Genomic DNA, 72089 nt, shown 5'->3' with positions numbered 1-72089 from the left:
CTGTTTGTGAAAAGTTCAGCCACTGGTTAAAAGGTCATACGTTCATACGTTTATCAGACAATAATCCTCACACCCACATTCTGACAAAACCTAAACTAGATGCATGCGAACAACAGTGGGTGGCAAAGCTTGCATCGTAAACATGTCCCTGGTCCGAAGAACACTGTGGCAGATGCCTTGAGTAGCGAACCGTGCATAAGGAGCAGAATCAGTCATCGCCTGATAAGACAGCCATATAAAGATTTATTTGCAGAGTCTGAGAAGCTGTCGGGGCATTGTGCAAGATCTGTTCAGATGGTCCAACAGCTATCAAGAAGTCCTACAAACAGCTAATGGTCAGGGAAAGCTAAGTAATCAAAATGTGGGATCCAGTAATGCTTCCAAGGTTGAGAAACTTGTGGCTGGCTCTATCAGTGGTTTCTGCTATCTTTGAAAGGCACACCGATTGGGAGACGGGCACCACCAAGTCAGAACTATTGCATTAGTTAACCATGTCCAGCAGTTAGACAGCTTTGAACAGGATGTGTTGCCTTTATTTTCTTTAAAAGATCTGAGGGAGCAGCAGTTAGAGGACAAAGAGCTTTCAAAGGCAGTGTATTATGTAGAGAAACAACGTAGATCGTCACAGAGCGAAAGAGGCAAGGAATGGGTAAAAAGTGCGAGTAATTTTTCGAGATTTACAATTATACTGTAAATACAGTATAATTGTAAATCTCGAAAAACTACTCACTTCTAAATCTTTTGTAGTCATCTTTGTATTACTTTAGTATAAGTACATGTTCATTTGGATTCATGTGTTGTTTTTTTCTGACTTTATGTGAACGAAAAGACACACATTTGCCCATTTTCCCATTGGAAAAAGTGATTTTGAAATGTCACTGTCCTGGTCACAAAAGCAAAGTTTGTGGGGAATAATAGCCATTTTCTATAGTTTTGAGGCATAAGCAATTAAGAAATAACACTTACTACCCAGGAACAAAAATTGTGTTACATAGTGTTATACACAGTATAAGTGAAGTTTGCGCATTGTTGCATTGTTTTGTCACTCAGGACATTTTTCCAGTGCGAATAAGGGTAAAAAAATGAGTTTTAAACAACTTCCAATTTTGTCCCGTCCACTTCCGCTTTGATGAATACACATCCAAATTCATAAACAATTAACGAATAGCATGGGCACAAATACAGACATAATGGCTGTATGTACCACCCCTAATTATATATATCTATAAACAGCTTAGCTGTCTGGTGTGTTAGTTAGGGCGATCCTGACTGTGTAGTTAGTGCTCCAGTGGGAGCTATGATATATAGATATATATATATATATTTATATATATCATATATATATATATATATATATATATATATATATATATATATATATATATATATATATTATATATATATATATAATAAAGCTAACGCTCACTACTGTTCATTGCCCCTTTAAAACAGGACCCAGGATACAGAAATTGAAGTTTTTCAGCGCTTGCACGCTATTTTTAATAAATACAAAAACACAAAAGGAAACAAACAAAACACAAAATAAACACCTAGCTCCCACTGGAGCACTAACTACATAGTCAGGATCTCCCTAACTAACACACCGGACAGCTAAGCTGTTTACTGGTACACAAAAACACAATTTAACACAGCGTCCTACCCGTTGTGACTGCTCAGAAACAAGGCACACACCTTCCTGCTTCTTTCTCCACAGCAGCCCTGGACAAACTGGCTACCTTTCTTAAATACCCTGCACCTGGCTCTAATTTACAATGATAGCCATGTGCAGGGGAAAATTAACAATAAAATAATTAACACAAGTACTGTTACTTAGACCCTTCAACCCAAATGTGCACCTGCACATGTTTGTTTTTCCTACCCCACAACTTCCAAGTGAAAAAAATATTCTAGAAATTTGTAGAAAATTAATTAAAAATAAAAACTGAAATAGCTTGGTTGGATAAGTGTCCACCCCCATTGTAATAGCAATCCTAAATTAGCTCAGGTGCAACCAGTGGCCTTCAAAATCACACACCAAGTGGCCTCCACCTGTGTTAAATTGTAGTGATTCACATTATTTCAGGATAAATTCAGCAATTCATGTAGGTTCCCTCTGCTGGGTAGTGCATTTCAAAGCAAAGACTCAACCATGCGCACCAAGGCGCTTTCAAAAAAACTCCGGGACAAAGTTGTTGAAAGGCACAAATCGGGATGGGTATAAAAAAAAATCAAAGGCCTTAAATATCCCTTGGAGCACGGTCAAGACAATTATTAAGAAGTGGAAGGTGTATGGCACCACCAAGACCCTGCCCTGATCAGGCCGTCGCTCCAAACTGGATGACCGAGCAAGACAGAGACTGATCAAAGAGCCTACCAAGAGACCAATGGCAACTTTGCAAATGGCTTATGGCCAAGACTGGTCAAAGTGTGCATGTGACAACAGTATCCCAAGCACTCCACAAATCTGGCCTGTATGATAGGGTGGCAAGAAGGAAGTCATTACTCGAAAGTTCACCTTGAATCCCGTTTGACCTATGAGATTCTGCAGCCATGTGGCAAAAAGTTTTGTGGTCTGACGAAACCAAAAGGTAACTTTTAGGCCTAAATGCAAAGTGTTATGCTTGGCGCAAACCCAACACAGTGCATCACCCAAAGAACACCATCCCTACTGTGAAGCACGGTGGTGGCAGAATCATGCTATGGGGATGTTTCTCATCGGCAGGGACTGGGGCACTTGTCAGGATAGAAGGGAAAATTAATGGAGCAAGGTACAGAGAAGTCCTTGAGGAAAACCTGCTGCCCTCTGCAAGAAAGCTGTAACTGGGATGGAAGTTCATCTTTCAGCATGACAACGACCCAAAGCACACAGCCAAAGCTACACTAGAGTGGCTAAGGAACAAAAAGGTAAATGTGGCCCCGACCTAAATCCGACCAAAAATTTGTGGCATGACGCGAAGAATGCTGTCCATCAATGCTCCCCAAAGAACTTGACAGAGCTTGAACAGTTTTGTAAAGAAGAATGGTCAAATATTGTCAAATCTAGGTGTGCAAAGTTGGTAGAGACCTATCCCAACAGACTCACAGCTGTAATTGCTGCCAAAGGTGCTTCCACCAAGTATTAACTCAGGGGGTTGGAGACTTATCCAATTATAATCTTTCAGTTTTGTATTTTTAATATATAATTTTTTTCTCAATAAAAACTTTGTTCCCCTTAACAGTGTGGAGTATTGTGTGCAGATAAGTGGAACTTACACAACAAAATGTGAAAAAAGTTCAAGGGGGTGTAAACTTTCTATAGGCACTGTGTGTGTGTGTGTGTATGTGTATATATATATATATATATATATATATATATATATATATATATATATATATATATATATATATATTTTTTGTCTATGGGTCCCAAAAAAAACCCCATAATAAATTTTGTTTATTGTTTTTTTTTGGGAGTGTACATACATGTATTAATTTTAACGTGCGTACTATGTTTCAAAATCAATTAGTTATAGTAGATACATTTAATGTATGTAGATTAGGGAAGTCTAGACATTTTTCACATTGGAAAAAGTGAGAAACATTTGTATTATTATTCGAGTCAAACTTATGTCACTGTTATAATTACGAGAAGTACGCTGCGACATTACCATATCGTCTTCTTTTCTTTTGTATAGCACCTTTCATAGTAGACCACCATCACAAAGCGCTTTACAGAGGTAGGCTGTGAACTGTGCATTATATGCAGATTCACTTAAAATAGGACATTAATTTAACATCTCATCCTCAGGATGGAGCATAAGTAGGTTAAGTGATTTGCTCAGGGTCACACAGTGAGTCAGTCAGGGGTAGAGGTTGAATTTGAACCAGTGACCTCCTGGTTACAAATCCTGGACTTTAACCACTGGACCATACTGCCTACTAAATATTCTGCTGTTGTTGTTGTTAATGTAATGTTGTACTTGTAATCTTTTTTCAATCGGAACAGCACAGTTTACACAAAACAAAAGTAAATGCAAGGAGTGTATCTTCTATTTCTCTTGGATTTCCTGTTTATCCCTTTGACAGGGAGCTGGGTCGCAGGTTCCTGCACAAGTGTGTGTGCTTTGGAAAAATCAGCTGCGAAGCGCAGCCGGAGACACGTTGCTAAGCAACCAGCTGAGCGAGAAGTTTGGATTGGTTGGGGGGCATGCCTGGGGATGCTGCACAGAGCTCAAAAAGCAGCTGTGCCACATCTTGGGGTGACTGCAATACCATTGGCACACAAGTGGGCACTGTGTGTTTGATTACATCAAGGAGAAAAGTGTCCGCTCTGCAGGAGCTACTACCAGAGAACTTTTTAACAGCAAGACGGAACCTGTGAAGCCAATTGCCCAGCCAGGATCGTCGGAATGGCCCACCTTCCTTTTAGTGGTACCCCTAGTGTCAGTACTTAAATTGACACTTAACTTAAGTTGAAATTAAATCTGCGCACCTGAGCGGGGTATCAACACCAATTCTCTGTCTGTCAGTATTTTCCAGTGATCATCCACACACATAACACATCCCTGATACAATCCCTTTTTGTCACATCCGGGTTTTCTAACTTGTTCACCGGTCTCTCTTTGGCAAACACAGTAGTCCAAAACGAAACTTAAAGGTGCAGTCCTCCAAATCCGAACTGATAAATAAACGGAAATATTTCTTCCATTAACATGGCATCCAAGCAAAGCATTATGAGGAATGTTTTTCTCATATTGATTTAGTTTTGTACTTTGCACCAGCACATTTTGGAGTGTGTATGCTTTTTCTTAGTAAATCTACTTCATTAAAATAAAAATAAAATAAAAAAATTTAGTTTTCAGTCTGTTTTCTGGGGTACACGGCTCACAATACTTTAGTTATTTGTTTATTTATTTTTAAATGAAGGTAGTTATTTTATCATTTTGCAAATACAATAAAATAAATTTATTTGTGAGAGTCATGTATGATCTGAACTATGCAAATGTAGGCAGTAGGTATGTACTCTCGATAGCTCTCAGATACTCCAAGCTAACAGCTGTTGGTGAATGTTTTACCCTGGGTAGGACAGTAATTGTAACTGACTTCCATATGGTAAGACAGATCGGTTCATTGTGCAACTAAAATTAGACCCAAGTGCGTGGTTTGCTATGGTCAGTAGCAAGCTATTGTCCCTGAATGCTGGACAGATAAGAAGTGTGATCTTAGGGCTTAGTGATATATATGTGTTGAATTGCTTTCAATATCCTGAAAAAAACAATGTTGGCTTCAACCCCCAGAGTTTCTGTCACAGTTTGGCCCAGTCCAAGTTCCAATCCTTTTGACTTTTGATGTGTCACGAACCTCTAGTGAAGACCTTGACAATGGGAGTTTCGCAATGAAACAAGTGACCTGGATGTCAGTGTGTGAAATTGCCTCACACAATGAAGGAGTGGGTCACCCAGCAAAAGCGCTGACCTCATCTGGTTGTCTTAACAGTACACAGTGCTTTCAATGTTGTTGCCATGCGTTTACAAACACAGCAATAGAAGAAAAAGATAAGAGAACAATAGGAAGGTTTTTACACAAGGTATAACATTTTGCTACAGGAAAACAGGTTAAGGCAAATAGCATTAGATAACAACCACATTGGAGTAATTAGATGGCTGTACGAACAGGAGGATATTTGTTTTGTTTTTCAAAACTACCCCTAGATACATGTTATTTTTTTAGGAAAGATAATACACACATGCATACCCACCGCCAGCCCACCAAAAACATATGTTCTTGAGTTGGATTGGATTAAATTTAAGTCATTAAGTATTTAAATAATACAAATAATACAATTATTATTATTATTATTATTATTATTATTATTATTATTATTATTATTATTATTATTATTATTATTATTGCCAGGTTTTAATATTCTAAGAAGACATAAATACAGTAGTATTTCTGTTAGCAAATCATTTTGCTACACTGGAGGAAGTGCAGAAACTCCAAATCAAAAAGTTGGAACCCAGCAGACCTCCCATAAAATTAGTGCAGGTGAAGAGTGACAGAGGACGAGCACACACTCAAACATTTAACAAGTCCTGGTATAAGCCGAGGCCATGGGGTTGTGCAAGTGAATGCCAAAATGCACTGTTTTGCTTTCCTTATCTCCTTTTTACTAAGGCTCGGGGTGACACTGATGCAGCATGGTCAAGAACTGGAGTTACAGACCTGCAACATCTGTCCTCTAAATCAAAGAAGCATGAGGTTTCTAGAGTTCATAAAACATGTGAAATGCATCTAGGTATGTTAGGTAGAGTGAATATTGCTGTCCAACTTAGCAGTGCTTACCAAAGCACCATAAAGAAGCACAATGAAGAAGTGTCTAAAAACCGACACATACTTACACACATCATTGAGTGCATAAAGTTCTGTGGAGCTTTTGAATTGAAACATCACCATCATCTAATCCTGGTGTGTTTCTTGGACTGGTAAATTTTGTTTCAAAGATTGACCAGGCCATGGAAACACACTTGAAGATGGCCACAGTCTTTAAAGGCACCTCAAAGACTGTTCAAAATAAACTTATAGGCTGCATGTTAGAGGTTTGCAGGGAAAATATTGTGAAAGAACTCAAACAGACTGATTATGTTGCTATTCAAGTGGATGAAACCAATGACATTACAGATATTTCCCAAAGTGTACTAGTTTTTAGGTACATTGTTCCCAAACTTGGACATGTTGAGCGTTTTTTTGGATTCACTGAGTTGAAACATGGAAATGCTGAAGCTATTTCCACTGTCATTATTCAACAGCTAGATGCCATATTCACAGAAGAAAGTGAAAAGGCAAAAATAATTGCACAGAGCTATGATGGAGCTAGTGTAATGCGTGGCGAGACTGGTGGGGTCCAGAAGCTTGTAAGGGACAAATATCCAAATGCACATTATGTCCATTGCTATGCCCATCAATTAAATCTAATAATGGGTCAAGCAGCAAATCAAGTTTCAGGGGCTTGAATTTTATTTCAGACCCGCTGGTTTTTCAACATTTTCTCTATCTGCTGGAGTGTTTTCAAACAATCAGCGATTAAGGAGACTTTGACAGCATCACAGTTAGAGAAGCAAATGGTTTTTGACATAGCCTCAATGACAGAGAGTTTCTGTACTTCCTGTACTTGTTCCAAAAGATAATGCTGAAAGTGGATATTTTTTATGGGAAACTTCAGGCAAGAAATATCACATCTGTTAATGCTAATGCAACGGTCACTCAATTTGTTGAAAGCATTCAGGACATCCGAGCATTTATTGCCTTGAAAATTTGTGACATCATAATCTCTCATGCCAAGGAACGGTTTGCCTTTAGAAAGCACCTTGTTGCTGCAAAATTGCGGCAGAGTGACTGTTTTGATGAGTATCAGGTAGCTTTTCCAGACAGTGTACTAGAAAGACCTCTTTATGAATTGACTTACAGTGTATGAAACTAAAGATTTTAAAATTGCTGAAAATGTAAATTAAGTATGCTTGAACTGATGATCTATAACAACCAGGACAAAACATTTCCAGAGATTACAAAACAACTGAAGATAGCTATTACCACTACAATGACTACAGCAGAGGCAGAAAGGTGCTTCTCAACACTGAAACGGATAAAACCCTTCTTGAGAAACAATATGAAAACTGAATGACTAAATGCTTTAGCCATGTTGTCAATTGAAAAAGACATGATGACTGACATTCCTGACTTTAATAATAAAGTAATTGAAAAGTTTGCCACAATAAGATATTGCAGAGCAAACTTTTTGTATCTCTTCCAGCAAGAAACTGATCCACTAGATGGTGCATCTACCACTGATGTCGGCCCCCTGGATGCCACACCCCCACAGACCCCACCCCATCAGCTACAGCTGAGGTGTGAACACCAAAACAATTTGGCCATAAATGTTTAAATCTAATGCATACCTTCTTATACAGAAGTAGTTTCAGCATCAGAATTTAGTTTTATCCTTTAACCACTTGTTTTCATCTTGACATATTGATAGAACGGTACTCATAGTGAGTAATCATTGGCCATCAAGGAGTAGATTACAGAGTTTTGTCTTGTCATACCACATGCTTGCACTTTCAGATTCCTCACATTATGTTAAGTAAACTGAGTGCCCCATCTGTTTAATGTCTGATTTGAACCTCAAGCAAATGAAGTGTGAAAACATGTTGGATGATGAGTGAAAAACACAAACAGGGAATCTTGATTAAGGGTTTATGACTTGCATTTTGAATCTGAGTAGTTCACATAATACATAATATATAGAGAGAGAGAGAGGTCTTATTCATAATTTAGAACTCCCGTTAAACTACAGTGTTTAACTGTGTCTGTTTTTATACAGCTAAATGTGCTTGAACCTTTGCATATTTCAAAAGGAACACATATTATTTCAAATTGTTTATGGTGGCATACTGGTATTATGCATCCTTCAGCTAGTCTAAGTCCCATTTGTGTCTGCACAATATCCCACACGTTATGCATAACAGTATTCATGGGCTTAAGGATTCAGGATTTCATGGTTTAATGGGAATGTGAAAAAGATTTGACAGTAACATTAAAAAAAAATGTACAGTAGATGTATCTTTGGTGCAATCCAGACCTAAGTCTTGGTTTCTGCTTTTTAAATAAATAGAGCATTTGAACAATTACATTGGTGTTCATGAGATACTTGTTCATGCAGGAGCTGGTTGTAGCTTTAGCCACATTTCAGTATCAGGTAACCTGCTTGATTGTAGAATGGTGAAAGGAGTTCACAGTGGATTTGTCCTTGTACAAGAGAAGAGACCTTTCACAGCTGGCCTACCAGATGGTCCTTTAGATTTACTACGTGTAAGATTGTGTCTTGAGTTTCTAACCCCAGTTTACTGGGGTAATCTTGTTTAATAAAAATAAATAAATGCAATCAAAGGACGACCACCTCAAAAGGCCAGTAATTATGTTACATTCTGGAATTAACTGGTGTCTGATGGTGAAGCAGGTGAACTATTGCTATTATAATCTAGGTGTGCTTGTCATTTTGTGTGCAAACAGTGTACTTACTGTAATAACATGTGAACTAATACACACAGTTTCTTACCAATAGTCACAGTGTAGCAGGAGATGATTCAGTAAGGAGGCAGTAGCTATCATATGACAAGTGCTTATAGGGTAGGTGTACTAAGTGCGGCCAGTCGTAGTGCAAACATACTGCAATTTTCATTTTCTTTGCAACACTTAGCGAAGTATACATTTTGTCATATGTACTAATAGAAAATATGTTAATGAAAAGAGCCGCAGTATACTAATTTAAATATTTGTTGCATCGTCTTAGAGAGATCTCTATCGCAAGAGTCTGGCGACATTATTTCAGTTAAATAGCTGGAGTTGAGTTGTGGTTTGCTGCAGCAGAGGGTGCCTGAAGGAACATCTATACATGCAAGGGTGCAAGAATCAAAATAACATTGTTTTTGTTAAATGTAAACATCATCTGTACAATGCATTCTGTTCCATCTTCATTTTACCTATTTTAATAATGTTATACTGTGTGTGTGTGTGTGTGTGTGTCTATATATATATATATATATATATATATATATATATATATATATATATATATATATATATATATATATATATACAGATATACACACACGTTTATAAAGCAGTGTTTACTAATGGGAACCCGGTACGACGTCCGGATAGAGGGGGCCAGTCGTTATACTGGTGGCAGTGGTGGGATTTATAGATTAGAGTTAAAAAATCTGGTGCAGAGATGGAGGTTGGAGACTCTGAGGCTGTAGCTGGGAGTTCTAATACTCCTGGTGATTCGAGGGTAGGGATACCCCATCAGGTGTTTCTGCCTGACACCTTTATTGGGACAAGGCGTACTTGGGCAGATTATGCCCAAGTACAACAGAAAACTAGAGAGGGCAGGAAACTTTGGTCGCTCTCCTGCCCAGGTAAATCGTACTGTGAAATGGCCTGAAGTATATTGTCCTTCGTTGAATATAGGTAATGAGATTTTTTTGGAATGTAACTTAATGGGGGTTCCTTGTCAGTTTCATGTTGATACTGGGGCACAAGTCTCTTTATTGAGTGGCATGCTTTTTAATCTTATTTCACAGAGGGTTGAGCTGAAAAGGTATGATGGATGTGTCAAGACAGCTAATAATGGGGTGTTGGATATTCGTGGAGTGTAGCTGGTGGAGTGTGACTTCGAACAACTTAAGTTATCCCAGAAATTCTTGATAGCTTGTAATGCTAGTGCACCTGCCCTCCTGGGAATAGATTTTTTTGTCTATATATGGTGCTCAAATTAACTTGGGAAATAAGACTTGCATGCTGATGAACAGAACTTTCCATCTGGTACAAAAATACAGTGAGGATGCACTGAGGCAGGTTTTTGTAAAGGAAGATATTACTGTTCCGCACCTCACAGAAATGTTAGTGGGAGCTGGTGTGAAAGGGTCATATCACCATGACATGGAGGGATTAGTCGAACCAGTTAACACTCGACTGGGACAGGTGCCATTTCGAGTAGCCAATTTAATGAATGAACCATAGAGTTAAGGAGGGGCACCATTATTGCTGAGTTTACTACTAATGTTGCTGCTTACTACTAATGTTGCTGTGGTACAAGCTAATAGTGTTGGGAGAGGTGGGTCTTATAATGACATGGATAAGCTATTTCAAGAACTGGGACTACAAGATAGGGGGCTTTCTCCTACTAAGAATGAGGTAGTGTGTAGGGAACTGCAAAATTAACGTTCAATATTTAGTTCAGGTGTTGATGATCTGGGCAAAACCGCTCTCTGCTACCATCAAATTAACACAGTGTCTTTTGAAGCCAAAAAAAAAAAAAAAAGTGGAGCCAAACAAATGGCAGGTCTTTGCCCACAGTGTCCAATATCTTGGACATGTTATTTCTAGAGAAGGTGGAAACATTTAAGACCTGGCACCATTAACGACAACAGAGGTGACAAGTTTTATCAGGCTAGCTTCATATTATCGTCGCTTTGTGGAAGTATTCCTGGTCTGACGTCTGGAGGCTCTGGCTCACCACGTGTGAAAGGGTGGCTTTGCAGGGGTGACATCAGACCAGAAAGACAGACTCCAAAACAGTGAAATGATGGGTGAAACTGAGGCGCTAAGGCGCTCTGCGTTTTATTAAACAGAAACAAACAAAAGATATGAACAAGCACAAAACACTGCAAAATAAAAGGGTACGTTGGTCAAACAAACAAGTATTGTGCTGATTTTTAGCCAGCATGTATAGCAATTATTTACTCAAGTTTAACACATTTTTCACAGACTTACATCTCTCCTATGACACTTGCCTCCTAATAAGCCTGGAGTGCATCTTTTTATAGTCTGTGGCTGGAGCCTTAATGACCTAATTTATACAATAATTACCTTAAGGCTCCAGTCACATTCCCATGAGGGTTCTGGGGAAGGGGTTTTAACCCCATCCCCACCGACTACACACTATAAGAGTGGCTTTTTCATTGGTCTCAAACAGTAAGTAATAAAAGACGGACGGTGCTCGACCACCTGCACATAAACACAATAATAATAACAAGTGAATATACATCAATAATAACACAAGGGGTGGGTACCCCATCACAGTGACATGCTAAAAAAATATTGAGATCGAGAGGAACGGTAGTCCCTCATGCCAAGGTATCAGCGAAGTGCGAGAACTCCCAGACTGTCTATACAGCCAGGATAGTTTATGTGTTTTCAGGGTATTGGCGCAGCAAGAGCAAATCAGCGAAGCACCATTTCACTTTTAATTTGTAGTTCCCCACACTCAGATGAAATGTCATCAAAGTATGGTAAAAAATGTCATTCTCCTCCTCCTCCTTTTTCTCCCATTTTTTTGCAGACCCCAGGCTCAGAATATTTTTATTTTATATTTTGGAGATTTTTTGCTACTTCATTCATCATCATCATTCTGAAAAAGCTGTAAAAAGCGATGGGGGTCAAGGTTGCCCCAGTTGTTTCTAATAACTTAGCTTGTGTTTTTCAGGCACAATAAAAGTGGATCAAACTTGCATAAAAAACATAGCTAGTAGGTTTGCAGACTTTTGCAGACAGTTTTTTTTTTTTTTAACTTGATGTAGATCCTTGAAAACTGATAAGTGTTTATGTCCCCATCAGATTCACTCTAAATTATTTTGAAAGGGTGACTACGGTTCAATGCCACTATTTAAAATATTAATTCCCTTTGACTGGCTTTCAAGTAGGTCTAACATTGTTCCTGAGCACTGATACTTGATCAAGTGGACCATGGCAGTTAAAGTTCTGCCCTATACACTTATGAGCGAAAAGCTAGTCCTTCACAACACAAACTGACTTATTTGAAACATTGCTGGCTTGTACTAACACCCCTCCATACTTGTACTTCAGATTTTTAGGAAGGGGAAGCATTTTAACATTCTATACACAATAATTCACCATGGTCTTCTTGGCACAGCGCAATACCTATATGCTTCCTGTAACAGGGGTTTGTTATGTGTGTACATCGTCACTGAACAAAACTGGGGCAGACAGAGCATTGGGTGTTGACACGCCGCACATGCACACAGATTTAATATCACAAGTGCTGACACTAGGGTACCAGAATTATAATAGCCCTTGTGTTACATTTAAAATAAAGAAAACAAAGCTAAAAATAAAAGTTTGCCACACAAGGTGAGCACTAGTCCCACTAAAAGAATGTCCCGCTCCAGGAACCTACTACTACGCAAACCCTCTCTTCACTGTTTCGGATCAACATCCCCTAAAATGACCTACTTCTATGCTCCCAGAGTCCCGGCATTCTCAAGAGACTTTTGCCTCTTCAAATGGGCTCGGGTGGGCAGTGCCTTCACAAGCACCGTCTTGGAGTGGAAGGGTTTTGTGTAGTATCTCTCTTCGATGTAAACACAGAAAGCTTTCTCGCAACACCCGTCTACATGGCTGTGGCCATGCAGTAGCCTCGAGCTAGGGCGCAGACGCTTTTTCAGCTCCGTGCAGCCTCCCCGGGCATGCCTGCCAGCCAATCCGGACCTCCCGATCAGCTCACCACTGGGCGAGCCTACCTGCTCAATTAGTTGCTTAGCAAACGTCTCCTCTTGCATGTCCCAGCTGCTTCCATAAAGGCACACATGCACCCAAGAACCAGTGACAGGGTCTCTCTGTCACACTTCCCCACCTCACTTCCTCACAATCATCTATGGAGTGTTTTGAGAACCAATTTTTGCTGGAATACCATTGCTGATAGGCAGCCATGACACGGTGGTAGCCGTCCTCTCAAACACCACCAGGTACGCCTCTGGGTCATCCTCCGCCGTCATCTTCATTGCCCAAACCTTCGGTGCCAACATTATTGGTGTAGTGGTAGGGGCTGACGCTGTAGAAAATGCCAGCTGTACCTTTTCAATGAGCGCAGTGTAGCGCCCCTCTCTCCTTCTCTCCTCTGTGTCCCGTCTGCTATCCAGCATCTCCAGCAGCTCCACTAGTTCATTGTGATCCATATCCTGTGTTCTGACACCACGTGTGACAAAGTGGCTGCTGATAGTGAACAGGTGTATAGCAGGTGCGCTGCTGGTGCAATGATCCAAAGAAACCAACAGACAACAAAGTACAGGTGAAATGGTTTATTTATTATTTGTTTATAATTCAAGGGTCTGATGACCAGATAGTAAATAATAATGAGCTTGCAATACACCATCATGTGTATTGCACAGTATTGAAAAAGGGTTGCAGTCCCGTAAATAATACACACAGTACAACACACACAATTAGACACACACACGATCACCAGTCCAAATTGAGTGCTCTCAGTGCTTGTGGTGCAGCACAATATATTACGTGCTTTATTTGTGAACGACAGTGATAACAGTGTTAATCGTGACTAATGTTCAGTGTTGATCTGTTTTGTGCTGGCCCTTGGCGACAGCTCCGGATCTGTGTTTAGCCGTCTAGTGCTACAATCAGAAAACACAGACGGTTACTAAACAGACATGGACAAACAAAGAAAAAACACTCACGAATATTTACAATACGCTTTCTCTGCGTCTCTCACAGTCCTTCCAGTTTCTCACCAAAAATCAAGCGAAGGAAAAGATTAGTGCTTCTCTGGCTCCTTTTATGTACCCCGCATGACCCCTTGGCAAACAATTCCTGCTGCAGCTATTGCTGCAGCTGTTACCTCGTTTACCTTCCAGGTCAATACATTCCTGCAACAGAGTCTCGCTTCCATCCAGGCTGACCGATACTTCCCCTTTTGTTATTTAGCACCCTCACAGGTTGAGAGGGAGATTTACAACCAGAACTTATTGTATTTCTGTCACAACCATGTATTGGTAAAACAGCAATAGTGGATCAAACAGAACTAGCAGGTAAGAAATTAAATGTTAGGAAATTGCAGATGATGTACTGAATAACCTTTTAAATGTAAATGCATCTCTCCTTTAATATTGCAGCTTGAATACAAGTGTAGTCCTCCATCCAAAGAAGCCTATTCCTGGATAAACAGCATCTTGTGGATTACACAAGCATGTTGCACAACATACTTACCAACAAGAGCCCGACTGAGAGCTGACTTAGAGCCACGTGCTGGCAGAAAGAAAGTTGAAATCAAACTGCTCTTGACATATGGGTCTGTGATGGGATTGACTTAAAAGATTAACCCTTTGAGTAGTGAGTTTTAGAATGTTTTGATGGGCCCACTGGAGTGAGTTTTTTTTCATATTTACACTCCTCACATCGACACATTTGTTAGTAAGCCTATTAGCAATTTATTACACAATGAAAATATGTAAACAACTATTTCTTACATTAAATAAAAGAAAAAATAAATATTAATCATTAGTTTGTCATAGCAAAAGGTTTTGCAAAAATAATAGGTAATCAATAAACAACGATCAGGATCAACAACACGTCCTGAAAAAAAACGAGAGAGATAGAGAGAGAGAGAGGTATACATCACATTCGGTAACAAGTGGTGAGGTTGAAGGCAGTGAGGAAAACGTAGGTCAGTGATCCTTGTCACGTTGTCTGAGCTTGGGCCACTCGATGTTGAAGGTAAATATTCTTCACTGATATTTTCACTAACACCTGATTCGGTAGAAGAATTTTAATCGGAATCAGAATTCAATATACTTCTTTCCCACAGAGCATTTTTTGCCGTTTTCCTGACATTGTTGACATTTTGTGACTGGGTTTGCTGTGTGTAATTCCATAAATATCTGGCAGATGGTGCAAGAGATCATTACAAGGTGTTACAACACCAGTGTAATATCAGATTATCAGCAGTTTCGTAGACTCAGTAATTCAAGTTCAAAGTTCAAGGTCAAAGCTCCAAATTTGCAGAATGTACCAGTACGTTCATACTCCCTGGGGACCATTAATTCAACGATGTACTGGTATGTTCATACTACTCAAACTCTGACACTGTCAATACATCTATTAAATGCAATGCGGGCCTACAGTTCAGTGCAAAACAAAGCATATTAAGGAAGTACAGTTGGTTGTGTATGAACAGTAAGAGGTCTTGTGCTTGTTTTTATTTATTCACAGAAGAACATATTTCCCTTATTAAAGTTTATAGGGGTTGTGGCAAAGTGGTTGGTAAGGGGAACAGGTGTAGCGGTGATGCGATGCAGGAATGATGAACAGACAACAGTGATTCAGTGAACAAGTGTTTATTTGTGCTGTGTCTGGCGACCGTCAAATAATAAATCCCCGGCCGTACACAACAATGTGTAAAGCGCAGGGATGGCGAACACAGTACAGTCTCACACACAAACAAAGGCACGGTCACCAGTCCTTGGTGATATTCAAACATGCAGATGCTCTGTGCAGTGGTGCTCCGGATAGTGCTTTACATGGCGACAGCTCCAGAGGTGTGCGTTAACTGTCTAGTGGTGCGAAAAAGACAGACAATTATAAACAAACAAAGACAACACACAACACGCAATACACTCTGAGAGCTCCTCTCTCAGTCCTTCTCTCTTCACGTTACCTAAACGAAGGAAAAGATCAGCATTACCCTGGCCCCTATATGTAATCCCGCATGATATCTAGGTAAACGGTTGCAGCTGCCTTATTATTGCAGCTGCCTCTCGTTTACCTTTCAAATCAATACGGTCTTACAACAGAGTCGTGCTTCTTTCCAGGCTGACCCACTTCCCTGACCCGGAAACGAACTGTCAGGCCAGCCCTTCCAGATACTTCTCCTCTCATTCTTTAGCGCCCTCAAAGGTCGGGAGGAAGATTCATCACCAGAACTCATGTGTAGATGGCGTATCCTGACACAAATTTCTACTTAACAGTTCATTAAGTACTGACTCACCGAGTGCTCCTACCTACTGGACAACAAACACTACTTTTTCTGTTTTCCTTGAAGGCCCCTGTGACAAAGTGGATTGTAGTACGTGGGTGTAAAGGTGATGGGGTGCTCAAGTAATGACAAACTGGATTGTGTTAGCCGTCTAACAAGAACAAAAAAGTACAATTAGACACGACAAACAAACAAATACTAAACACTCACGGTACATTTTTGGTTCACCTTTTGGTTCGCTCACAACCATAACAAAAGTACAGATTGTTTAGCCACATCCCCTTTTGTACCATCAGTCACGCCCCCTTGGTTATCGAGTGCAACCATTTCTCCTCCAATCCACAGTTGCCACATTGCTTCCCTTCTGGCTTCTGGAGCGATGACTTGGTGTACCGTAGCTCCACCCCCTTTCTAGATGGCCAACTTCCACCTTTCCCTGGAATGAATTGTCAGCCCATCCAGATCAGGGCACTCTGTTCCCTTATTAAAGTTTATAGGGGTACATTTGGAAAGTGTCAAGTGTTATATACAGCTCCCTCACAGGTCAGGAGGGAGATTTATAACCAAGATTCATTCTTTCTCTGTCACGTATCCCACTGCTCAGAGTGGAGCCGAAGGAACACTAGGCTAAATCTAATTTTTCCATTAATACCCCCTCCCAGGAAAAATAATCAGCATTTTGGTGGTCTTTACCTGCACAGTGAATCATATGATAGATGAAGGGCTGCAATGCCAGATACCACTGAGTTATGGGCATTGCTGTCCTTCATTGTGGTTAACCACTTGAGTGGGGCATGGTCTGTGACAAGATCGAATGAATGTTGCAGCAGGTAGTATCGTAAAGAGTAAGTAGCCCCTTTAATGGCCAAACAATCTTTTCGACTATGGATCAGTTGCACTTCCGTGGGGAGCATCTTTTTACTGAGGTACATGATGGGGTGTTCCGAAGCATTGGTGTAGAGGATGAATCTATTGTTAAAATCTGGTGTGATAAGGGTGGGAGGCCTGATAACACCATGTAACAATTTTTTTTTTTTTTTTTTTTGTTCCTGGGAAGTAAGTGTTGTTTCCTAATTGCTTATGCCTCAAAAGTATAGAAAATGGCTATTATTCCGCACAAACTTTGCTTTTGTGACCAGGACAGTGATATTTCAAAATATCACTATTTCCAATGGGAAAACGGGCAAATGTGTATCTTTTCGTTTACATAAAGTCTAGTCACTAGGTGGAGCTATAGGTAACCACATCGTCAAAAGTGGAGATGAATGTAGCCGTTCCCAGTCTGTCAAGAAGCTTGTCGACCCAAGGCATGGGGTAGGCATCGATCTTGGCAATAGCGTTAACCTTACGGAAATCAACGCAGAAGCGGTTGGTGCCATCCTTTTTGGTGCCATCCTTCACAATCGGACTGCACCACTCACTCCTGAAAGTTCAGTCACCCCAAGTTCGAGCATCGCCCTTACCTCTTTGCTAACGGCACCTTGTCGACTTTCTGGGATCCGGTAAGGCCTCTCTGCACAGTGACACCTGGAGGAGTGATAATAGCATATTCAAAAAGGTTAGTTCTACCGGGCAAGTCAGAAAAAAACATTGTTAAACTACTCAATAAACTTATGCAGCTCTATTTGCTGATCTGGAAGTAACTGTTCCCCCATTGGACTGTCTCTGGTGCTCGGGACCTCTAGACAGGGGCCTAAATCATCCTTTACTTGGTCTGTTGGGCTATAAATAAGGCATCCCTTGCCTACCAGGGCTTCAACAAATGAACATGGTAAATTTTGTGTTCATTTCTGCAATTGGGCTGCTTAATTTCATAACTTACCTTTCCTATTGCCCGAATCATCATTTCGATACCAACATGGGAAGGAGTAACAGTACTTTGTCTCTTGGTCAAAAAGTTTGAATACATGCATTTTTATTGAACTTCACTACATTTTTGGACAAGCCTTTGTGCTCATCCCACCCCTCTCTCACCAGATCGAGGATACCACGATGTTGTCGGCCGTACGAGAGCTCAACCCTGTCGAATTCTGCGGCACCTCTCTCACTGCAAATTGGAGGTAGGGAAGAAGCATTGCCCAATGTTTTTGCTCTTGAATCACAAAACATCTAAGCATCTGCTTTAAAGTCTGATTAAAACATTCTACCAAACCTCCTGTCTGTGGATGATAAACAGAGGTTCGGATGGGACGTATTTTGTGTACTTGCTGTAATCTTTGAGACAAGAAGTTTGTTCCATAATCAGTCAATATCTCTTTGGGGATCCCTACTCTGGCTATAATCTGCACTAGTTCTTTGGCTATCGCACATGCACTTGTAGACCTCAATGGAACTGCTTCCGGGGATCTCGTTGCATAATCTACCACCACTAATATATGTGTATACCCGGAATCAGAAAGTAGAAAAGGGCCTACAATGTCTAATGTTCAAAGGGGGTGGAAATAATTGGCAGTGGGACTAAAAGGGTGTGGCGAACTTGACCACACCCTTTTAGTCTTGGCATGCAGCTACATATCTCAACACATCTTTATAAAGTCCTACCTAATAAAATCAAGTCAATATGCATTCCCTAGTTTTATCGACTCTGAGGTGTCCCAAAAAAGGGATGTCATGCAGAAATCTCATGACCTCGGACCAATAAGACTGGGGAATCATTAATTGTGTTTCAGGCTGTCCTGTGCCAGTGGCAGGGTTCACCCTATATAACAATTGCCCTTTTATAATGAAATGTGGATAAACTAGCTGCCCAGCACTTTCAACATCCTTACCTTCAATGGACCAGACCTGCCCTCAAGTGTGCACCAGTGTGGAATCATTTTTCTGGTCCCACACTAGGTCAGTGCTTTGGTCCGACATGTTCGGTATATTGAGTGGGGCTGGAGAAGCCTCTAGCCTGGATAGCCCAGTAACCTTGCCCGCTCAGTCTCACTATGTACCAACCCCCTTTGTTTGGCGTTGTTATCATCAGAGTGTTCTCCCACCAGACCCCAGCCTTGTCTCATTGATGCTCCCTCCCATTTTCGATCCGCCTCTCTTTGTTTTTCTAGGACGAAAAGTGGGGGGAAACATATCAGTTATAAAGGAAAAAAATCTCACCCATTGGTTCCCCTTTCTCTTTTTCTGAGTTTACGTGTGTGACCAGGGCTGCCATTAATTTCACCAATTCATTATAATTTGGCCAGAGACAGCCCAGAATTACTGGGTGTGGTAGCCTTTCCGCCACCCCTACTACCAGGTGACGTTTGATCGGCCCCACTGATAAATACACTTTTAGTATGGGGTATGTCGGAGTGTCTCCATGGATACAGGAGATAGCCACCTGACCTTGTGGCGAAGAGTCGGTGCTCTGCTGCTCCATTGAAAGGGACTGGTGAGTAGGCCGGTCTTGGCAGAGATTAGGGAGTCCTCGAAATCTTCAGCCAGTTTCATGGCAGCTTCCACGGTGTTGGGATTGTGGCAACGTATCCAGACCTGGGTTTCAGCGCTGATCACATGGCAGAACTGCTCAGTGACGATTGCCTCACCCATCTGTATCCCTGTCATCCGGTCAGTTTTTTTAAAAGTACATCAATACAATTTTAGTGCCGTATGCATTAAAAGAGAAATTACATGTTAAAATGAATAGGTAAGCCATGCAGTTTCACTTTACGTTGCCTCTGCCTGTCCCCTGATGAGTGCTGTGTATGTTGATCATTCATTTTCAGTCAATGTAAGCCACCTCCACCTTTCAGTACTAACCAAAAGATATTCCTGGACTGCTGGGGCTTTTTATATGAAGATGGTCACGTGTAGTCACTGACATTATCGTGCACATTAAATTATTGCTCACAATACATGTAGTGTGCATGGTATGGTATGTAAATTAGCCAAATACTGTGCATGTAAATAAATGTGTTCTGTATTAGTAAATGGGGCAGTAAATTTAGATTTATCACGCACGTTAGGCTCACTAGTTTAAGTGCGCACCATCTCCAAATTTAGTGCCCTTTTGTAAATGAGGCCCTTTAGTGATTTAATTATTTAATCAACACCTGGGCACATGCTGCACATGAAGTTTCAATTTGGCAGGGAGAGGTTTCACCTCCCAGCACAAACTTTTTTTTTTTTGAACCCAACAAAAACACATTTATAGGTGCAGGGCCTTAGCCCTGCTACAGTATCCCGATGACATTTTATTTACTTTTCTATAAGGGCACAGCTGTCTATTAACTAGTGAGAAAGAGCAAACATGTACATAGAGACAGTCTGAGTCCACTGCACCTGGGCCTGCCAAGTCAACAGGACTGATTACTGTTTATGTCACCTTGACCAGGGTTAGGCATCTGACCAGAAATGTATAAAAAAAAGAACCAAGGTAAGGCACCAGTCAGCCGCCACTTTAAAATGTTCCTAACGTAATTCAATATAAACAGTACCATATTCCTTCGAATTTAAGGCACAGCCCAAATTTCCCACCCTCAAACTGATGAAAAATAAATAAATAAATAAATATGCATTTACAAAGATAGAACTTCAGTTATGTTTATGGTGGCAGTTTGTGGCCATCTGCTATCAAACAAAGCATTACAGTTATGTGCTGCTTCCAGTCATGATTACTCACACCTGTTTTCTCCCAATTTGTGAACTGTGATAATGCTTGGCATGTCAAAAAATATGAGGGTCTGATCAGCATTTCCAATCTGTCCAAGCTGGTGCTGTTTGTTAGAAAAGCTGAAATTATAAAAGCTTATTGGAAATGCTTCTTTGAAAATGGCTGCCTGTATGTCATGCAGTAACGTTTTGGTTCGTAAATCACGTTGCTGCTTGTGTATTCGGGCAATGACGTCTTTGTTCACCTTTCTTGGCAGCCAATCGCGTTCATGTTTGTATATTCGGGTAGTCACATCTTTTTTTGGCGATTTTAATACATGCATCACCTGTACTCAAATTTAAGACGCAGGCTATTTTTGAGAAGCCAAAATATTTTAAAAACTGTGTCATAAATTCTAAGGAATACGGTAATTAATGAATGTCTGAGGCGCACTTTTTAAATTCCTGTTTTAGTCTATTTTTTTGCAGTAAAGGTATGATAAAGAAAGACTGTTTGAGAGTACACAGTTTTTTTTTTCATTTGTATTTATTTATAACACCCTGCAGGATGTCAGCCATGAAAGCACATGACCAGAAATATTTGGGCTTAGAGAAATATGATAATCTGATTCGGTCTCTCTCTTTTCCACCAAGTTATAAATGGTTATTGCATTATAGTTGTTTCTTGAGGAACTGTAGTTTTAAGCTTCACTGTGAAAAAAATAAACTTACCTTGGAGATTTTCTTTTTCAATTGTATTTGTTTATAGCCAGGATAGCGAAAGTATAATACCACATCCTGTTTACAGTGATTGTGCTCTAGTTTTACAACTTGCTAAGACAAAAACTTAGTGAGTAAAAAATGTATTTCTCACAGTCAAAAAGTCTGCTTCAAAGTGTAATTCACAGCTCCTGTGTATGATCATATATAGAGGTTGGCTCTATTGAGCAAAAACTTTATAGGAGCCATTGTTCTCTGAAACTGATTTAATGAAGCATTGGAGCTTTTTTAAAGATACTTATTTATACGACAGTAAATCTACTCCTGTACTCAAAATAAAACTTTAGCTACAAGTTCCTTGCTTAAGTTCACAGTTCATGTGACGACAAGTGGTTATAGAACACTACTAATCATCTATCACCCCCCAGTCTACTGATGAGCTTTGTGTCAATAGCAGTGGGGTTTCTTAAAAAAAAAAAAAAAAGGTCTTTATGAATTACAAGGCATAATATGCAAAGGTTATTAACACTGAAACTGCATTTAATAAACAATGATGGAAACTCAATTAAGTTCTTACTCAGAATAGGAGCTACAGTAACCAGATCAGTGTTGAGGTGCATAGTAAATTTGTTGGTCAAGGATTTCTTGTGCTTTTATCTGTTATGGAAATATACACTATAAAGTACATACATTTACTCAGAGCTAGAGAACTGCCGTTATTTTGCATACTGTTACGTATGGACTTCATAGGGATCTTCAGAGGGTAACCACCTCTTTTCAGCGCTTCAGTGCTTTCTCATGCAGCCCACAAAGAGTCTTTGGGCTGATACAAGCAAACCATTTGGAACATTCTTTGGTTTTCTTAATTGTTTGTCATGATCTTATATATTATGCCCACTGGTATGTTATTGACAATGTATGTGCATTACTGTATACTTCTTTAAACAATGTTAACTGATTTGTATAAACAAATAAACAAAGGCACAAGCAAAAAAACATCATAAATATGCTTATATGCGAGAATTCCACGTTAAACGACTCAATTTCTGCAAAATACTTCTCAGGTCAATTGGATGTTGACAGTGTGCAGCTGAAACAGCAGTCTGATTGATAGTAAGAGAATGTGTCCTGCTATGTACACTGCAGAAAGCGCGTAACCGCTTCTACAACATCCGCCCACAAATATTTTAAATATAGGCATGTAAAGGTAAAGCTAATTCAGCGGTGTTGATAACTGTCTTGTTTATGTTGCCAAAAATGGACTTTTCTCACATAAAATATAAAAACAATAAATATCTGGCAAGACAGAAAATACAGCAAACAGATTTCTAGCATCCCAGGCCATCCCCCCCGCCACCTTAGAATAAAAACAAGTAAAGGAGCCCTTAATAGAGGTAAGGCCCTGGCCCACCCGTAATCCGAGCACTGAATAAAGAAAGCTGATGTTTGTCATCTGGTTTTCACCTTTATTGAGCAACAGTATTCTAGCGCATGTGTGACGGTGTATTTTTCTAAATGTTGTTCGGGCAATCGCGAGGGGCACACCAAACTTAATTTTCGAGGGGCGGTCACAAACCTTGCCCCCCCCCCCCCACTGGCTGAGGTATTGCTGTAAATCATTTCACATTAGGGGTACAAGCTAGCAAACCACGGTTTAGTAGTGCTTGTACAGACAAACCAGTAACTGCATATAAATATTCAGTATATTTCCTGTACAACAAAAATATCTATTCTGTTGTTAAGAACAGAGCTATCACAAGAGTTGTTTAAATCAACAATTATTCAGTCATGCTAATAGTAATTCATCTATAACAATTATAAAATGGATGGCTAAATCAAATAAGATGGAGATTCAAAGCTGAAAATGGTGTTTTGAACTCTGATTGCAAGCATCTGGAGCCAGGAGAGGTGATGTCACTGGAGCAGAGAAGGGAGACAGGAGAAAAACAAGTCTCTCTCTTTATTCTAATCCTCTTTGCAGCCCTAAGGGGATGGCAGGCAGCCAAGACAGGGGCTGCTGGGAAACTGAAAAGATGCCAAGTAAGACCTACCGCCAACATTAGGAGCTCACATCTTTGTTCTCTGAAACCTGGACTGCTGCCAAAGGCCTCATTTCTTCTCTGCGGTATGATTACACTGGATTGGAGCCATTTGAGAGCTCTCTCTCTCTCTCTCCCTCTCTTCCCCTCAGCTCCCTTTTTTCTTCCTTCAAAGGCTTTCTGCCAAACATGCAGAGGTTGCCATGGCAGCGGATAAAAGTGGAATATAAAAAAGTATAATGAGTCCCTCCTCAATCCAGATGCGCCACATGTGCAGCCTTAAAGAAAAGGGAGCATATCTATCAATCAGAAGCAGAATAAAAAAAAAACTGCTTTTCGCAATTTAAACACAGAAGAGAAGTGGAATTACCCTAGGGGGAAAGAAAAACAAACCAAAAATGTAGAACAGCAGACATTTTTAAAGAATTGTACAACTTATGATGAAAGACTCATGTGCTCCAAGAAAAGGAATCCTTTCTCTCTCTCTCTCTCTCTCTCTCTCTCTCTCTCTCTCTCTCTCTCTATATATATATATATATATATATATATATATTAGAATCACCAATTATTTTTTCTCATTTTCTCCCCAATTTGGAAAGCACAATTCTTTTCTTATTTCAAACCAGCTCATCGCTGCCACTCCCATGCTGACTCAGGAGAGACGAAGACGGACATGCGAGTTCTCTGAAATGTGTGCCATCAGTCATCCACTTCTTTTTCACTCTGCAGGCCCGCCATGCAGCCACCTCACAGCTACAGCATCAGAGGACCACGCAGCTCTGGGCAGTTTACAGGCACGCCCGCAGGTGCCCATAGTCTACAGGGGTCACTGGTGTGCGGTGAGCCGAGGACACCTTGGCTGACCTAAGCCCTTCTCCCCCTGGCAGCGCTCAGCTAATTATTGCTAGCCCCCTGGGAACTCCCGTCCACATAAAGGAAATCTCTTGATTAAAAATAGCTCCCATGACTGAAAAAAGTAAAAAAAGAACATGACTTAGGTTTTTATTATTTTTTAGAGAGCTGTGTGCCGTTTTTTTTTTTTTTTTTTTTTAATTAATGGATCAATTAAATGAAACTTCTGCCTCTGCTGATATCATGTGTATTTTAACTTGAGAGCTCTGTTTAGCTCTCTGATTGGGTGGGACTAATACATTGAACTTTAAGGTGCACAGTGTAGGCAGCATATGTCACATTAATGTCACTGCATTCATGACTGTAAACAGCAGACAGGATATAAACATGAAAATTGTACTGTGATTATATTTATGAGCTTTCAAAAAAAGGTTTCTAGAGGCATGAGATGTAATTGAGACCCATAATTCCTGATAGTGGAGGCTATATTATTGCACCATTGTCTCAACCCCTGTTGGAGTCAATAGATAAAATGTAAAACATAAAGCTGGTGTGGCACACTGAGCTGTCAATGCATTTTACTTTTTATGAAATTGGCTTGCAAATTTTCCCTATCTTATTTCAGTTAATGGTAACATTGTAGTTGTATTGGGCAATTGGCACTGTTGTTTTATTTATCCTATTCTGTTTCTTTCTTTTTTCAACAGTGGTTTCAGTGATAAATAGCATTGCTATTACCTCTTTGACTGCCCTCACAGTGTTACAAGGAACATTGTTCTGTGAAACAAGACCGAAAAGGAAATAACAGCAGCGTTAACCTCAAACCTTGCACTAAAAATAACCTGGTCAAGTTTGTACAGTGTGATATGAAATACATATTTTAAAGTTACATCAACGTTACTGTACATTAATCACAGCGCTGATCATTTTCAGGATTTACCATGAAAATGTATGGTTAATGCAACTTGTATTTGTGAATGTACTTACAAACATTTCAGTTTTGTGTCTTTCAATGTGTAAACATTAAAGCACTAGTGTTTCAAAATCTCAGACATTAATAACACTATAATAGTAATATTAAATACAATCATTACTTTAAAAAATGTAATAGTACCAAGGTGAATAAGTAGTACTATTGTATTTAGTGTAACAGGTCATCAGGAACCAGTAAGTAAAATATTTATTACAGTTACATTATTTAATACAGGTTGTCATTCAGGAGCATCCAAGATGTTCATATACTACTTGTCCTGCTTAATTATAGCTAGGTTGTACAGAACAAATGTAATAGCTAAGCTGTCATGTACTAGTATCTTTTGATAAACAAGCCAGGAGTTAAACAAAAACATTTACGCCTTGTACATTTTAATTTCTGTGCCAGAAAGTTCTGTATGAATTTGGCCAGTATATAAACTTGTTGACACTTGTTACAATCATTTTGGTGTAAATGTGGCCTGTGTTAACTTTCTTCTCACATATATTGAAGATAATGTTTTTCAGCTGACAGTGCAAAGTGAGCACAATGTACATCGAAGTGGAGATTGTTCAAGAGCAAGGTGAACTCAGCAGGTGAGAGACTGACTGACTGATCTCCTGTCTCCAGTCTCCAGAAAAACAATAATCGTGCCTCTTGAAGCCCTTGATAGAGTTTAAATCTAAGATCAGACATTATAGGTTAATGAATTGGCTCTATAATGAAAACATGTTTGCAAGTGTTCCCAAAAGGTTGGTCCATTGCAGTCCTTTGTTTAAGGGTGTATGCACTGAAACAAGAATTATGAGTCAAACTTAATTTCAAAACTGGTTAAAGCAGTAGCACCTGCAGTATTGACTAATCTGGGCAACTGTGTGCAGTTGAAACTCTTGGAAACGCTGTACCTTTTTCCAGAGATGGGGTCTCTCCACAATTGAAAACAGTACTTTCCATATCTTTTTTTTGTACAGTTGCAGCTTGTTTTGCTGAGCGCAAATGAAAAATTGGGTGACACTTATTTACTACACATGAGATTAGCTCACTACAGTGTGTGTGGGATTTCATCTAGTCTCCTGACAGTCTACAATCTCTAACCTAAAGCCTATTTTGCTCACGTTTATTTAGAAGACAATACAAAAAAAGTATCTGGGAGCAATTTAATAAAACAGCCTTAAATTCCATTATTAATCAGTCACCATTTAACCTGAGAAGCAGCATAAACCAATTTAATGTGTTTTATTTTGGGTGTGCTGCTTATAAATATGTAGGGATATTCCTTATTCATTGGGGACCACTGGAAGAGTTTATGCTGTGCTTTGGTCATCAAACTTATGAACAAGGTGGAGGGCTTTTAACTAGGATCAACTAAAATATGTACATAAAATAAACACTAGCTTCAAGAAAATTCCTCTCACATTTTATTAAAAATCTAATATTATTATTTTCTGTTAATGGGTAGTTAATAGATAGTATTTATAACCTAACAAAAATCTCCTTACAGCTTTTTCTTCTTGGTTTTTCCAAAATATGCTTTTACTGTGTACTTATAGTACATCTATTGGTCTGGTAATTGTTGTCAGCTGGGTCCCAGTTACATGTTTGTCTTTTTTTGATAATGCAACAAGCTTAAGAGATGAATTGCATTACACAATGTCAACCCTCCACACCTCACACAAATCAAGAGTGCAAGACAACTTACACTATCTTTACAACTTAGCTGGAGGACCCACCTCCCCATTCTTTGCATACACTTTTCTCAAAAGCAGGACATTTCTGCACTTGCCTGAGCTGAAGCCCCAAGGTAAATAAAATAAAGTTTTGAAATCGCCTGAAAGGCACTCCCATAAAATGATCACATCCCATATCATTTGCGGTTTCCTCACATCTGAAAAGTCTAAGAGCTGCTAACTATTTTGTTCTCCCACACCAGAACATCTTTTGTCCTTGTTCAGCACCAACCCCACCCACCCACTCTAAAAAATGCAGGAAGTACTTATTTTCTTAGCTAAACTCAAACTTCCACCTGACATTACAGTTGTGGGTGTGATATTATGTGGGCATAAATCGCTTACTGGAAGGCACAGACAAGAAGAAAAAAACAGTTAAAACAACAGTAAAAAAAAAAAAAAAAAGTAAATGACATATACTGTATATATATATATACACACACACACACACACACACACACACACACAAACTGTTATTTTCTCTCAGTATATTTAACTACTAGAATATATTGGATGATAATAACTGCAAATGTCTGAACAATCTAGAATGATAATAACTAGGATATGAGGTACGCATTTAATTATATGTACGCAACCTATTAATAAGTATTTCAACTTTATATAAAAATGTTGACTTTAAACATTTTTAAGACACCTTAGAGCGTTGTACATATCAAACACAAAATCTCTATATACATATATATATACATATATACATATATACATAGGCCCAAACAGTTGCAAAAGCCACACTTGTACTGTAAACGTTGCTTTTTGTAGTTCTTAATTATGTTTTTAATGACTCATCTTGAGCCCGAGCTCTGCTTACCAAAATGTTACCATATCAGAAAACCTAAAAATAAGACTTTTAACTTCACCAACATCCGCCTTACTTTTTATGCAATAGGGATGTCATTAATGCAAGAATTCAAATTATGTGACCACAGAATTTTTACTGCTTTTCATGGTCAAACTATGTGTCTGAAATATGTTGGTGGCCAGATGTTAAAAGCCTATGCTTTAGACACAGTACTGACAAAGTTGTTCATGAATTGATTATTGTAAGTCTATGAAATGCAGCTATGATTGTGACCGTAATGCTCATTAAAGACAAAGAACAATGGCAATAGTTATATCAGGCACAGTGCTGGAAGATCCTCAGTCATGAAAGATTTTAACCCAGGTCTGTGGAGGTGAGAGGCATGAAAGGACTGAATTATACTTGAATTTATCATGAATACAACATGACTAGATGTTGCCTCCTACTCTTCTGATGTAATAGGTTAGCACGTGTGCTTTTATGTATTTGAAAATATGCCTCATAAAATAAAAAAGGGATTCATATTACCTGTTATGCAAAGAAGTGCTGAATCATTCAGGTGGAAAAATGGCTCAGAATGCAACTTTAGTCATCGCTAATCACCGATACCATGTCCCAAATAAATTATAGCCTCGCTTCGCTCAGAGACTGTAGGATGGCCGAAAGTCTAACAAGATGCTCTTTCCAGGAAGAGCTAAAAACCACCACATCATCAACATATGCGGCTGCATATTTCCAGAGGTATAGGACCTGGTCCATCAGCCTCTGGAAGGTCAATGGGGCTCCATGGTTCGAATGGCATGGTCTGGAAATGGAACATCCCATCTGTGCCAAGCTGTGAGTCAGTGGAATCTGCCAATATCCTTTTGTCAGATCCAACATTGAGATAAACTGAGCCTTCCCCTGTCTGTGGAGAAGTTCATCCATTTGGGGCATGGGGTATGCGTTGAACTTGGAGATCACATTCACCTTACAAAAATCCACACAGAAATGACTGGTGCGCTCCTTCTTAGGAACTATCACTAGAGGACTGCATTACTCGCTCCGAGAAGGCTGAATGCCAGATCGAGCATTGCCCTCAACTCTTTACAAACTGCATCCCGGCAACTTTCCAGGATCCAGCACGGTCTTTCTCTGAACTTGATACCTGGCGGAGTGACAACAGCATGTTTGATAACATTTGTTCTACTGGGTACATCAAAAAACATCACCAAACTCTTTAAACTCTTGTAGCTACAGTTTCTGACCAGGAAGTAACTGGTCCTCCATTGAAATATTTATTACCATAGGTGGATTGACACCAGAGCTAAAATCCTCTTCCATGTTGTCAGTAGAAATGCATAAGGCCTCCCTTTCTTTCCAGGGTTTTAACAAATTGATATGATACATTTGGAGTACATTCCGGGGATTGGTTGTCTAATCTGTAAATTTACTTTACCAATTGCCCGAGTCATCTCATGAGGTCCCTGTCACTGTTGCTAGATTCAGATGTGGGAAGTAGTGAAGGTATTTTGTCTCTAGGTCGAAAGATCCGAATTCTTGCTTGTATGTTGTATTATTGGTCTTGGTGATGCTGAGCCAGTTTTTAATATTCTTGTGCCAAATGACCTACCAATCTCAGGGAGTTTCACTACATGTTTAGAATAATTAGTTTGGTCTTCCCACCCCACTCTTATAGGACTGAGGATACCTAGGGGTTGTATCCCATATATGAACTCAAAGGGAGAAAACACTGTGATCTCTGCAGCACATCTCTCACTGCAAAAAGGAGGTAGGGAAGAAGTTTAGCCTAATTTTTATACTCTTGATTGACAAACCACCTCAGCATCTGTTTTAAGGTCTGATTAAAACATTCCATTAGTCCATTCATTTGTGGATGATAAACTGAGGTCCAAATAGAACAGATTTTATACATTTGATTTAGACAATTTGACAAAGTTTTTTCATTCATTGGTCAGAATCTCTTTGGGGATCCCTAGTCTAGATACTATCTGCACTAACTCTCTGGCGATTGCTGATGCAAGACTGAACCTGCCACCGAATGTTCACCAGAGTGGAATCATTACTCTACTCCCATTCCAGGTCAACATTCCTGTCCCAGAACTTTTCTGGTATATTGAGCAGGGCTGTAGCAGCTTGTGCACTAGGGGTATCGATAATCCCCTCCAGCAGGGTGTTATCGATACCCCTAGCGTTTAATAGCCATTGAGGATTCCTCTACCAAACCCCAACCTTGTCTCATTGATATTCTCTCACAAATCAGCTTGCAGCAAATTCAACCAATAGAATCTCCCACTGCCCCAGTGGTCGTATGGCAGACTGCCTCTACTTTCTGCATCATTATTTGTTAAAAATATGTCCAGTCTCGACCTAGAATTACTGGATACGGTAACTTTTCTTTTACACAGCCTGTCTGACTTCCGACAGTCAAATATTTTTTGGGATGGTGGGCTATGTCTTGGTTTACCCATGGATACAGGAGATTCCTGTGCCTCCCAAGACACCCCCGGTGTTAGAAATCGGGAGGCCACATCACACTCCATGGCTGTGGGGCAGATCCGGGCAACGTGGCTGGCCTCATGGCACCGATAGCATATCGGGACAAAGGATGTTAATGGTGCCTGCATGTTCCACTGCACGGCTGGCAGCGGGGTGGGGATCCCTGTTTCATCCAGCTGGGGACCAACCACATTTTTGTGGAGGGAGGTCACCCATTGGGATTCAAGGATGTGCAGGTCCGGGGGTTATGGATGCCCTTCAGGGAGGAGTCTTTGGGACTAAAGGATGGGCCCTGGGTCAGGAGGATGGATAGGTATTCAGGACCAAAGGCAAGAAGTCCTTGAATGCCTTGGCCAGGTGGATGGCTTGTTCTGGCATGGTGAGGTTATGGTGGCTGACCCAGGCTTGTGTCTCAGCTCCCGCCACATGGTTGAACTGCTCAATGGTCAACAGTTCAGCCACATCGTTGACAATTCATTGGGTGGGGCAGAGCCACCAGGTCAGCTGGTCCTGGAGATGTGCCCCACCATCTCGCCACTATTGCCACTCACTCAAACGTGATGAGGTAAGACTCTGGATTATCCTGCAGCATAATTTTTTTTAATTTTGATTTGGAGTCTGCCAACAATGGTACCCCCAACATCAACGCCGCCGGGTGCCCCAGTGGGCCAGGCATGCATAGCTCTCCCATCCTCTTGATGAGGGTAGTGTACCACTGTGCCATCTTTTCTTGCCACTGCACTCCCTTGGCTGCTCTCACGCTCTTGTTCCTCTGCTGGTCCAGTGCTTCCAGCAGCACAGCGATCATGTTGGGGTCCATCCTCCAGTCCACAGGATCCTATGAAGACCCATGTGTCAGGTTGTGAGTGGTGCAGGAATTATATAATGTCCATAAAGGTGTATTTACCATTTGTCTGGGTTGTGATTTAAAATAAAACTCTTAAATAGTGGACTTGATGTCTCAAACAATAATAAACAATAATACAACAAATCAGTGTCCAGGGTGCCAGTGCTTGTGTTCCGTGGTGCTGTATCCAGTTGCAGTGAGGAGGCAGAGCAGGTGCTCCGGGTGGTCATGCTGGCTCAATAGCTTCAGCTCCTGTGGTCTCCATCTGCCAAAAACAAAACACAACAAACAAGCAGCCCTCCGGCTTGTCAACATCAGCATAAGGGGCCATACTCACATAGCTGTGTCCTCTTTGTACTGCTAAACTCTTCCCTGTGATCAGTATGGTGCCACGCCCTATCCAATTGCCACATGCAGTACAGCTGATCACAATAGAGCCGTTCAGCAGTCTTACAGCTACACCCTTTCCAAGATGGCTGACTTCCAGTTCCGTCCTCCCATCCCTGCGAAAGTGTACCACCAACTTTACTTAGCACCCTTCCTGGTCGGGAGGTAGATTTGCAGCACAGATTCATTCTCTCCCGTTCACATATACACATAAGCTTGATGATACAAAAACATATATTGCATAGGGAAGAAATATGCATTGTATATTTTTAATATGGAGCTTTTAATATTGTAATAAAACAGAACAATACAAAATGTCAATTATCTAACCTACGTATTTGAACTGTGGTGGACCAGACTTTTATTTAAATAAAATTAGCACAAAAGGTGAAACATAAAAGAAGCAATGACAGACATATATTGCAATGCCTCAAGATTAAGAGTCCAACAAAAGCATGAATTACCAGAGAACTGCTTGCTTAACATTGCAACAAATAACCTATAATTGTATAACGTTAATTAAACAAAAATGGTATAAGTTTAAAATATATTTAACTTGTTTTGTACATGGCTTTTTGTAAAATGTTTTCAATATACATTTCAACCTGAAGCATGCTCTTATGAAGCATTTTACTGAACAGAGACATGAACAAGGACATATATTAGATGGTATGGGGAAATGATAGCTTGTCTGTCATTTACCATGAATTCTGTAACAGAGAACATGCATTCTACAGGCACACTTGCAGTTTCACAAAGGTATCTGTTTGCAAGTTGTGCAATAATTCATAGGTAAGCTTGCAGTACACATTTATATGCACTCCACATTTTAATTCTTTGTTGAAAATGTCTGTATTTGAAGAAACCAACAGTGTTTTGTTTTTTTTAAACTACTTTAAGCACAATTAACCCTTTCAAGCATTTTTAGTGGGATGCTCCTCCCAGCACCAGGCGTTTTTTGGCTGTAGTTGACTAAAAAATCTATTTTTTTACAGTAGCATCTTGGAAATGGTGCCCTTTTTTTCAGAACACTCTGGGGAACTGTCACAAAGATGGCTGCAGTGCCAGGAACCAGGAACCAGGAAATAAACAACAGAGCAGTGGAGTTTGGTGAGGTTGAGCGATTGGTTTCGCTCAGCATTTAATAATGAAACAGACAGAAAATAAAAGGTTGTAAAGACAAAACACACAGGACACGGCACTTTCACCAAAATAAAGAGACAAACAAAAACAAACTACACAGACAAACACGGTGAGCTGAAATGTAACTATTATTATTATTATTATTATTATTATTATTATTATTATTATTATTACCTCCATCTCCAATCCCGTTCTCCACTCACCGAACACACAACCCGAGTGAGTGAAAACATGCTGCTTTTATGCAGCTGTACCAAGACTCGATTGCTAATCAATCATTCAACTGGAGTCTCGGTACAACTGCACGTGAATTAATAAAGTGCAATTCCCCGTGCTTGCATATTATTACATTTTACCTGCACGTGAAGTGCTGTGCAATCCTCATGCCTAAATACAAATATACATTTTAAACAACTCGTGTTCCACAGACCCATTTATATCCCGTGTACCCATGACTATACACCAACATTAACACACAACACATAACACTGAAATACACACAGGGGTGGGCAACATTGCCACAGGAACATATAAAGTACTTCAGAAACCATACTTTTTCTATTTTCAACTATATATATATATATATATATATATATATATATATATATATATGTATATATATGTGTGTGTGTATATACAAACATTTGTATTGTTTTTTATATATATTTTTTATTATATATTCTGCTTAGCGATACATGTATAAAAACTTGTTATTCTATGACCCGAAGGATGTTACAATATTTCCTGAAAGTTTTGTTTGGGCAAATTACAAGACATTGTTCACCTGTGTGATTGCAAAGACATAATTTTAAAAAAAAAAATTAAAATAATAAAAACATAATCTATCAGGAAGTGAACGTCAGTCCCTCCCCTATCCATCGATATGTGTTTCAAGCCTATACTGCAAAGAACGGTGGCCCTGTAAGTCATCAAAACAAAGTGCTTTTTTATTGTATTTACACGATCCCGGTCCTACAAGCCCGCTTCAGTATGATCGTGTTAACATGATCACGGTCCTTAAAGGGTTAAACAAAAGTGACAGACTGTTGTATTATTATTGTACAGATAAAGTACCAAATGTTACTGGAGCCCTTGACTGCACTAGCATTGCTTATGGCAAAGATGAGGGGGTTTTCCATAATAGGAAACAATTATATTTCATTAACACTAGAACAGCCATGCCAGTCATTTTGACAGTTTTCACTTTTAAAATTTAAATTACTCTGCGTGTGTGAAAGATACGCAGTTGTCCATTCTTGACTTTTCCTAAATACAGCTCCAAAGAGTCTCCATCCCTGGTGGCTGCAATCAAGATCGTGTCCTGGTACTCCTCGTTCATTGCCTCATCTCTGTCCAAGATGTCCTCAACTGCCAGTAAGGGAGGGGTCGGTACCAGGTCAGGTACTGGAGGCGGCACTGGAGCAGGCAGAGGGGGCAGAGCCTCCTGCTTGACCAGGGACTTGCGGACCTGGGCCATCTGGCTCTTCAGGTCCGAGATGTCCTCTGCCTGCTTACTGTGCCTTGCCCGCTTACTGCTCCTCGAGGGAGACCATGAGCAGCTGCAGGCTTGGTGGGCTGAAGCCTGTGCACAAGTGTGTACCCTGTGACGGGCTGGAAGGCAGATGGAGGAGGGAGGAGGACTCAGTTGAGCTGGCTAAGAACACTGCCTCTGTACAGGGTCCGAGGCTGAGACTCTGCTCAGATTGAACAAAACGTCTCGTCTCCTTGGGCAGTGGAGGTGTGCTGCATCCCCACGCACTTGACACATAAGAGGTGCTTGTCCTGTAGGGGAAGCATCCCTCCACAGGATGTACAAGGGTGGAACTTGGACATAGTGTTGACCAGAGGATCTGCAGTAGGAGTGTCTCAACCCCGATGCATCGAGGTCCGGTGGGGCCAAGCATGAGGCACCGAAGCTGTGGAGCACCACGGCACAGAGGGTGTTGATGCAGGGGTGTCTGTGCGCCAAAAGACCCGAAACACAGCGGTGTTGGGCACAGCCTTCAGACAGTATACAGGAAAAGAGACAGAAAGAAGAGAGTTTTTTTTTTTTCTTTTTTGACCTATGCACCGGGGTGGGTAGTCCGTGTATGCAACTCTACTCACAATGGGCTAAGAGACCCAGGGGAGGAAGCACACGTTGTATATATATATTTTTGTAAATTAATTTTTTTACAAAAAACAACACACATACTCACAGCAGAAGCTGAAAAGTAGGCCGCACACACCGAGTGGGCGGGCAAGGTCAGCCCAGCAGTGTTGACTCAACAGCGGGAGTGGCAGCGCCGGGTCCCAGTGGAGGAAGCGTCTCTCCTTACTTTCTTTGTTGTGGTTGTTTTTTTTTTTTTAGCTGCAAAAGCAGAGGAAAAAACACAAACAGCAGATGCTGTGGGTTAGAAAGCAAGTGATGTAGGCTGTTGAAATAAATTCTTCAAATGTATTTATTTTTAAACAGAGCGCAGTAGCACCTGGAATGATAGAGAGATTGATAAGATTGATTTGGCTGGGGGTCCCCTCTGGCTCTTGGAGAATCTTCCTCTTGGAGGTTAAGGCCAGCTCAGCTGGGCCTAATGTTAGGAAGTGATCATCACTTGCCCCCAGAAGGAGACCCTTGCAGAGGTGGCATTGTGTTTTGGAGGAGGCAGGGAGGAAGGTGAAAAACAAAAAAAACAGACAGACAATGAGCGTTCAACCCAGGGCTTAAATAGGGAGGTTAATAGATAGATTGCTTGGTTAATCAAGGAGAAGCCCCTGCACCTGCCTCCTGAACAACACACAATGGTTATAAAACCTATTTTGTTATTATTCTTCCTTCATGTAGCGTAGTTGAAATGGGGCATGTGGTTGGTAAAAAACGGCAAATATAAAAAAATAAGCACTGCAATATACTTGTATTTGTCTATGGGTAGAAATTAAAAATAAAACTATTCAAAAATCACAAAAAAATTACATTTGCAGATTAAAACCTAATCACCGTTTTGCTTTTCTCTTAGTAAAGGAATGAAAACTAGCACATGATCAAAACACACAGAAGCATTAAAAAGCAACAATGTTTTTTTCTTTTTGTTATGAAGGAACGTAATTAACACAGAGTTGCTTCTTGTACTTTGAGTTCTTGTAAGAGAAACAACTTGGAATGTTTATATTTGAACTATGATCTATTTTTAAATATATACTTCTCAAAAGAAAAACAGAAGCATTCTAAATGTTTGCCATTTATTTTCTCATTGATGTGCCTTCCCAATGTTGATTGCATTCCTTCAAGTGAGCTCTCAAAGTTGACCAGAAGTGTAGCATTGAAATATTTGCAAGGAGGGAGTGATACACTTGGCTTTAAATAAATTACCATTAAAAGATCAAATTTATCATTACCATAATGTGTGAATATAAGACTTATGAAATAATGGCAATACATATTTGGTAAGATTTACTGGCAATATTTTGTTAGCTCAAAGTAAAATTATCAGGTATTTTTAAATATGACTTATAATAAAATATTTATTTTATTATAAAACTCCCACATATTGCACATCACTTTCAGTTCACTTGAAGTAAAGTAATGGAAAACGTTGCAGTTTCTGAAGTAAACACGTCAACAGGCTGCTTTCAAAAGAGAGTAGGCGTTTTCTTCACATTTGCACTTTCACTTTGTGTTAGTTTAACAGGAAGTCCCCAACTGACAGGCATTCCCAGTGAACACAGTACATTAGACCTGAAATTACATCTAATTGAAAGCAGGGGATTTTAAACAGAGCCGGGATTTTTGTTCTTTTTTAGCTAACCAAAGAAAAGTACTTTCTTGAATTTGCATGCTCAGTGATAAGGTTAACAACTTTTAGTCTGCCTGAATATTTCTAGATCATGTTAATAATTTGTATGTAGCAGCTAGGGTTTTCCTGTAAATAAGTGGTGACATTAGGATGGCTGTTAAAACATTTAGGAGGTAGGTGTACTAAGACAGGCCAGTCGCAGCGCAAACACACCACAATTTGAATTTTCGTTGCTACACTTAGCAAAGTAAATATTTTCACCTATGTACTAAGAGAAAATATGTTAATGAAAACAGGCGCAATATACTAATTTAAATATCTGTTGTGCCTTCTTAGCGAGAGTCGTGCAACATTTTTCAAATGAATAGCAGGAGTTGAGTTGTGGTTTGCGGCAGCAGAGGGTGCCCGAAGGTCTTTACAGAATCAAAACATTGTTTTAGTTAAATGTAAATGTCATCTGTACAATGCATTCTGTTCCATCTTCATTTTACCTATTTTAATACTGTTTATATATATATACACTGTATCTGGAGTCGCAAAGGTGTTTTGCAACCTGTTTTTCACTGTGCCCCTTTTGAAAATCAGGCTGATAATGTATAAAATAGTTCCATGTACATTCTGCAAAATACGATAGCATGACACTGCCATGACAAAAAAAGAAAAATCTGACATTGGAGTTATCTAAAATGAAAAAGTAAGTGTGATATAGACATGCTGTTCAGATAGACAGACAGCCTCATGCTCTCAGATTATCATACACTCTATAACTTCTAAATCCTCAGCAAGTTTCATCAGAATTGGACATGGGGTAGGAGGCTTGGAAGCTAGGTGGTCTGGCTCATTAGACTATCCGTTTCTTGGCCTGGGAGATGGGTATGGGTAGATAACAATTCAATTCTTCAATTAGTTAATGTTTAATCAGGATGGAAACCTATTTTGATTTTCATTTCTTTTCAAAGAAAGGATAGGAAACATTGAGGTACTGCAAGATGTAATCATGGGAATTGGCAATCCCTTTTAACAGACAATAATAGTGTTGTAATGGCGCTGCTTTAAAAAAATACAAAGGCTGTGATGTGCCCATATTCAGAATGATTTTTTGAAAGATTAACTTAAGTTTGATATTAAAAAGTTGTAGACTGTACATTTGTATTTATGTTTTATGCACACAAAACTTTATTTAATTCTTTAAATAACACTGAGTTAAAATGATGAGAATATGGGCCATATTGTGTGATGCTATTTGTTGACCGTTCTTTTTAGGTAATGCTTCTGTTTCTTTTCATTTTCACAGTAATGTGTTATTATTATTATGTGTATAAACAGCCCCTGCCCTCTACAGATCAACTGGTTGTTAGATATGTTTTGGTTTTATACTGTACATCCATCAGTGTGTGAGCTGTTACACAGGATAGCGCTGACTATTTGGTATCCGTTTTTTAGTGCAATGCGTTTCGCGTTGTGTAATGAAAAGCAAAATGTGGGGAGAAGTTTCATTCAGAGCACTGGAAATATGTTTAAAAGTTATAATAACGGAATGCAAAATAAAGTGACAGAGAAACTGAAACTGAACAATAACTAATACTAATTGCTGATTGTCATTAAGAGCAACAAACCTAATGGGCATAGTGAGTAGTTCAGGAAAGCAAAACATTGTTTCAAACAAGCAAGTCTTCTTAATTGTAAATCACCCATACAGATTTATTCACTGTCAATAGGGGGAAATATATATATTTCATTATAATATTTCATTCTGCCGTGCGATAAAATTACTGTTATATTGAACATCAACATTCCTTTGTTAGTATTTTTTTATGCTTACAGGTTTATGCTCCTTCCCTTCCAGAGAAAAAAACCTCTCCCATCCATCCACCTCTGTACTCTGTATTTTGAAGCAATCATTGCTATTATGTATTCATATTAATATTGCATATTCCTACGCATCATTAACATTTATTTCATCTTTGTTTATTCTTATGCCATGTTGTCAAAAGACATAAGATTAAATGACATTTGAAGCCACTCCTTCCAGCACAGAGCTTGACCAATATGGGGAAATTTGAACCCTTATCTTTCAATGTGATACGAGTAGCCTACAGGTAGTAGGCACAGGTAGAATAATTAATTAACTGACTGTTCAATGACATAAATACTGATACCAGCTTGAAATAAAAGTTTGTCTCTGTCACCTCCCCTATAAATAAAGAAGTTCTGTGTATCTTCTACCAGTAGTTCCTGACAGTATATTCTTAGACATCAGCAGACCGTTTTCACAATGTATTCTGTTTACAAATAAACTCATAAGCAATGGTGAACCTTCTAAAATGCCCCCCCCCCCCCCCCCCCAACCCCCCCCCCCCCCCCCCCCCCCCCCCCCCCCCCCCCCCCCCCCCCCCCCCCCCCCCCCCCCCCCCCCCCCCCCCCCCCCCCCCCCCCCCCAAAAAAAAAAAAAACATGACATATGCTCCAAGATCTGGTTTGTCTAATATTAATATTAATTTATTCAAGTCTAGGTTATACACCGATTTTGGGTCTCATATTCTGCAGCAAGTCGGTTTTCTTCAATATGCTAGAAAATAAAAATCCTGGTGTTAGACAATATCTGCTTATGGGTATGAGATGTCGCATAAAAATGGATCCTGGCACCCAGAAAGACTTTTGAAATCCATTTCAGTGTCAGGATGTATTTTTATTTATTAATTTTTTTTTTTTTAATTTAGTCATTGCCAATGTTTTTTTTTTTTACCCAATTTGAAATGCCCACTTGTTCTCCATATCCTGGTTCATCGCTGCAGCTCCCCTGGCAACTCAGGGAACAGAGGCTGCAACACGAGTTCTCCGAAACGTGCTCCTGCCAATCCATCACTTTACACACTGCGGATCCACAGCGAGGCCACCAGACCTATAGTGCTGGAGGACAACACAGATCTGATGGCTCCACTGCAGAACCGTAGGCGCCCTATCGGCCACAGGGGTCACTGGTGCGCGTTGAACCATGGATTCCCCTGCCAACCTAGACCCTCCCTACCCGGGCGGCTCTCGGCCAATTCTGCGCCGCCCCCTAGGAACTCCCGGTCACTGTCGGGTGTGACATTGCCTGGATTCGAACCTGCAATCTCCAGGCTATAGGGCACATACTGCACTCAGCGAGGAGCACTTTTACTGGCCCTGTGTCAGAAATGTTTTACATGAAATAATATAGGAATGAATAACTTGAAAGCCTTGTATTCTGTAAAGAAAGATATTCCAAATGTGAACAATGTCATTAGTTTGCAAGTACGGTATAAAGAGGTTAATGCTAATGAAAACCACACATGTTGTGCTCTTCCAGTCACTATGTAGGTCTCATCTATGTAGTTTAGAAAAAAAAACACACCATAGTAAACATTACAGCAAACATGTATTTTCATTTTAATAAACTATTTATCTGTAAGGTTGAAGAAAGTTTTCTTGCCTTATTTTCAGGTTGTCCAATTCTGTTTTCCTAGGTAATTAAGTGCACCTTTGCAGTGTCTTCAGATAAGCACATGTGCTTGTATGCAGGATTATTTTTTATCAATGTTACTGTCACCTTACCATGTAGATGTATAGTAATCTTGCATTTACACCTATCTTATTATATAGTGTCTATTAACCAGTTTAAGGAGAGGTTTGGCCTATCCTGCCCATTACTGTTGGTTTAAATACAGCAGCACCATCATTTTAAATTGTATCTCACCCCATATCACTTAATCACCTAAATATGTTAGAGTGACAAGCATATCAAATAAACTGAGGTAGGCACATTACACTTACATTTCAAGGAGGTGTTTAAAGCAAATGAAATTAAGACTTGTAAATGCGTATTTAATATATGCAGGATTGTTTGAATCCAGTTTTAAACGTAAGGTGTCATACGGATAAATCACCATTGAGTGTAGGCAGTAATGGAAAGTACAGTAGAGTGCACAATCATTGTTAGTGAGAAGACAGGATGGTCTCTTTGTTCTTGTTTATGGAATTGTATTAAATTATCCCTGGGGGTGTAGCCACATTCATTACAGTTCTATTATGCAATATCATTAAAACATGCCTAGCAGTGGCCAAGTTTCCGATGGCTGATTATAATGTTTATACAGTCCAATCCATCTACTGTGTAAAGCATCAACGAGAACAAGTAAAACTGTCCTAACAGAGGGAGACTGTTTCCAAATAACCAGAGTTTGTCATTGATAACACTATGTAACACATTTTTTGTTCCTGGGTAGTAAGTGTTATTTCCTAATTGCTTATGCCTCAAAAGTATAAAAAATGGCTATTATTCCCCACAAACTTTGCTTTTGTGACCAGGACAGTGATATTTTGAAATATCACTATTTCCAAAGAGAAAACGAGTGAATGTGTGTCTTTTCGTTCACATAAAGTAAAAAAAAAACCATATGAATCCAAATTAACATGTATTTATACTAAAGTAATACAAAAATGACTACAAAAGATTTAGAAGTGAGTAGTTTTTTGAGATTTATGATTATACTGTAAATTTACAGTATAATCATAAATTTTTGAGATATACGATTATACTGTAAATTTACAGTAGAATCATAAATCTCGAAAAACTACTCACTTCTAAATCTTTTGTAGTCATTTTTGTATTACTTTAGTATAAATACATGTTAATTTGGATTCATATGTTGTTTTTTTCTGACTGTGGAAGGGTTGTGGGTAATTCACTGACCAGGAGACAGACAGGTGTACTTGAAAACACCACACAAGTGCCCAGTTTTATTTTGCAGGGTGCCTTATTTCTTTTTAGCCCGCAGATGGCGCTGTGGGTCCGTGGTCTGATTTACCAACGATGGTAAATAGAACCACGGGCATACCAAGCGAGGGTACACAATACCGGCGCCCTTGCAGGTGCTTTGAAACAATAATTCAAAACAGAAGGCACAAAGAAACAGGGAAAATAAAACAGTAACAAAACTATAAAGAAAAGGTGCTGCACTCTGCAGCAATATCCCGGTCGCCGCTACCCGTGCGACCCGGATCACCGTCCTACGCTGCCGGCTAACTAGCCTGCTCATCTATACTTTTAAGGGGTCTGCCCAAGGGTTCCCCGCCCTCACTGTCTCGCTCTGAACCTCTGTTCCATTCTCTCCGACTGGTTCTCAGTCGTGGACAAGCGCTTCCGCACTCTCGGCGCGTTTAAAAGGGCAGATCTGAGGAAACTGCAGAGCATTTTTTTATAGGGCTAGCAATCTCCCAAGACTCGCCTCTCAGCCATTCAGAGAGGGGGAAAGTCCACACACCCACGTTCCCACCTCCCCATGTCACTGCCATGACTCACAGGCGGTTGTTGGACGACTGCCGCCCTCTTCCTGCAGTACTGTGAACATGCCAGCAGAGTCAGCACAGATCTCCCCCTGCTACACTGACTTTATGTGAATGAAAAGACACACATTCACTCGTTTTCTCATTGGAAATAGCGATATTTCAAAATATCACTGTCCTGGTCACAAAAGCAAAGTTTGTGGGGAATAATAGCCATTTTCTATACTTTTGAGGCATAAGAAATTATGCCTCAAAAGAAATAACACTTACTACCCAGGAACAAAAAAAATAAATAAAATTTGTTACACGGTGTCATGTATTCTTAAATTGCAGCGAGATCATCACTATTAATCAAGACCTATCAATGACAATTATCGACACACTATTGCATACTGATCGCACCAATAAACAATTCTATATACCTACTTTGCTGCATAGTATTGCTCATTGGATTAACAAAATAGCTCTTGGTATAAACAAAATAGCTCATTAAAGCTCATTATGTTAATGAATGTGTCAAAATTAGTTTTAATGGTTTACAAAACTCAAAAATGTTGAATTTGTCATTCAAGGTTGTTTTTAAAAAATCTATTTTGTCTGCTTGTTACTTTTTTTGCAGCCAACACAGACCATTTTAATCAACTTGTTACATTTTTAAAGATTGTTTCAATAGCGACTTGAGTTCCAGTGTTCCAATGTACATTTTAAAGAGTTTACTCATTAGCTAGGCTAACTGTTAAAGCCTTGGTTTTTGGATGATGTTGTTGATGGTAACACATTTTAGCCAACTCAGTACAACATAATGTAACTAGAAAATGTGTTTTCTGGCAATTATTTATTTTTATTTTTTTTTATAAATAAAATGGTGGTTTCACGACTCTGAAATTCGTTGGAGTTTTCTTGATTGCACATACACAGCTCTTATTACATAGGCCCCTTCGCGTATATATCTACTGAAAGACTTGCCTTATGCAATGAATAGAATCTGAACTAAACTTTTTATTTTTTATTTTACATTTCGATATAACTTCAGGCTTTGCCCATACTATAAAACAACCCAGAGAACAGTAAACACAACCCTCAAAGCTGTTTAAGCAAATCAGAACATAGATAGCCAATAATTTTATTACACAGCAATTGCACGAATCCGGACGAATGGGTAGATAATTATAGGCATTAAGTTATACCTAAAGCCCTTTAGTGCATTAATGAGTTTGCTGATGAACTAATGAATGAACTGGAGTTGACTTTACTTTATTACTATGAACACAGGATCTGCATTTTACAAAGTGCAACTCTGTTGGTTTTTCTTACAAAATATAGCAGAACTGTATTGTTATGCTGATATGCTGGTAGACAGGAAGTTCAATAATCAACACGGTTTTGAAGAAACAAGCAAACTCATTAAACTGTAAAATCAATTGTTACACAGAAGAAATCAGGCATTTTGGAAGCCAATTACAACAATTTCACCAGTCAGGTGATTTAAGTGTATTAAGAGTATCAGACAAGCTGTATTACTCAATACGCCCTTTTCCCTGATTGACTTACTGTACAGTATGGATAACTGTTGCAGTATGTCTTTTACAACATAGCCGTGGAGGAGCAATAAATAACACTAATGACAAATACAGTATCTGATAAACAGGCTGGTAAAATAGAGTAAATTTGTAAGGTAGGGATTTGTTTTTTTTAACTGTTTGCATTAGAAAAGTAAATGGCAAGGTGTGGCAAAGTGGTTGGTAAGGGGAACAGATGTCGCGGTGATGCGGTGCAGGAGTGATGAATAGACAACAGTGATTCAGTGAATAAGTGCTTTATTGCTCTTTTCCAGGTCGGCTAAATCTACCTTCCCCATTACTCCCCCCTCCCGGGAAAAATAATCCGCATTTTGGTGGTCTTTTCCCGCACGGTGTACCATGTGGTACATGAAGGGCTGCAATGCCAGATACCACTGAGTTATCCGGGCATTGCTGTCCTTCATTGTGCTTAACCACTTGAGTGGGGCGTGGTCTGTGACCAGATCGAATGAGTGTCCCAGCAGGTAGTATCGTAAAGACCGAGTAGCCCATTTAATGGCCAAACACTATTTTTCGACTACGGAGTAGTTGCGTTCCCGAGGTAACATTTTTTTACTGAGATATAATATCGGGTGCTCTACTCCAGCTACTTTTTGGGACAAGACTGCACCCAAACCTACATCCGATGCGTCGGTGTGGAGGATGAATCTCTTGGTGAAATCCGGTGTGATAAGAGTGGAGGCCTGGCAAAGTGTACGCTTAATAGTATCAAACGCTCCCTGACACTCAGCTGACCATTTAATTAAATTTGGAGCACTCTTTTTGGTGAGGTCGACTAACGGGTTAACCACTGTGGCGTACTCGGGGATGAAGCGGCGGTAATAACCGGCTAAGCCCAGTAGTGACCTCACCTGAGTCTTGGTTTTGGGGATCGCTGCATCAACCAAAGCCTGGATTTTGGTGACTACAGGTCTCACCCTTCCATTCCCCATTAAAAATCCCAAAAATTGAGTCTCTGTTTTGGCAAACGCACATTTCCTCAAGTTAGCTGTCAGCCGGGCTGCCCTTAGAGACTGAAGAACGGCTGCAACCCTAGCCAAATGCTCTCGCCAGGTGGAGCTGTATATCACCACGTCATCAATATACGCTGCTGCATATTCATGATGTGGGCGTAAAACCTGGTCCATCAGTCTCTGAAAGGCAGCAGGCGCACCATGTAGCCCAAACGGCATGGTTTTAAAGTGGAACAGCCCTTCTGGTGTTGAAAATGCGGTTTTCTCTCTGGAGCTGCAGGTTAAAGGGATTTGCCAGTATCCCTTCGTCAGGTCCAGAGTGGAAATAAACCTCGCTTTTCCCAGTCTGTCTAAAAGTTCGTCGACCCGAGGCATGGGATATGCATCGAACTTAGCAATAGCGTTCACCTTTCTGAAATCCACACAGAAGCGGTTGGTGCCGTCTTTCTTAGCCACTATGACGATCGGACTGCACCACTCGCTCCTGGAAGGCTCAATCACCCCAAGCTCGAGCATATCCCATACCTCTTTGCGAACGCCACTTCGTCGACTTTCCGGGATCCGGTACGGTCTCTCTCGCACTGTGACACCTGGTGGAGAGATAATGTCATATTCAACTAAGTTTGTCCTGCCGGGCACATCAGAAAAAACATCGCTGAACTCCTCAATAAGCTTACGCAGCTCTCTTTGCTGATCCGGAACCAATTGTTCCCCCATAGAAATCGCTCTTGTGCTCGGGGTCTCTGGACAGGGACCTAAATCATCCTCCATATTGCCTGGGGCTATAAATAAGACCTCCCTTGCCTGCCAGGGCTTTAACAAATTGACATGATAAATTTCACGTTCATTTCGGCGATCGGGCTGTCTAATTTCATAATTTACTTTCCCTATAGCCCGAATCACCTCATACGGCCCCTGCCATTTAGCACACAGTTTCGATTCAGATGAGGGAAGTAGCAGCATTACCTTGTCCCCTGGTCGAAAGGTTCGAATCCGTGCATTTTTGTTGTAATGCTGCTGTTGTCGGTGCTGAGCCGATCTGAGGTTGTCTTGGGCCAAACGACCGACCAAATCCAGCCGATCTCGTAGTAGGAGCACATACTTCACTACATTTTTAGACGAGCCTTTGTGCTCCTCCCACCCCTCTCTCAGCAGGTCGAGAATGCCGCGAGGCTGCCGGCCGTACAGGAGCTCAAAGGGGGAGAACCCCGTTGAACTCTGCGGCACTTCTCTCACCACAAAAAGGAGGTAGGGAAGAAGCGATGCCCAATGTTTCTGCTCCTGTGTTACAAATCGCCTCAGCATCGACTTTAAGGTCTGATTAAAACGTTCAACCAAACCGTCCGATTGTGGATGATAAACGGACGTCCTGATGGGACGTATTTTTAATATTTTGTACACCTGCTGTAACGTATTGGACAAAAAATTGGTTCCGTGATCAGTCAAAATCTCCTTGGGGATCCCTACTCTAGCCATAATCTGCGCTAACTCGGTGGCTATTGCAGCTGCACTAGTGGACCTCAATGGAACTGCCTCTGGGTATCGCGTTGCATAATCCACCACTACTAATATATGCGTATACCCAGAGTCAGAAGGTAGCAATGGGCCCATTATGTCCATTGCAATGCGCTCGAACGGAGTGGAAATAATCGGCAGTGGGACCAAAGGAGCGGGGCGCACTCGACCTGGCGCTACTCGCTGGCAGTCTGGGCATGTGGCTACATATTTCGACACATCAGTATGAAGACCGAGCCAATAGAATCGAGCCAATATTCGCTCCCTCGTCTTCTCGGCTCCGAGGTGCCCCGCAAAAGGGATATCATGCGCCAGCCTCATGACCTCGGTCCGACAAGACGGGGGAACCAATAATTGTGTTACAGGCTGTCCTGTGCCCGCGGCTAGGTTTACCCTATATAGTAATTGCCCCTTTATACTGAAATGTGGATATACTAGCGGCCCAGCGCCATCAACATCCTTACCTTCAATGGACCGGACCTGCCCCCAAGCGTGCACCAGTGACGGGTCGTTCTTTTGGCCCCACACTAGGTCCGCGCTTGAGTACCACGGGTCCGGTATATTGAGAGGGGCTGGAATAACCTCTGCCCTAGTCGGCCCAGTAACCTCGCTCTCTCGGTCACACTGCGTTCCCACTCCCTTCGACTGGCGTTTGTTACCATTACAGCACTCTCCCACCAGACCCCAGCCTTGTCTCAAAGACGCTCCCTCCCATTTCGCCGTCCGTCTCTCCTTATTTGTTTTTCTAGGACGGAACAGAGGGGAAAACATTTCAGGATGAAAAGGAAACACATCACCAATCCGTTCCTTTTTCCCTTTTTCTGCCACGTTTACGTGTGTGGCTGAGACTGCCATTATTTGCACCAATTCTTTGAATTTTGGCCAGTCTCGGCCCAGAATAACTGGGTGCGGCAACCTTTCCGCCACCCCGACTACAAGGTGACGTTTTATCGGTCCTACCGATAAATATACTTTTAGGGTGGGGTATGCCGCCGTGTCTCCATGGATACAGGAGATGGCCACCTGACCTTGTGGCCGCCACGACATACCGCCCAAGAGAGCTGTCCTGATCAAGGTTTGCTCACACCCTGTGTCCACTAACGCGTGGGTTTTCACATTCCCTAAAACCACGTCAATCAGACAGGGCCCCTCCCAACCGTTTTCCCCCTGCTTACCCGTTCCAGGTGTCCAGTTGCATGCAGCCACGTCACACTCCATAGCAGCGGGGCATGACCTGGCCCTATGTCCTGGCTGGTTACACCTAAAACAGAGTGGAGGGACAGAGGGGGCATAGGTTAAATATCTGTCCCGCTGCTGGTAGGGCAACGGGGCAGGGGCAACACCTCTACCCCAGCTGGGGGCCATCCTCGGTCTCCATGGGGGGGAGGCAAGGGGGCCCAACGGGGTCGGCGGTCTGGGAGGTCTGGGTGCCGGGACCGAGGGTGATGGTGGTGGTGTTGGAGGAGAGGGAGGGAGAGGTTGGTTCCTGAGCAGGGCAGGGGCTGACAGGATCCCGACCCGGGCTGACGTCAAAGAGTCTTCAAAATCTTCGGCCAATTTGACCGCCTCCTCCAGGGTGTCAGGGTTGTGGCGCCGTACCCACGCCTGAGTTTCGGCGCCGACCACATGGCAGAATTGTTCCACCACAATGGCTTCCCCCATTTGTTGAGCGGTCTTCTTCTCTGGGGTCAGCCAATGGACCATGTGGTCGCACAACCGCTGTGCCACCACCCTGGGGCGTGTCTCCGGGGCTCTCCGGTACTCGCGGAACTGCGTCCGGTGGGTCTCCGCGGTGATGTTGAGACAACGGAGGATAGCCTGCTTGACTAGGTCATAGTCAGTGGCGTACTGGTCGCTCAGGGCGTGCCTTCGGGGCTGACATCAATGATGTTCCGGTAGGGGTCGCTCCTGCAGCAACGATCAGCCCTACCCGTTCAATGAGCGCCGTATAGCGCTCCTCCCTCCGTCTCTCCTCTGCATCCCGTCTGATCTCCAGTGCCTGCAGCAGCTCCGCCAGTGCGTTGCGGTCCATCCCGGATCTGACACCACGTGTGGCAAAGTGGTTGGTAAGGGGAACAGATGTCGCGGTGATGCGGTGCAGGAGTGATGAATAGACAACAGTGATTGAGTGAATAAGTGCTTTATTGCTCTTTTCCAGGTCTGGCGACCGTCAAAAATAATAAATCCCCGGCAATACACAACAATGTGTAAAGCACGGGGATAATGAAAACAAGGGCACAGTCCTGAACAAAAACAACGGTACGGTCACCAGTCCTGGGTGATCGAAAACGTGCAGGTGCTCAGTGCAGTGGTGCTCCGGATAGTGCTCTCCTTTCGACAGCTCCAGAGATGTGCGTTAACTGTCTAGTGCTGAATACAAAAACAGACAGTTACACGGACAGACACAACAATACAAAACACGAACACAATCCACTCTGAGAGCTCCTCTCTCAGTCCTTCTCTCTCTCCACTCGTTTAACCCAAACGAAGGAGAAGATCAGCGTTACCCTTGCCCCTATATGTAATCCTGCATGATATCGAGATAAATGGTTGCAGCTGCCTTATTACTTGCAGCTGCCTTCGTTTACCTTTCAAATCAATACGGTCTTACAACAGAGTCGCGCTTCCCTCCAGGCTGACCCACTTCCCTGACCCGGAAACGAACTGTCAGGCCAGCCCTTCCAGATACTTCTCCTCCCGTTCTTTAGCGCCCTCACAGGTTGGGAGGAAGATTCATCACCAGAACTCATCTTTCCGTCACACAAGGGCACAGAAGGAAGGTGTTGTTAGAGGAGGGAAAAAAGCTGGTTATTAGCCTCCCGCTAATGAACTGGGTTGCTGGTTTGTCAGGGAAAGAAAGGCAGCCAGCATAGATCACCCTCCTCAAGGATATGTAATACAAAGTCTGATACAAATCCCAGGAGCATGAGCCAGCCAGCCTTTCTTTGCAAAACCTGTTTTTTAAAGTTGTGCAACATTGGCTAGGGACTTTTTTTTTTAACCTACAAAGCAGCTTCAGCCATGTGAACAGAATAAAATCAAATAAAAACTGTTGTAAAAAAAGACGTAAGGCTTAATAACGTTATTTAATATGCAATTTTTTACATACAAAACAGGTAAAACAACAAGAGCCTTTTTAATTTCTACAGACGCACAAGACAGCTACCATATTTCAGTTTGAAAATCAAAGCCTCTCAATGGCTGAACAGGTTAACAGGTAACAAGGAGGAACACCGATCTCCCTGATGTGGAAATGGGCAAGGTGGATGGGATTGATTGATAGTTTGCAAGTGCATGCATCAAATGACAAAGTGCACACTAAATGGATGAAGCTCATATTTAATGTTTGATGCCAGTTTTTAACATTCGACTGTTGCATTTAACATTCAATGTTAGTATTTAACATTAGATACTTGCATTTAATATTCAGTCTTGAATTTATTATTTGCTGTTAAAATTTTACATTTGATATGTGAATTTAATATTTAATGCTAGTATTTATTATTTGATGCTAAAATTCAATATTCGATACTTGCTTAAATTTAATGAATTGTCATTCATTATTTAATTTTTGTTACTTTAACCTCCCATACTTTTGTAGCCTGTGAACTCTATTTTAAAGCAAACCCTGCTTGTTTACATTCCCCAGTAGTAGTTTTAGCTGTAGGGATGGAAGCTTCCTCACTGCTTAAAGCCTTCCTGGCAGTAAGTCAAATATACAAGAATATATTTTTATATATAACACTTAGAGCAACATTACAGTATATATTATAATACTTCTTAGAACCATATAACAACATGTCATTCTTCCATGTTAATAAGATAGTGGAAGCAGAGATTGCCAAGTTTATATGTAGTAAGTATTCTTTACTTACAACCCACAAGGGACAAACTCCACTCAGAAGGTTACATGATCAAAGGCAGCATTGTCTTACTGTGAACATAGTTTTACTGGCATACAGTTTTCAACTTTGACCAGATGATAACACTATTGCGTCAAGCATTTTCCAAGTCGAGGTTTCTGTTAATTTCTTGCTTGTGGGTGTTTGTGTTTTCATGTGAGAGTTGGGTGGATGACAGAGTTAACTTAGAAATGCTGCAAGTAGATCATTTACTCGCATTCCGTATCACTAAAGCCCTGAGGTCATTTCAAACAGTCATTTCCTCTTGGCAACAATGCAATGTATAATTAGTATGAATCCCTGTGACCTGAATAAGTTCCATCGAGCATTCATCTCACCTCGAATGAAGGTCATATGGTAATCGATAGCAAGCAAAAGTGACTGTAACCTTTAGAGAACTGCATTGACATAAAACAGACTATTGTACAGTGTTGAATTGGCGTATAAGTTGCAAAAGGAAAGTATAATTCCACACACACTGATGTCTGGTTTCACAGACCCTGATTAGCACTAATCTTGGTCTACCTTACCTGAGATAACACTAGGTAGACCAAGACTAGCCCTAATCAGGGTGTGTGAAACCAGTCAAAAGCAAAGGAGAATAATATATACATTTAATACAATTGTATTTGCTGTTGTGTGCCTTGAAACTTTGTGGGTCTTAAAACTGCACTTTTAAACCTACTGTGCTTCAAAATAGATTAAAACTAGTTTCTAGTGCATATCTTTTTTGGTAATCCTGAGATGGGGTGAGTCTTTTCAGTCATTACCTTTGACAGACTTTACTGACGCCCTTATTGCATGCTCAGCAGCGTATTGTAACTTGTCCCGATAAGACAAGACCTGCATGATAATCTTGATATTCATATTCATTGTTTGCTTTCTTGTATGAAGCAGAAATGATTATGTTAGTTTTTCCTTCAGTTGAACTTCTTGAAAGTGTTTTTTTTTTTATGATGGGGTAAGTAGTGCTAATTATCATTTTCCAAATAAATGGTTTAAATCATGATTTTTTATGTCCACAAGTATCAGTGTTTTTACATGGCCAGTAATATTCTGAATACTGAATAATCCGAATATATATTCCACCATGTAAACAGCATATTCAGAATATAAAGAGGAATATTCCACCTCTACATATTTGAAATATTGGAGGTGGCATATTCCACTAGTATGAGAAATACTAACGGAATAACAGACATGCGCAATAAGAAATAATCTCAGCAGTAAACATGACGGCACATGTGAGAAAACGCTGCTATTTTTGATCTGATGAGGAGATATCACGTTTATTAAGGATTTAAAAGTAGTAAAACAGCTTGATGGCAAGAAACAGATGTGCAGAAGTGTTTAAAGGGAGGTGGAAAAAATCATGAAGGGGCATTTGAGAGAACTGTAGATCAAATTCACCATCGATGCAACATTTTAAAAGCACAGTTCTATAACGCAAAAAAAAGAACAGAAATGGGGCAAATCTGTAAATTTATCCTATTTCAACCTTATGAATGACATACTGGGTAATCTCCCTTTGTCTTCACTGACCGGGTGTAGCATGCGAAATTGCATCCCGTGGGTTAGTGCGCCCCTTCAGCACAGCAATGTGCCTTAACATGTGCACGTCATATGATCTAAGGGGAGACGATGGGAGTTTAACATTTTAAAACTAGAAGAAACAAGCAAATATTGTCCATGTTCCTATTTGTAAGTTTTTCCCATATCTGTATTTTTGTTGTAGGTGTGTTTATTCACATGTTTTACTTGTATTACAAAAAATCTGCAAAAATACTGTAAACTGTAATTACAGCTCTCTAACAGAAATCCAATCACATGCTCTTTGAAAAAGCAACTATGCATATGATGACTATATACATATATATATATACATACACACACACACACACACACACACACACACAGTGTGCCGTGAAAAAGTATTTGCCCCCTGTCTGATTTCTATGGACAGATGAGTCAATAGTGGAACTTTTTGGCCAACATGGGCCCCGTTCTGCCTGGCGAAAACCAAACACTGCATTCCACAGTAAAAACCTCATACCAACGGTCAAGCATGGTGGTGGTAGTGTCGTGATTTGGGGATGCTTTGCTGCATCAGGACCTGGACGACTTGCCGTCAATGAAGGAATCATGAACTCTGCTCTGTATCAGAGAATTCTACAAGAGAATGTCAGGCCACCCGACCGTGAGCTGAAGCTAAAGCACAGCTGGGTCATGCAGCAAGACAATGATCCAAAACAAACAAACAAGAAATTTAAAGTTGTGGAATGGCCTAGTCCAAGTCCAGACCTAAACCCCATTGAGATGTTGTGGCAGGACCTGAAATGAGCAGTTTATGCTCGAAAACCCACAAATGTCACTGAGTTGGAGCAGTTCTGCATGAAGGAGTGGGCCAAAATTCCTTCATGGTGCTGTGATGGATCAATAACTACAGGAAAGGTTTGGTTGCAGTTATTGCTGCTAAAGGTGGCGTAACCAGTTATTGAGTCTAAGGGGGTGATTACTTTTTCACACAGGGCATTGATGTAACTTTCTTTAATAAATAAATGAAATAAGTATCAACATTTTGTGTTATTTGTTCACACAGGGTCCCTTTTATCTAACATTAGATTTTGGTTGAAGATCTGATAACATTCAGTGTCAAAAATATGCAAAAATGCAGAATACCAAACAGGGGGCAAATACTTTTTCATGGCACTGTATATACTATATATATAGGAGCGGGCACAGGGGAAGGCAGCAGAAGGGCTGATAGGTGACGTAAGGTGTACAGCGGTATCGGCACTATGCTTTAGTGCAAGAGGGCCTGGGTTCGTGCCTGCCCTCCGTCTGTGTGATGCATCTGCCTGCGTTAACCGAGATTGCTACAATATATATATATATATATATATATATATATATATATATATATATATATATATATATATATAGTGATGAATACTCTTACACGTTCGTTACCCCTTTCAAAGTAGACCCAGGAAACAGAAATTGATTTTTAAGGGCTGACGCGCACTTTTAATAAACACCAATCAAAAATTAAACAAAACAAACAAACACCTAGCTCCTTCTTGGAGCACTAACTATACAGTCTGGAACCTAACCTAACTGAACCAGGACAGCAAAGCCGTTTACCTGTAACACAAACACAAAACTCACACCATTTAACACAGCACTTTACCTTGACTGCTTGTAAGCAGACCACAACCTCTGCCTCCCTACCCACAGCAGCCTCTTAAATACCCTGCACCTGGCTCTAATTTCCAACTAACACCAGGTGCAGGGGATTACTAACCAATAAAACAATTAAGACAGTTGCATTTTCACATGTTTTGGCAGGGAAGGATTTTAACCCCCTCCCTGCTACCTTACAATATATATATATATATATATATATATATATATATATATATATATATATATATATATATATATATATATATATCTGAAAAAACAAATAACAGAAATATTCATCCATACCAGCTCTTTGCAATAAACAACAAACTATTCTACTACAATCAGCACTCTTTTGGTTTGTAGTGGGAAGCAAGGTACACATGTAAACGCAGAATATGAAAGGAATAAAATAATTCCACCAACATGTATACAGAGCATTCTGAATATTCTAGTATATTCTGAATACTTGTGCCATGTAAACATACTGTATGTCACACAACACAATGTGACATGAACAAAATGGTGATTTTCAAAAGGCAAAGAAAGCCACATCACTTATTAATTTTTTTCATCAGACAAATACTAGGATGGATTACAGTCAAACACAAATATAATAGGGGCCATTAGGGACAAGCAAGATGTAGCATCCAGAACAATGTACAGCATAGCAGAATATACTGGTTGAAAGTATTTATTTTTAATTAACATAATTGTAATCAATGAAGTACCTGCAAAACAGACACATTTGCTTTAACAGCTAATTAGTGATTAAGTCAACTCTGCCTATGTCCTTGAAAGTTATATTAAAATAATTTAAGTGTATTGTTGGTTTTATTTAGTTTCTTCTGGTATATAGTTGGGTTACAAATTATAACATTGGTTTTATTTGTCTTAAATTATCCATTTAATACGTTTACCTCAATTCACTTGCAAAATGTATGTATTGCAAGATGTTGTTAAACATTGACGTTAGAAGAGTTGAGAAGTGCATGAACTAAACTCAAATATTCTTTTATTCACCCTTTTTTTTAGTCAGTCAGGAAGTGGTTGATCAAGACATGTGGTGATGTGTTTTGGAAAATAGTACCAAGAATGGCACAGGGTTGCTTACCCTCAAAAGGCAAGGGCTCCCAAATGACCAGACTAGACTGAGATGAAACTGAAACCTGTATCATGCAAATGATAATAACCGCAGTACAACAAACCAATACCCAGAGGAATATAATGGGTAGTTCCAGGAAGCTTTAGATAAGCTGATTTTATTTTACTTATTGAGAACCACATGCTTGTATCAAATAAAAGCATAGTAAAATGTAGTAAGTAAAGTTCAGGTAAGACTAGAAAAGCCTTTACCATGCATTCTACATACACAAAAATACATGGTTTGTGCTTCTAGTAAAGTAATAGTAAGGTTGTTTACAGAGTAGCATTATAAATTAATAGTAAAACAAACATTTCAGACTCACCATGATGAGCTGTTATGATGAGAAACAAGGCAAAATCATTACACTGTACAAGAACAGTAAATGTAAAGGGGTTCTGCCTTCTACACCCCTTAACCACCCACGCTTCTATACTCTGCCATAACTGGGTGTGAGCATAATGTATTATCTTTGCTGCTTCAGACCCAGTCCTCTTTAAAAAACAGGAAAACTCCCTCTACATTACCAGTAGAACACCAGTGCATTACCCAGAAGAAACTTTAATTAACCTGCAACATTACTGATTTGTACTGCATGGTGGTCATAATACACTAGCAAGCTTCAGCGTATTAGTTTGTACCATTATGGTACCATTGGTGTGTCAAAATATGCAAATACTGTCACTTGTGTAAGCACTGCTAGTTTAGTTTTCCATTTTGAGGACTAACACCCTTAAGAGTCCACCATTTTCCTCTTGATGTAATCTAAATTTCAAGCTAGTACTCGGCAGTTAAAAATATCTCATATCAGTATACATGCAGGTGGTGGACTGAGCTGAGGCTATTGATCTTGAGCCAATGACTCCAAAAGTAATAAATCACCTTGACAAGCCATTGTGCAACCGGTGGAGTGCTATGATAGGTTTCACATATAGTATTGTGCATTTATCTTAACAGCTACAACTGGTTCAAAGGTGGTGCCTGAAAACCGTGAATGCAGTGTCAACTCAACCGCAGCTACATTTACATGCAAGTAACAGAAGCTGCTTCTACAGCCAGGAAGCAATTACATTTTAATCGCCTGATTGGACTGTTTGATCTATTACCTAATTCAGCCTCTTTAGGCAGGTTTGTACTACATCAGCTAACCTTCCTGTAGCATGCCTCTTGAACAAACTATTTTTATCAAGGGTGTAACCATGCTCAGACAAGCTTTCTTTCTTTCTATTGTCTTGATGGATTTATAGTAAAGTGTTTTTGTGCTATCTTGGGCACACTTTAATAGTTTTCGAGAAGCTGCCTGAGATCTCAGTAATGAATATTGCAGTGTGTTTGACTTGCTTACAAAAGGGCTACAGATTCTCAGGCAGATAACAAATCAAGTGCACCCCTGGTGAGCTAGTGACCAGCAATTGGAATTGGAACACACATTCACTGCTTTAAGATACACATGTCCCCATGGGTTGTATATTTTGTTCTTGGGATTGTAAAGTATAAGTTTTTGCCAATAATTATTTATCCAAATCTTCTCAATAATGTGTTTATCTACTAAGCCAAAGGTAAGGTTTTTACAATAGTGAGGGAGAGGATAGTCTCCAAGCAGACTCAAAGAATCTACTGGTTATAGTATTTTTGGTCTTTTCTTTTTTTAAGTTTTGAAGGTGAATGACTGGGATTCCACTTGGGAGATAATGACTGATAAACCAATGATGGTCATTGCTGGTATTTTCAAGAGGGGAGACACAGGGGAGGGCAAGAACAACTTAGCTGTGGCACAGCCACACTGTAATGAGCCGTTCAGAAAGGCCTGGAGCCCAGAACATGATCTGGATGGCTGACACAAAGCTTCACTTCTCAGCGAGAAGATCTGCTGCATAGCAACAGGGGTGAAGAGATGTTGAAACATCATCTGATCCTGTATATTTTCCCAGTTCTAATGCATGGCAAGCATCCAAACCAATGAAAGGTTACATGTCCAAGAAGTAATGATATGTATCACTCTTTTGCCAAGACTTTAGCACCTGCGGCAATGCTGTCATGTTTCTATGAAGGCCATTATGTTGAAAGGTTGCTGTGGTGTTGCCAAACCTTTCTCCACTCTAGGGTTAATCTTTATGCAAGGTATGATGCATACTATAAATGCTTATCTGTTCTAAAGTTCAAGAGTTGTTTGCTACTATTTGTTAAAAGGCACAGTGACTTTTTTATGTGAAAGGTATCTGTTCAGGCTTACAAAAACATTGTACATCTCAGAGACAGGTCACTTGTAGAACAGAATGTAATAAGCTGTTTGTCTTGCATGCATTTTCTTCGTATTATTATTGTTATTAGTAGTCGTAGTAGTAGTATTTAATTATTTGATTGGGGTTTGTTTTAAAATTTGAGGTACATTTTTTCTAATTTTGCTTTTCAAATTAAGGGATAGTGTCCATATTAAAATTCACAGAGTGTAATAGTTAATTAGTTACTTTTGGATGTGTTTTCTTTTGTTGAGTGTCATGGTTTTCTGAAGCACTAGTCACATGTTAATTATTTAGACAGCTATTATAATCTCACTTTATTTTTATGTGTTACCTATTTAATCTCTTTGCCTTGGCCTGTGTGCAATGTTGACTGTTCTGCAACTTTGAATTTGAATATAACTAACTGAATATTGCTGTTTGACTTTAACTTGGCAACTTATATTGTGATTTAGCGAATTAACTAGCTTGGGCTATACTAAACTCTGATAAAGTCAAGTAAGTATCTATGAAATGTACTGTCTTGCAATGACTTCAATTTGTTTGCTATTGTCTGTTATTCTAAATAGTGGACTTTTTTAATATAAATATATTAGATTTTAAATCTTGTTGTGTGATCTGGTGGGTTACATTTTCTATTTTAGAAGAATTTGCCATTTATACCACCCAGAAAAAGAAAATGGCACAATTGTTAGCTTAGCAAATTATTTTTATTTATTTATAACCGGTTTTTATTTTTATTGTAGCCGTTGCTCAAATGAGGTGTCACTTTTCAGTACACTTCCAACTGATTTTTTTCACAATATTCTGATGAGTTCACAAAATCAACAGAAATATGTTATTAAAAATGAAATACAAGACATAAATTTAAAAGAAAACCTAAAAAAAAGGCCAGTACATAATACAGTATCAAAGACTAGACTACTCAACACATTCCTTTTTTTTTTTTTTATCAAGGTCAACTCATTTAAAAAAAATTGTGAGGCCTTACGTTTGTTTGGTAGCTCATTTCAGTCATGTGGTGCTTTATAAGCATACGCATGCTTGCCTTGTTAGATGTTACACTTGGTTGATAAGAATCAATAACAGCTGCTAGTTGATATTATTAGATTGTTTGTAAGTCTTATGCCTCTTTATTTACACATTGCGTGGCAAAATCATAGATGGGCACTATATAAATTATAGGAGATTAGGGTGCAGAACCTCCAGTCTAAAATAATTTATACAGTATTGGGTACAGTATCCTGTATAATTTATATAGTATTGGTTGTAGTAACCAGGAAGTATCCTGTGTGGAGAGCATGGGTTGCAAGTGCTGAAGACTTCTCTGTGATACTAAATAATACTAGAATCAGTGAATGGAGTTTGTGATTTTGAAAGCTACTATGAATGTGTTTTGGTTAATGTTATTTGAGACAGTTAAAGCAATGAGTTTGTCAAGTTGTTTATAGTTTGCGTTTGACGTTAGCGAGTCTGTCGAGCTAACTAAAAATAATTAAAGAAGAAACCCAATGGAGTGGACTACAAGGAACCAAACAAAGACTCCAGCGAGTGTGTCTCTACTGAATCCAGGAACAACACAGAGGAACTGCTGTGCATCAACAGAGAAGGCACAAACCCGGCGACTACCACTTTGAACCTCACTCTTCATACTGTAATTGTTGGGAACACAGCTGTGGTTTAAAGTGTTTTAAGGGCAGTGTAAAATAAGCTATCATAGGAAGATATTGAACATGTTGAGGATTTGGGCAAAGAAAAACAAGACCAAAGTGGTTTATTGACTGTTTTAAGTCCCACTGGAAGCAAGTGGTGGTATCTGTGAAAGGAAGCAAAAAGAGAAAACTATAAGTGGCAACTGTATAACAAACAAGGTTGAAAACACTTACTTTTGGTTGGGACTGAAAGTCTCCACGGTCACCTTGTGGCTCTAGAAAATCTTTAACCTGACATTCAAGAAGACACCACTGGTCCACCACTCACCGCCAGAGGTTGCCATAAACAGGACTGTGGGAGACTGAAACAGAAAAACACCTGGTGGTGGGACTTGAATAAAAAAACATACTTATAAATAATAAACACGCCTGGTGGTTAACAGTGAAACTGCATACAGTCTAGCTTATTATAAGTGACAAAACCACTTTATCACAGATGGTGTTAGAAACCACTTTATCACAGATGGTGTTAGAAACCACTTTATCACAGATGGTGTTAGAAACCACTTTATCACAGATGGTTTTAGGGGTGGGATTCTGGAATTGACGCTCAATCAATTCCCAGTTACCAACTGTATCACTATCACTTCTGCCATGGACAGCATTATTAATGCCCTGGTGCAAGCCATCGCTGTTCAACAGGAAACCAATCGCCCTGCCAGGGAAGATGGTATACAACAAAGGGAAGACCATATACAACAAAGAGAAGTCATCCACCAGGTCTTACAGGAAGAGGTTAAGAGAAGATCAGGTGCAATCACCCACCCACATCATCCGACCAACTCATCTGCTTCAAAAACAGTTGCCTGAAGATGACAGGGGATTTTCTTGTGTTCTTTGAAAGGATAGATTTGAGATAAGCCTGACTCTGAGACCAGTGGGCAGGCCTGCTCGCTCTGTTTTTGTGCAAAGATGTACAAAAAGCTTATTTTGACCTGGACATCATGGATGTAAATAACTTTGAGCAGTTAAAAGCAGAAATCCTTACTAGAGCTGGAGTTACAACCGTGGCCAAAAGATGGAAACCAGAGATCAAAAGTTCGACAAAGATTTTAGAAATTCTAATGATGGATCGGTTCCTACGCTCACTTCCTTCCCAACTGAGAAAATGGGTGGATCAAAAATCCACAAACTCTAGATGAGTTAATTGGCCTCGTGGAGAGACAGTTGGTAGTAGATGAGCTAGCCAAGGAACCCCCCCCCCCCCCCTATGTCAGTTTTCTAGGATCCCACAAGAAAACATAATGGTGATCCGCAAAACAAAGCTGATGAGAAAGGGGGTCAGAGAAGGTGTACCACATGAACGACAAGCTGTCCAACCACCCATTCAAGTCACTGACACAGGAGACAGACCGGTGTCAACGAAAACACCACACAGGTGCCCAGTTTTATTTTCAAGGTGCATTTTTTTCTTTTTAGCCTGCAGAGGGCGCTGTTGTCTGTGGTCTGCTTACCAACTATGGTAAACAGAACCACAGGAATACCAAAAGACGGTAAACAGTTCAGAGTGCTGGCGCACTTACAGGTGCTCCAAAGAATAATCCAAAAACAGAAGGTGAAAGGAAAAAGGAAAATAAAACAGTACTAAAACTACAAATAAAAGGTGCTGAACTTGGCAGCGTTATCCTGGTCACCAATACCCGCACAACCCGGATCTCCAACCTACTCTATGGGTCCCTCAACCTGCAATATACAATATTTCAGGGTCTGCCCAAGGTTTCCCCACTGCCTCAATCTTTCTCGCGGCTGGTTCTCGGTCCTGGACCAGTGCTTCCGCACACTCTGTGCGTCTAAAAGGGCAGACCTGAGGAAATGGTAGAGCGTTATCTTATAGGGCTAACAATCTCCCCAAGACCCGCCTCCCAGCCACTCAGAAAGAGGGAAAGTCCACACACCCTTTTTCCCACCTCCCCGTGTCACTGCCATGACTCACAGGCGGGTATTGGACAAGTGCTGCCCTCTTCCTGCAACACTATGAACACGCCAGCAGAGTCAGCACAGATCTCCCCCTGCTACACAAGCCTATATGTTACCAGTGCCACAAGAAATGACACATAGCACGAGGCTGTACCCAGACTGATGAACCCATGCAATGCAATATGAAGAATTAGCATTATGGTGTCATAAGTGTCTCCTGGTAACCATTTGTAGTAATGCCTATCTGATGGGGGCAATGGTCTTGACCATCCCTTTACTGTATAAAACCTACAACATGAAAAATTGTAAACGTAATACCGATCCACAAAAAGGGAAACAAAACTGAACCAGGTAACTACAGACCAGTAAGCCTGACTTCTATTATATGCAAACTTATGGAAACTATAATAAGATCCAAAATGGAAAATTACCTATATGGTAACAGGGTACTGGGAGACAGTCAACATGGTTTTAGGAAAGGGAGATCGTGCCTAACTAACTTGCTTGATTTTTTTGAGGATGCAACATCCATAATGGATAATTGCAAAGCATATGACATGGTTTATTTAGATTTTCAGAAAGCTTTTGACAAAGTCCCGCACAAAAGATTAATTCTCAAATTGAACGCAGTTGGGATTCAAGGAAACACATGTACATGGATTAGGGAGTGGTTAACATGTAGAAAACAGAAAGTACTGATTAGAGGAAAAACCTCAGAATGGAGTGTGGTAACCAGCGGTGTACCACAGGGATCAGTATTAGGTCCTCTGCTATTCCTAATCTACATTAATGATTTAGATTCTGGTATAGTAAGCAAACTTGTTAAATTTGCAGACGACACAAAAGTAGGAGGAGTGGCAAACACTGTTGCAGCAGCAAAGGTCATTCAAAATGATCTAGACAAGATTCAGAACTGGGCAGACACATGGCAAATGACATTTAATAGAGAAAAGTGTAAGGTACTGCACGCAGGAAATAAAAATGTACATTATAAATATCATATGGGAGATATTGAAATTGGAGAAGGAATCTATGAAAAAGACCTAGGAGTTTTTGTTGACTCAGAAATGTCTTCATCTAGACAATGTGGGGAAGCTATAAAAAAGGCTAACAAGATGCTCGGATACATTGTGAAAAGTGTTGAATTTAAATCAAGGGAAGTAATGTTAAAACTGTACAATGCACTAGTAAGACCTCATCTTGAATATTGTGTTCAGTTCTGGTCACCTCGCTATAAAAAAGATATTGCTGCTCTAGAAAGAGTGCAAAGAAGAGCGACCAGAATTATTCCGGGCTTAAAAGGCATGTCATATGCAGCCAGGCTAAAAGAATTGAATCTGTTCAGTCTTGAACAAAGAAGACTACGTGGCGACCTAATTCAAGCATTCAAAATTCTAAAAGGTATTGACAGTGTCGACCCAAGGGACTTTTTCAGCCTGAAAAAAGAAACAAGGACCAGGGGTCACAAATGGAGTTTATAAAAAGGGGCATTCAGAACAGAAAATAGGAGACACTTTTTTACACAGAGAATTGTGAGGGTCTGGAATCAACTCCCCAGTAATGTTGTTGAAGCTGACACCCTGGGATCCTTCAAGAAGCTGCTTGATGAGATTTTGGGATCAATAAGCTACCAACAACCAAACGAGCAAGATGGGCCGAATGGCCTCCTCTCATTTGTAAACTTTCTTATGTTCTTATGTTCTTAACATGAAAATTATAGAATTAGTCTATTGCTGCCCCCTGAGTCACCCTGCCAACCTCCAGTTAATTTGTGAAATGTGCTGTTAAAACTAAGGGAAACTTACTCCACTGCGATTAATTTCCCCATTTGCTAAGACGTTCCCACACATTCTCTTTCTATTCAAAAAGTGCTGTAGTGTCTTTCACAATCAACCTAAAAACATCACCTCACCATTTCCCACAACACAGTATTACTCTGGTTCAACTTTGTACTCCAGTACCTATGGCCTGTTGTGTAAATAATGTGTTAAACTTTACAGGAATTCCATCACAATTCCAGGAAATCAAATACAAAAAATGGTTCCACCTGGAGATGCTCAGCTTTCCTACAGTACTTAGTTCTGGGGCTGGCAACAGGGGTTTCCACTGAATAAAAATCGAACATAAGGCATGTTGTCAAGACTTTGAAATGACTCAAAGCTTACATTCATTCAGATCTTACAGAACTGTAAGATTCCTGCTAAAGAAAACCTGGACTTGGAGGGTCTAATTATTTATTTTTTTCCTTGACAGATTTCAAGTTTTCTTTTTTTTTTTCCTTTTTCTTTTAAAGGGTAGCTGCCGATCCCTGATTACTTTTTCATTTACAGATAGTGTGCAAGGAGAGATGAATCAATTTAAGATTTTTACAGTTTTTGCTGAGAAAATAGATCAGACCAGTTTAAGTAGTCATAGTCACCTCAGAAAAGTGAGCAATCACACTATACATAGAGAAAATCAGCTTTAAGTAGTTTTACCATCTCTCTTCCATGTAGTAACTCAGCAGGTGACATTTGCATTGTGGTATTTTTCTGTAGCCCACACGCAAGCAAGCGCTTCTTTTCCTCCCAGCTTCTGAAAGTGTTCTTGAAGCAAATGCAGTCGTCATCTCCACGTTGTCATCATGAAGCTAGGTAAGTACAGCTCCAAGGCCATAGTCTGAGGCATCAGTTGTCATAATTGTAGGTAAAGTGGGGTCAAACAGTGCGAGTGCAGGGCTATTTACAATCAAAGTTTTTATAGTTTTGAAACTAGTTTGTGCAGTGGCTGTCCAGGAAAAGCTTGAGTTTCCAAAAAGCAGTGCTCTTAATGGTTCTACCACTGAGGCGTAATTCGGGATGAATTTTGCATACCAAGACATATGCTCTAAGAAAGGGTTTGTAAATCTTTTGGTGGTGGTGCCTTGGTAACCACGGCAACATGATCGGGATCGCGTTTCAATCCAACATGTGAAATCATGGGAATCTGTGTGGCCCCTGGTTCAAATCCCGGGTCACTTACTAACTTGCTGTGTGACCCTGAGCAAGTCATTTAACCTCCTTGTGCTCCGTCTTTCGGGTGAGACGTTGTTGTAAGTGACTCTGCAGCTGATGCACAGTTCATACATCCTAGTCTCTGTAAGTCGCTTTGGATAAAAGCGTCTGCTAAAATAAACACATAATAATAACGATATGCCCCAGAAATATGGTACACGTCTGAACCAAAACTGTCCATCATGTGCAATAAATGCTGTGAGGTCTCAAGTGTAGAAAACATTTTTGCTCCCCAAAGTTCCGCAGTCACCATGGCTTTATTTGGTTCCCTCAGGTCCACGCAAAGGCAAATGTCTCCTGTCTTTCTATATAATTGCTACAGGGGAAACCCATTCAGAAGATTCAATTTCTTCTATGATGCCATTCTGAGCTAGTTTTTTAAGCATGTGCGATAGTGTCTCTCACCGAGAATGGTATGCAACATAGTTTCTGTTGAATGGGTGTCACGTTAAATTGTGGACAAATCCCTTCGCATTTTTAATTAAAGACATTGTGAAAGACTACTATTCAAAATGTTTGTCAAATAATTGCATAAAGGCACCACAAAGCAGTTTTTGGACAAACTCACAGCATTGAAAATTTGTGTCATTGCTTTAGGAACTCTACTTTTTTTACTTGAGAATTGCATTAAACATCATCTTAATAGAGTAGTCCCACAGTGACCACTCTTGGGATATGCTTTTTGTTTAAAAAAAAAAAAATGAGAGAGACACTCAAACTGTGACTAATTTAGGTCTTCTAGTTATACATCAAGACTATGGGAACCTGTTCAGTCATTTTGAGGCAGCCTTTATCTAACATCCATCTTTGGGACTGTCAGCACTGGGCTAATTACAGTAAAGACAGTGTTTTATGTGTTTTGTTCTTTTTCTAAAGTATAGTTAATCAATAACAAATAACTCCAGTAATTAAACATTTCAGCACATCCCTTCATCATATCACTACTTTCATCTGTTTAATTGTTTTCTACTTGTTTAGTTTGACTTACATGTACACTCAAACTTCTAGTCCTGGAGGTTGATTGTTGAAATGCCACTGAAATACTGATTTCCATTTTATGTTTGATTTTTTTGCTTAGTCTTTGCAAGGGACAATGGAAATCAGTACTTCACAAATGAAGTACATACTGTAGCGTGGTCTTTGGAATAATTATCAGGCACCATATATACAGTCAAATCTCAGAGAGATTTATTTATTTTTCTTCTTGATACAGCAGTAGTATAGATTTAGCAGGGCAGACTTGAAACCGAGAACATGGCCGCTTGTTTATCTCTCGTTCGCTTACAGCGTATGTAAATATATATATATATATATATATATATATATATATATATATATATATATATATATATATATATATAATTATTTAGTAAACAAACTACACTCACAAACTCCTGATGTGGACAGGCTTCAGTAAGGAAGATGAGGGTTTCTTGTTGTTTACTGTTTCTACCTAACCCGTGGCTATTCATTTCAAACTCACATTATTACGAGTGAATGAGATTCTCGTTAACTAGTCTCTGACGTCACCGTCTTCTTCCTCACTAACTTCCCGTCTACCCCGGAAATCCAGTGTCTAAACGGCCAAAATGCTACATATAGAATTAAACACAAATGAACTGAAATATACTGCTTACATTTTTCCAGTAATAGTAATAATAAATCCTGCGTTAACCTAAAGGTTATTATATTGTTAATTCCCAACATATAGATATATAATTCTGCTGTTTTTTTTTTTTAATTCTACAGTAGTAAATACCATTTGAAATGCTGTATGTAACTGCAAACAGAGGTACCTTAAACAATACAAGAAAGCTTCCAAAGAACGGGAGTTTATTATTTATACAAAACACGCTCCTGTGAGCTTTACACTACAATAAGTAGTACAGTTTTACAAATTTATATTTGCCAAATGTAATTAAAATTGTATATGTTTAAACCGTACAACCGTTGTGCCAACGAAAACAGAAGAATAAAAGTTAAACAGCAACTGTTTTTCCTGCCCGACATCACAAATACTGCCGTGACTGTCATTTACTGTCCCGGATGTACCTTATTTGCGCAAAATGTCTACCTGTGGAACAGGAAAACTGGTCTAATAGAATGGTATTGTACGTACTCAACTGTACGTACTAAAATGCAAAAGACCTGCATGTGGAACATGCAAACTTTATGTATTACACAGTATATACGTTATAAACGAGTCTGTTTTGACCGGAGTAATTCTCCATTAAAACCAGGGACATGCCTCCTCAATACGTTGAGCATGGATCTCCGTTATAAGTGGAGTGCACCTGTAGTACATGTCGGGGGGGAGAAGTCAGAGGTTCGGAGTAATTAATTGAAGGAGTATTTGTTTCTGAGCGCATATATATATATATATATATATATATATATATATATATATAGATATAGAGAGAGAGAGAGAGAGAGAGAGAGAGAGAGAGAGAGAGAGAGAGAGAGAGAGAGAGAGAGAGAGAGATACATCATCACCTTCACTGTCGCATAATGTCAACAGCCGGCATATTTATCACGAATTACAACAAGCACTGTAAAGCAGACAAAACAAAAGATATGGACTATTCTTTAAACATTTTTTTAAAAAAGTTCACATCAATAAAAAAATAATTCAAACAAACGTTTTTAAAAGCTCAATAAAATGAAAACACGCATATAAACCTCACATAGTCTTATTTGCATTCAGTGAGAGAAAACGAGAGAAATTCACCAGATACCTGAAAGAAAAAAACAGTGAGCAAAAAACAAACCTTGAAAAATGGTGAAGGGTACATATAATACAACAATAATACAGTACCGGTAAGAAATTAAATACCTGTATATCTTGACATTCCAAACAATCAGACACATATCTTCCCTCTCTATACACTGTATAACCCATCCTCAGTACCACTGATTAAAAGAGAAAATGAAAACTTTTTTAGTTATCCTCCTCACCCCTTCCAATGAAATGCTAATACTAAAAGGAGCCCAGTGTGAGCTCTCCCAACCCATAAAACACCACAAACAGCAATTCAAAAACCAAGTTAGAATTTTAAATGACTTATTTCTGCTAACTTTCAATTACATGTAAGCATATATTTTCAAACTGTCAAATTGCATGTGAGTAAATATATGTACACTAAAAATTAGCTGACCTTACAATGTAAAATTTATGAAGCATTGAAATCAATATTTCCAGTAACCCAAAATTGTTTTGTTTTGAACTACATATTAGAGACCAAAATCATATTGTGGCTTTCCAGACAAGATCGTTAAAGTTAAATTTCAAATATAAACAGAAAAAAATGCTTTATATAATAAAATATACAGCACAGAGATGATAGAATCTCTCTTGTCCTCACTTACCACCCTACCAAGAGAAAGATAGACAAATTCTCAACGACCGATCTACAGCGCCTATTTTCAAGACTCCCCCCTTGATGTCATTTAAAAGAATGTGGTACACAGTGACATTCATCCTTCTGGGGAACCTTTGAAAGACATATACCCATGTAATAGACCACAATGTAATACATGTAAATCCATTTATTCTGAAACAGTCACTAAATCCTCATTCAACATTCATGAACATTTTACAAGTACCTCCAAAGGAACAGTCTACTGTATTATCTGCAAGAAATGCAACAAATTGTATATTGGGGAAACTAAAAGGCGTCTATAGACCGGTTTGTAGAACACTTAAGAAGCATTCACATTAACACCACTGCATTTCCAGTAGCCCATCACTTCAACAGTGATGATCACACTGCTGAAGACATCACAGTCTGTGTGATCAATCAATGCTATGGAAACAAAAGGAATGCGAGTATCTTCAAACTGGGAACTTTGGAAACACTGGGAATGAACATTGTATTATAATAATCATGACACCATAGAATTTTTGTATAATTACAAATCTTGAACAACAAGTTTACTGCACTGTGTTTACTTTTCTTTTTAAATAGCTGAAGGGTTTTTCACCTGAAACATCCTGAAAATAAAATATATATTTTTTATCTTTTAAACATTTTGTGTACATTTAAAAGAAAAAAAAAAAGTATCTTTCATATGTCTTCAATTTTGTACACTGCAGTTTTATATATTAGACCCCTTTCTTCAGGTCTGCATGAAGGACTCAGCCTTCCCACCCCCACACAGAGGCAGCCAGACTCTCCAATACACATTAAGATTTGTTTATTTATACCTACCTTATTAACTACAGACAGATGTCCCTCATTTCATTAGAGCCAGGTGTTTCCCATCCTGGCTCTAATTCCAGCCAGAGGCATTCTAGGGGATGTAGTCCTGTATCCTACTGGTACTACATTTTCCCCCTACATACACCCCCTACTCCTCCACTATCCTACTGGTACTACATTTTCCCCCTACATACACCCCCTACTCCTCCACTATATATATATATATATATATATATATATATATATATATATATATATATATATATATATATATAAAAAACTTATCACTAAAAAATACTTAATTATGTAATTGGGTACAAGACTGATGATTTTGATTGGATAACCAAGTTACAATAGATATCTCCAATATAATGTTAGATTGAAGTTAGACCATAAAGCTTAGTGCAGAAAATGACATGTGACAACTGCATAGACACAGGACGATGACCTCACAGAGAGAGAAGCACATTTACAAGCATTTTCTGGATTAAAATCAATGAAGCGGTGTTAAATGACCCCAAGCAAAGCAACTTTTTTTTTTTCCTGTGAATGAACCTTATCACCTGAATAAGTTAATAAAACATTTTGTATGCTGGAAAAACAAAAGTTAAACATTTGTATCAGACATTGCTTCAGTTCCAAGTGCACATTTACTACTTACTCAGCACTCTGGTCCCGGTTTATTTCAGCATTTTTTAAATACAGCAGTAATTTAGCTGAATGGTGCAGCATGGTATATGCCTAACAGGAAAGCTGGAGGCTTGGTCTGCTGTAGAGAAAAAGAGAGAGAAAGAAATGAGTGGAGGGGGAGAGGAAATAAACTTTACATTACACACAGATAGAAACTACACAGTGGGGGGAACCAAAGGACTTATATATACAGTATACACACACACACACACACACACACACACACACACACACACACACACAAATGTCACTTTGGTGTCCTAATTTAATCACTTCTGCCAGAAGAGGCCTACGAGTCAAGTGAATGTGTGAGGTGACCTAGTTTTTTTTTTTAATGCACTGCAGTGTCCAAACAGTGGTAAGAAGGGGAGGGGTGGAGAGCAAAAGGCAACGTGAGCCTCTAGAAAGCAAAATACTGGAGATACTTCACAGTATGTTGGGTCAAAAGGAATAGTAATACAACTTTTTTGTAGATGCTGTGGACTACATGTAATACATTTGCGCAGAAAAAATTAATTATTAATTATTAAGTTTTAGCAGTGGCTATGTGTAAAATTACTTTTGGCACCCATAATGGGACACTATTTTTATAGAATTTTCTATGCTTTAATAGAGTTTTGAAATGCATGTTCCAAGCCTTGAGGGATCAGAAAGCCAGTGCCAGTTAGTACTATTAACATCATTCCATGGGTCAAAATGCGTCAAATTCAAGGGACAAATTGAAGAATCGTAATTTTAATGATTGTCAAAATTACATTATTTGGAATTTCACAACTGACTTATCTGAATAATCTCAGAACAGGTTGATACCAATATATAGTTGCTGATACACCACTGAAATATCGGTAGTGAGCCAGTCTCTCTGTGTAGCTCATTCAATAAAGCCTTAGCTTACAGCCCTTGAACACTAATGTTAAAGTATTGTAATAAAAATGTTCTTCTGTTATAATTCAGTAGTACTTATCTTGTTATAGTTATAACAAATCGTATATCTTTTACCAGATAAATTTAGTTTGAACTTGGAATTTATATTACAGTGAAGCTGTTGATACTGAAGATAACATTGCTAAGAACAGTAACCGTGTGAAAATCACATTTTATTAATGGTGCATTGTTAAAAAAATTAATAAAATTGAATTAGTAGTAGCAGAAACATTACATTTAACCATTCTTGGAGAATGTCGAATGATCCAGTTACACTCGTTGACAAAACAAATTTACTGACAAAAAGGATTTTCTCCATCCAAGTCACTGATGACAACACATAACTAACAACCAGACAGCGACGTACCTGACAGTACTGGGTTTAAAAAACAAAAAATAGGACATACTGTAATATGCATTTACCATGGTAAATATCAGTGATTTGGGGTGATGTGAGTTCCTATCAGGGAAAGCACAGTCATGTGCCCTCTGCATTATCTTGGGTTGGGGAATGGTGCTTTATAAGAATAGTATATCATTATGTGTCCTAATGTAAAAAGGAGAAGTTTGGGGTGAATATCTCAAAAGTGTCAATCCAAGTGTTTGTTTGTTCTTTAGGCCGTGTTCCATTACATCCGCTCATGCACAGGGCTCAGCAGTATGTGTAACATCGGTACACCACACGGCACTACATCTCCATCATGAGTGGCTTGCAATTACACATCTACACTTTTAATGATGCAACCATTAATAGCCACGTTCCTCTCAAGATTTACAGATAGACCAAGCCCAGCCCTATTATTACATGACGTAGAATATTGTGTCATTTCAGAAGGTGATGCATATCTCCATGCAGAAAGGTTTGGCATCACAGATCCTTCCCTACTCTGTAATGAATCACCCTGAAAAAAAAGAAGCAGTTTATTAATACTGTACAGAAAGTACAGGGTTTTGCACTGCATGGACAATTTCAGCCTACTGTATTTCCCAGGGTATTTTTCATACTAAAAACATACAATTGGATTTTCTCATGCAAAGCATATATTCAATTAGAAATTTAATCATTTTAATATTACATCATTCGTAACCTAAACATTTGGGTTGTTCACTGGAAGACCTTTTCTAAATGTGAAAATGGCTCTCATGCAATGTAATGCTTTTTAAAATTATATTCATAATCTATGGAGATGGCTTCTATGTTCCAGTATTACTTGTGAAATGAGCTACTTTACTACAGTAATTGACACATTGGTCTTGTTACATCAAGGACATATTAAGGTTTGTGGACTTACAGAAAAGCTTGAGCCTTCAGCGTGAGGCACAACCTTCTTTATCTCGGGGTCTCCCCCAGCGCCCCTGCATTATTTATGTTTTATGATTTATTTATTGTATTTGTTTGTTTTATGATTTATTGTATTGTATTTGTGTATATATTTATTGTATGACGGCAAAGCGCCATGTGTTTTATTATTGTTTTGCAGCGTGGATGGGAAGCCCCATCCACATTAAAAACCTGTGCAGAAGGTGGCCATCTGCCAAATTAATTAAGTGATTAATTTGTTGCTAATCGGGAGATGGTCACCTGCATAAATACCTGCAGCTTTCTGCACTCCAGGGTGGGGTGTTCGAGAGGTGGAACAAGAGCGGAGAGAGAAGAGAAGAGAAGACGAAACTAAAAACGCTTAAAGGATCCGTAAAGGCTACTGCCCAGCTGGACCTTAACAATTATTATTTGTGTTTGTGATTTGTTTTTGTTTAGCACTTTTATTTCTGTGCTCTGTGAGCAGTGTTTCTTTTGTTTAAATATTTTATTTATTTTTGTTATTTAATAAACAGTGCACGTCGCGTTTTGTTGAAACTGCAGATACCTTTGTTGTGCTTCCTTCTTCTGGTCTGAGTCACAAAGCCATTTCCTGCCACACACACATTATTATAATTTTTTAAGTTACAAGGAAAATGTGTCATGCATATCTTACTGTAGAATATAAAGATCACAGAGTGACCTTATGACCCTAGGTTAACCAAAAAATGTCAAGTACCTGTATATTGATGTGCAAGAATATACAGAAACCTGTAAACGCTGTTGAAAATTCTGCCTTGGACAGGAACGAGTGCTGCTGCTTCTGCTGCTCAGTGTCCCTTCAAAAATGCTTGTCCTCCCAAAAAACAATTTGAAGCTTATTAAGTTTACAAGTACTGTATACATTCAAATGTTGGCTAAAGCCCAGAGTTGACCACAAAATGGCCTTGTATATTAATTTCTGAACAGTTAGTTACCTGCAGAAAAACACACTGTGTAGGTAATCTGTCACAACAGCAACCAAACCAGGTCTGGATCTCATTACTGAAGAAATGTTCATTGATTTATTTTTCTGTTTTCATTATTGATGTGTGTTTAATACACAATGCAGGGCCAATCTATCTTCAGCCAAATATTGTTATTATGTGGCATGAATAATTCTCTCAAATACAGAAATGTTTCCTTATTGTATGTGTGAGAAAAGTGAAACGGCTTGATGTTATTTAAGCAAATTGTATTTACGGTATATTTACAGACATAAAGCAAGGGTGACCATCAGTATAGACAAGTCTCATTTGGCCTATTGGTAAGACTGTCCTCCTGCTTTTGTCATCTCACCGTGTACCTACACCATTGGTATAACCCCTCACTCACTGAGACCTTCTAAACTTGGGAACATTCAGCACATTGTTACAGATAAATACATATTTGTTTAGTGGCCGAGTTTGCTGTGTATCCAGTATTCTTTTTTATTCTGTATAGGGATGATGACATCATTGCAGCAAGTGAAAAACAATCAGTCAACAATCATACATTTACAAAATAGGATTTTAAAATGCTGAAACCAACTGATTTGCATAGCTGGAAGAATATCAGCTATAATACAAAAAAAAAATCTGTGACAAATTCATACCGCTTCAATTTCCATCCTGCAACACTGTCTTTCAGTTAGACTCCTTAGTGCACTCAAGTATTTCATTGAATAGGACACATTTAAATACTGTCTGAGGACAACACACCAGAATGGCTTTTAAAAAAGTATTTAGTATGGTAACCAAGTGTAAATGAAATCCATCTTGCATTGTGCCACTACTGTACATA

At 39.6% G+C, this 72089-nt stretch overlaps 1 long non-coding RNA gene across 2 annotated transcripts; it reads right to left on the bottom strand.

The window, feature by feature from the left end:
- Positions 1-33789: 33789 nt before the first annotated feature.
- On the bottom strand, positions 33790-66168 carry LOC121317209. 2 transcript variants are annotated; one of them, XR_005950489.1, is made up of 5 exons: positions 65989-66168; positions 58381-58508; positions 35369-35510; positions 35099-35250; positions 33790-34901 (listed from the first exon to the last, which is right to left on the bottom strand). It is a non-coding gene; the product is annotated as an uncharacterized LOC121317209 (long non-coding RNA). The 2 variants fall into 2 exon arrangements; XR_005950490.1 differs by lacking the exons at positions 58381-58508; positions 65989-66168 and adding an exon at positions 49901-49951.
- Between the last annotated feature and the right edge of the window lie 5921 nt (positions 66169-72089).

The sequence above is a fragment of the Polyodon spathula genome, chromosome 6 (assembly GCF_017654505.1).
Source record: "Polyodon spathula isolate WHYD16114869_AA chromosome 6, ASM1765450v1, whole genome shotgun sequence".
In the NCBI taxonomy this organism is placed as follows: domain Eukaryota; kingdom Metazoa; phylum Chordata; class Actinopteri; order Acipenseriformes; family Polyodontidae; genus Polyodon; species Polyodon spathula.
Note: the sequence above shows the minus strand (reverse complement) of the source record. Positions and strands in the feature narration are given on the sequence as shown.